This window comes from Thunnus maccoyii, chromosome 13, assembly GCF_910596095.1.
Source record: "Thunnus maccoyii chromosome 13, fThuMac1.1, whole genome shotgun sequence".
Taxonomy (NCBI): Eukaryota; Metazoa; Chordata; class Actinopteri; order Scombriformes; family Scombridae; genus Thunnus; species Thunnus maccoyii.
The window spans coordinates 969840-1041928 of NC_056545.1; the positions used below are offsets into that span (position 1 = coordinate 969840).

Here is a 72089-nt window from a genome sequence, read left to right on the forward strand (position 1 = left end):
GTTACAGCTGCTCATTTTCTCAGCTGGTCTCAGACCTCTCAGGAGGTTTTATTCACTTCAGTTTGGGACTCTTCATTCATATCATATCTTTCACCACACTGCAATTTTTCCTTCTTATTATTCAGTTTTGTCTTGTTTCTATCTACTATGTTTCTATTGAATTACTTTACATTTTGAAACATTTAGTCCTTCATGTTTAATAAAATCTACTAAATATAGTATATAATTGTATAATTACGTGAATAAAATCTAAATAATGATACATATTATTTATGTTGTTGTATTGTGGGTATTTCTAAAATCCCGGCTACAGCCCTGAATATATACACCAAAATAATGTCTTACAAACAAACAATGGAGCAAAATGAATACGTAACCATGGAAACAATCCAAAAGAAGAATCCAGTTGGATGCATGGACAGGTGTTTACTCCTGAGAGAGACAGTCACAATATATTCAGTTTAAAATGTGTAAAAGTAGAGTAAGATCTGTTGAGAAATGTGTTGAGCGGATCACAGACATCTGAGTGTGCAGCTTGTTCTGCTCTGTGATATTTACTGACAAAGATCTCAAACATTGCTCAGTGAATTAATGGAGCATCATGCTGCTATCAGGGTGGATGTTCTCTCTCTGTTTGGGTCTGTTCAGGTCCAACACAGTCTGGATCAGGTCTAATTATCCTCAGCTCTGTTTCACATCAGGACTCTTTATTTTTAACATTCATTTAACATGCATGTTGGCTTCAGGAAGGTTCTCCATGGGTCAGTCTCAGACCTCCAGTCTGATAAATGTTTTCCATCCTTACAAGAAGAAAAAACAGCAGAAAACACTGAAAACTGTTTTTACATGAAAAGAATCAAATGTAAAGATTTGGAATATATTTGCACAAAGAATCATTTTCCAGCATCTTCAGTCTGTTCTGTTCTATATAAATTATTAGTCACCTTTGGCTGCCACTCAGAGTTAAACTGACTTGTAATTGACATGAAACACAGCTGTAAATTCCCCCACATGTGCATCACGAGGCCATCTAGTGGACTGATAGTAGAACAACAGCAGCTGATTGCAGCTTTCATGGAAATCAAATGAATTGAACAGAGAGACAAACATCCTCATATTAAAATACAAAGAGAGACAGACAAACACCGTGAAGGTATTTCAACAATATTTCCAACATCTGGAGGCTGACAAACATTCTGTCTGACACACAGTCATTCTTCATCCTCCCACCAGATGGAGCCAAACTCAACTAACTTTCACATCCTACACATAGTGTCTGGAAGAACATTGTTCTGATCATTTCTGTCTGATTGATTTGGATATTAGCAGCATTAATATCAATGCAGACACATGAACTTTAAAGAAACTTGTTTCAGTTTTACTGGATGAAACAGTTTGTGACAGAGAACAGAGCTGCTTGTCTTCATACAGTGAAGTTGGTTTGAATCAGATAAACAGCATGTTCTCTCACATCAAAAGGATTATGTGCTATGAAATAAAAGATCAATCCACCATAATTACAACTATCAGCTTAATTTGTTTGACAAACATTTCCTCAACAAAATGTCATTTTCACAACCTGTAATTTGAGAACATTTGATGAACTTTTGTTGATTTATGTTGATTTGATTCAACAGAACTGTTTTGCTTCAAAACATCAAACACTTGAGTTCATTAAAGTCTCCTCCACTCAAACATGTTGTTCTTCTTCTTGACTGTCATGTTGTTCTTCTTCTCTGTTTCTCTGAGCTCACCTTAAATCTCAGTTTAACACCTGCAGGATTGATGATGTCACAACCAGTTTGGAGCCAATCATGGTCCAGTATGCGACTTACACAAGTGTGATGTGGAAACTTGAAGCCTCCAGAGCACAAACACTGAGAATGGACTTTACAGTGAAGCAGTTCAACTCTGCAAACTAAACATATTTAAATATTTACACATTCTGGATGTTTAATGAAGGATGAGATGTCATTTGAAGAATTTTTAACTAATAAACTCATCTTTTTACATGGAAAACCGACATCAGACACACATTATTATTCCAAGCAGAGTATTTTTATATTCTTAAAACATGTGCGGAGGATCTTTAAAGTTCAGACAGTCTGTGACGACACAACTGACGTCAGTTAAAGTCCGTTTTGATTTTTTACATCGACTGTCAAACTTTTGTGGGTTTTTGTCAAAGCGACTCAAAAATGATGAGTTCTAATGGTGTTTATTGATCAGATTGATCGATTGGATTCATGCTCTACAGACACACTGTGAGATACATAATCAAAGTCTAAAAATACATCAAAGGAACTTTACAACATATCTGATATACTGTGTAAACTTTGTAAATGTGCATCACATAAGATAGATGATGTGGATCAGTCAAACTGCTGATGTGAGAGTGGAAGAACAAAGTGGTTTTAATGGTTTTAATGGTGACACGCTGTAAAGAGACAGTTTGATTTCTGATGGTGAATGAAAAGACTTAATATAAATATGTTTAATAAGTATGTATTTGAACACTGGTGGAGTTTATTGATCCACTGGATGTGATTATTTCAAACATCTTCATTTCTTTTTAAAGCCTAAATGTTCCTGTTTTCATGTTTTAAAGTGTGAGTGAAGCAAACAGCTCCTCCTCTGACAGGATGTGATGCTGTGAGTGAACAGCAGGTGGCAGCAGACGCTCATGTTTCTGTTCCTCCAACACTTGAGTTTCACACAGTTTATATGTTCAGAGGTGGAAGAAATAAAACGCATCCTTTACTTTAGGAAAAGTAGTAAAACTACCATCAAATACTCCTTTACAAGTAAAAGTCCTGCATTCAACAATATATTGAAGCTCTGAGAAATAAAATGTAGTGAATCATGAAACAGTTGAGTGTTTCTCTCTGACATGTGGAGGAAAAGTAGAAGGTGTGTCCACCAGTCCTCCCATAACACAGTCTAACTGGTCCCAGTATGAATCTAACAGCGGGCAGACTGGTTTGATGATGGTGTGTGTATATTCAGTATCTATATGTTGTAGATTATTCTATGAAGGATGATATTAAAATATATTTAGATTTCATTATCTGCTGTTTTTAACCGTCTTGCCAAGTTGTGACTGTTGGCGTCGACCTGAACAGGAAACAGTCACAACCTGGAAAAATGTTCAAAACCTTTTTAATGGTGGAACCAGCAGAATATATTTTCATCCAGATGTTTCAAAGAGTCTTTGGCTATAGAGCTTGGTTATAACAATGTAAAAGTGGGCTAGTATTTAGATAATAAAGAGGTAATAATAATGTCATATAATGGTAGTTAATAAGTAATAGCTTGGTATTAACAGTGGGTGTAACCACGGTAACAAAGGGCCAAGAAGAAAGGGGATATTTAGTGGAAATAAACCTAAAGAACAATGAGGCAGAACTAATTACAAACATCACAGTAACATTTCAGTAACTATACAGTAACCTGCTAATAATAAGGTTATATCATGTTTTTATTTAAAACAGTAATATGGTGACATTAATGGGGTAATAGCCTGATAATAATGATGTAATATGGTTCATATTTTCTAAATATTATGGGCTACTATCAGCGTCATACCTTCAAATGACGTCACAGTTCTTGGACGTCTAAATCAGTGATTATCAGATTAACCTGCTGAAATTCTTCGTCTCTCATGTTCCAAACATGAACTTTTGTTTTGAGGTAAAAGTGTAAAAATTCTTCTTTTAATGCTGTGATTTGTTACCTGGAAACACGTCTGCTTCATGGCTATTACACAGAAACTACCAGGTGTGTTTCCAGGTAATCAATATGTCTCTTGGTGTTGGTTTCATCTCATCACAATCACCAAACATCACCATCAAATGAAGTAGAAACTGGTAGTTTTGCATTTTGCATCTTTAGATGTGTTTCACATTATTATCTCTTTATTTTTGGCCCCTTATTATCTAATATTACCTAGTTATAGCCATTGTTAATACCAAGCTTTTACATGTTAATGAGCATTATTACTAGCTGGTTATTATCAAATATTACCCACTATTACCTTGTTATTACCCAGCTGGAAGGTAAAGTGCTGCCACAAATCCTTCCAGCAGACACCAACAAAACTGCCTCTACGGTTCAACCTCAGTTTAGTCTCACTGGTGAAGTTTCTTACCGGATTTAAACCAGTTCATTTGTTCAATCTTTATGGTTTTAATTGATACGTTTGTCAGTTGATACATATATATGTGGTTCTTGAGAAATAATAATCAATCTGTGTGTTCTGAACAGACACGTTTTGAACGGGCTCTGCACTAGTTCTAATAAAAAAAGAACTGTTAACTATTATTATTCTTCATTTCTTAAACTGTGCTGGTGTGTTTTTGTATTTCAGGATTGTATTGATTAGTTTTTATGTTGAATGTGTTTCTTTATGTTTCTTTGTCTTTTAACATCTTGGGACCATGTTGGAAATACGTGTTTTCACTGTAACATGTTATCACTTGGATTTCTGTTTTGTGTCTGTAATCCATAAATAAATAAATCATATCACAAACATAACTTTGCTCCAACAAATGTTTCTATATACAGGTGAGAGTGTTGAAGGTTACAGCATTTATAAATGACTTTAAATTAGATGAGAAATCATCCAAAACAAAGAAAACTGTTTTCTCTGCACTTTATTGTTGTAACAAAGACTTTTTCTTTTAACCTTCAGTTCGTTTCTAAATAAATAAGATAAATCAAGATAAAATAACTTCATTTATTATTTATTTTCATTTTTCAGATGCTTTATGTCATTTTTTTTTATAAATAATTAAATGTTTGTGAAATATGGAATAATTAGAAGAGTAAAAGTATAATGCTTTATATTTGTTTTTATTCTCCATTTGAAGTATTTAACTGTATTATTCATTCATGTGTTTTTCTCATTTTTTACTCGTCTGGGAAGTTTTTACTGCTTTTTCAGGTTTCAAGTCTCTGTAGTTTTAAAGTGATTTGTGTAAATTAAATATATATAAAGTATAAATACAGTATAAACTGTATATAACAACATTTCAGAAAACAATAAAAATGTGTTGTTTTCAAGTTCATTGTTGTGTTTTCTGAAATGCTGCAGTGGTTTTATTATTGTTGTTGTGTTTTGCACCTCAGGGCCTCCATAACATACATATATACAGTATATATATGTATATATAACTATGTGTGACATCACGTCTCGCTCTCTCCTACAAAACCATAAACATGTAAAAACATCTGGTCAGACGGGTCGGACGGGTTCATCTGAAACCTTTCGTCTCACTGAGAGACGTCCTGGTCCAATCAGAGCAGCTGAATCAGTTTGTCAGTTATTTATTACAGTCTATGGTGTGAGTGACGTCAGCAGTCATTAGAATGATCACTGCCCTCCATCAATACACCAGTCAATCAATAAACATGCTGTCAAGTGTCACATTGAATTTGGACCTTTACTGTACTGTTCAACACATTTCTGGTGAATCCTTTCACAATAAAATGCAGCAACCAAAATAAAGTTCCTGATTTCCTGTCAGTGTTCATTTCAGTCACATAAAGAAGAGAAAAGACCAGACTATAATATATTATAATCTATATATTTATGGATGAATTTGTCGTTCCAGATGTTCCAGATGTTCTAGTTATTCACAGCACAGATTTGAAGCTGCTTTAAAATTGCACTGCGCTGCCTAATCTGCATAAACAGCCTCAGCTGCGCCTCCTCCAGTCTGTGAGAACAAATGGACAATAAAGACTGAATCTATCTGATGAGGATTTATACAGTCTGTCAATGTTTGACCCTAGCTGTTCCAGGTTCTTTATTCCAAAGGTCAGCACTGTGCTGGGATCATATTTCTTTAAAGTCACTTCTGGTTAAAGATGAATTCAGAGTTGAGACTGTTTGTGAAGCAACTGACATTTGAAATCTTCCTGCTGTGAGTTACATGTTTTTTCTTCCTACGTTTGGTTTCCTGGTTGAAGCTGCTGATTAATTTCACCTTCACTCATCAGCTTGATGAAAATGATTTTCAGCATCTAAAGGTAACGTAAGCAACAGGTTTCATCATGTTTGTGTCAGCGGGGGTTAAAATTATGTGACACCAGTAGAGATGGTGCTAGTAGTGATTTATTATGTTGCTTTGTTGAATACTGGTGGAAGGTTTGAAACCTCGTTAATCCTCTTTGACTCTAATTAGCTTTGCTAACAAGATGCTGTTTAGACACAGAAACATCAGAGGAAACTCTGGAAAAGCTTCATTAGTCAAAATTCAGCCTGTTGACACACTAAGTGACCAGAAAAATAGAAACACCTGAATGAAATACAATGAAATACAACAGTGATGCAATAAGTGTTAAGTTTTGTTGAGGTTCATTGGTTCTGTGGTTGTTGTTTTGGACTTAATTACTTTGAAAGATGTTTCCAATATTTAGTCGAGCTCATTTTCATATATAGAGGAGAGAAACTTATTACAAACACCTGGACAATATAAGACCATCCAGTACAGATCTTAAACTGCATCGACTCACCTGTCTGTAAATGTGTTGATATGAATAAACATGAATATTATTAATGTCCTTCTGTTTCTGCTGCTTTATGTTATTTAAATGATTCCAAACAAACTTATTAAAAACACAAATATAACAGAGTCTGGTGACTGTAGTTTATTATTATTGATGACTGTGACAGTTTATTGATTATTGATCAAACACCAGCTGGTCCTGAGGAACCGTCTGCAGCCACTCGTCTGACCTGCAGGTGGCAGCAGAACTGCAGCTTCATCAGCCTGAAAACCTGCATTTAATCAGAAGATACATCACATTAAATACATTCACTTCTCTGTCAGATTATATTTAGTTATAACATGATTCATCACAGTTATTTAACACGTTTTTACAACAAGTTCAACTAATTATTATTATCAACTTATTTCCACAGTGATCCTGACTTTAAATAAATAATAATACACTTTTATTACACTTTTCCACAGTTACAAAGTGATTCACAAATATAAGTAAAACATTTTAAATGCATTAAAGTAGTCGTGATCACACACACATTCACACATTCTGTATATATGTAGATGGGAAGGTGAGGTAGAAAGAGCTTCAGCTAGAAGTAATCCAGGAGAAATGATCTGGAAGTTTAGTGATCTTCAGTCGGTGGAGACGGTTAGTCAGAGTTTATATCAGTATTTAACTCGGCTGCGTGAGAAACAGTTAGCTAGAGGAAGTATAGCTGAAGACTAGATCACTAAAGAAAGAGCTCAGTAGCATCATGGAGGAATATATCTATAGAAATAATCTAAGCTGCAACATTAATGCAACTAGGATGCAGCTACTCACTAACTTTAAAGAAAAATGGTCAAAAGATATTCTGTTAAAACCAAAATGACAGACTTGTATTGAAATGAATCACTCCTGTGGTAGTGAACCTTATATTGAACCACATGGTACCAACAGGTCCCCTCTTGTTCAAACATCCAGGTTATGTGAGCTGTGTGAACTGGGAGACGTTGACAATCAATCACATTTCTTTTGTATCGTCCCTGTTAAGAGAATTTATTGAGTGAAATGTATGATTGAAATTCAGGAATATTTCTGAGCCCTGATGAAGAAAAGATGGACGTTAGTTTCATTTTAGTGTCTTTAAGTTGGAAAGTTTAGTTTGTAAAGCTGTAAAAAAATCAGGATGGTTTGTTAGTTTAATATCATCAATCAGATGAGATGCAGCGTCTGCTGGTTTTGTTGATAGTAAATTTGAAGCACAAGTGGGTTTGACATTTATAACTGCATGACACAATAATATCAGTAATAACAATTGTTTCTCCATGTGTGAATTCAAATAGGCACTTTAAACTTGAATGGAGCCAGGGAAGATAGTAAAAGAGCTGCGTTCTTTAAGCTGATGGAGCTGAAGAACATAGATGTAATGCTGCTTCAGGAAACACACAGTAGTGCAGATAATGAAAGTGACTGGAGGAGAGGATGTAATGGGGAAGTCATTCTGAGCCATAAGTCCAGCTGTAGTGGAGGAGTGGGGATTGTCTTTTCCAGGAGCTTCTTGCCTTTTTCTTGTGAAGTTGAGGAAATTATTAAAGGCTGTTTATTGAAGGTTAAAGCTCAGTATGAAAATATTACTGTAGTTTTCTTTAATGTTTATGCACCAACCAAGGGGGTGGATAGACTAGCGGTACTAGATGTTTTATGTGACACTATCAGGAACTGCAGTAGTGATGAGTATTTGTTTTTAGGAGGTGATTTTAACTGTACTGAAAATCCAAAGCTGGATAGAAACCACCAAGAGCCTCATCCTGCTTCATCACGCAGGTTCAGACAGTTGACTGAAGCTCATGAGTTGTCAGATGTGTGGAGGATGTTTTATAAAAGTCACAGGCAGTACATCTGGAGTCACTCTAAAGACAATGTGTTATCTCTGGCCAGGCTGGACCGTCTGTATTCTTTTAAACATCACATGAACCTTTTTAAAAGTTGTCACATTAACCCAGTGGGCTTCTCTGATCACTGTCTGGTTTTTTGCTGTGTTTTTATAAAAAATGTGCGTTTACAGAGTGCTTACTGGCATTTTAACACTGCCCTGCTTCATGACAAGGCTGTTAGAGCAGCTTTTGAATGTTTTTGGTTTACCCACAGAAAATGTAAGTCTGACTTTGCCTGTGTTCAACAGTGGTGGGATTTTGGGAAATCACAGATTAAACAGCTGTGTCAGCAGTTCACTCGTAATGTCACTAGAGACAGAACCAGATCTATGAGGGACCTGGAGACTCAGGTGGTAGAACTGCAGAGTTTAGCAGGTTCTACAGGAGATCGAGGGCTTTTAGATTCCCTCAAGTCTAAAAAGTCGGCTTTGGCCAACCTGCTGGGCATCGCAGCACAGGGAGCTCTGGTCAGGTCACGGTTCCTCGACATCACGCAGATGGACGCCCCCTCTCACTTCTTCTTTGGTCTGGAGAGGAAAAATGGACAGAGAAAGATTGTTCACTCTCTGCGATCCAGCAGCGGCTCTGCAATCTCAGATTCTTCTGAGATTAGGAAATTTGCAGTCAGTTTTTATAAAGATCTGTATAAGAGTGAACTAACAAACAATCCAGATGCATGCAGCAGCTTCTTCACCGGTCTTCCTCAGGTGGATGCTGCAGCCAATGCAAAGCTGGAGGCTCCGGTATCCATTAATGAACTGTATACTGCTCTGATGAGTTTACAGAGTGGAAGAGCTCCAGGTATAGACGGTCTGCCTGTTGACTTCTATAAATCCTTCTGGTCCGTGTTGGGTGAAGACCTGTTGGAGGTTGTCACAAGCAGCCTGGAGAGAGGACGGCTGCCTCTGAGCTGCAGGAGGGCGGTCATCAATTTGCTGCCCAAGAAGGGAGACCTGCAGGAGCTGAAGAACTGGAGACCTGTTTCTCTGCTCTGCACGGACTACAAGATACTGTCCAAGGTCCTGGCCAGCAGACTCAGAGAGGTGATGGCTTCTGTCATCCACACTGATCAGACATACTGCGTGCCCGGCAGGCTGATAAGTGACAATGTCACTTTAATTCGGGATGTTTTGGAGGTCTCCAGCTCATTGGCTGTAGACACTGGTCTGATTTCAATAGACCAGGAAAAGGCTTTTGACCAGGTTGAACACCAGTATCTATGGCAAACTTTAGCTGCTTTCGGGTTCAACCCTGGTTTCCTAGCCAAGATCCAGGTTCTGTATAGTGACATTGCGAGTGTTGTGAAAATCAACGGAGGTCTGAGTGCTCCTTTCAGTGTCCAGAGGGGGGTCAGGCAGGGCTGCTCTCTGTCCGGCATGCTCTACTCTCTGGCCATCGAGCCTCTGCTCCACAAACTGAGGAATGATCTGACTGGTGTTTGTTTTCCTGACTGTGATGCCTCTTTTAAACTGTCGGCGTACGCTGATGATGTCATTGTCCTGGTCAACACACAGAGAGATATTGATGTGTTAGTGAACACTGTTAATCTGTTTGGTTGCATATCCTCTGCTAAAGTAAACTGGGGGAAGAGTGAGGCTGTCATGGTGGGGGATCGGCTGGTGGATCCGATCTGGTCTGGAAAAAAGGAGGGCTAAAATACCTGGGAGTTTTTCTGGGCAATGAAATGTTCTTACAGAAAAACTGGGACAATGTCTTAGAAAAGGTCAAAGGTCCGCTCATGAAATGGAAATGGCTTTTACTTTGAGGTTAGAGTTAGGTTAACCCTAACCCTCTCTCTCATCTCTCTGGTATTTCCTGCTGTTTTTTCTTTGGGAGTTTAGTTCAGTTTACTTCTTTCTGTTCTCGTCGTGTCGCAGCTTCTTTTCTCCATCTAAAGGTATTTATTGTGACTTTATTGTGTTTATATTGTGACAGTTTTCACAGTTTGACTCTTGAATGACTCTTTGTTCATCTTGTTAGTTTAGTTCCAGTAGAAACAGCAGAAATCTGTAGTTCAGAACTCTACTAACAGTCAACACAAATCAACATGCTGGAAGTTTTCCTCCATTTTAGGTTCACTGTTCAAAGTGTCCAAACAGCTGACAGTACTGAGTTAGTGTTCACAGATCAATAACTTACAACATTTGTACATTATTTTATTTGTTATTTACAAGCAGAGGAAACAGCGCGTCTCACGCACGCCTGCTGCGACGCGTCATCTAGAGATTCGGGTCGCGCCTGTTTTTTCCGCGTAAGGCGCGGTTCTCAGCAAAAATAGACAGAGAAATGATCAGTTGATAGTCATAATAACATCGTACCAGCAACATCACACCTTTCACTATGGTTTCAATGTCTATATCTGTAGAATATGTCACCACTGCGGGTCAGCCTGCGCGGTGCAGCCGGGGCAGGAAGCCTCTCTGGCGGGGAACTCCAGTAAAGAGAGTCGGTGACACACGGAGCTTCTTCTCTCGACTCCTGCTCACTTTCAGTCAGATCAGTTCCAACAAGAGTTCCTGCCTGATGTTTCTCCTGCTTCCAGGCAGAGATTTGGTGTTATTTTCCTTATTTGTTGTCAGTTTCCCTCCTGACAGTTTGGAGGTTTTGGTGTGTTTGGCTCGTTTGGGGAACTTGGTGTCGTCTGGAGGGATTTTATTCACTTGGGGCGGTGACAGCAGGGTTTAACTGGCAGAATGATTAATATAATCAATAAAACCCCGTCCTTTGTGAGGAGTGTATGTGACTGACACCACCATCCCCGTCAGAAAGAAAACCACTTTCACCTCACATATTATTTATTTATTTAGTTTTAGCAATTGAGCGCATGCTTCTTAATCTTTTTCTGACTAAACTAAATATAAATGAAATGTATACTTAAATGATATGAAAATGCTATTATTAATGGCAATTTTCAAAGCCAACTCTATGTAGAAAGATAGAGCAGCAGCAGCAGTGTGTGTCTCAGGAGTAATGAAGCTTCACTCAGTCGCTGCACAAACATTACGCACTGCCCTGTTGCCCTGCGTGTATTTCACAGCATCAGAGACAATAATGCAGGTCTTAATGAATGTTACCCCTGTGCCACACATTGTTCCACGTCTGCACTTTTTAACACTATTTCCAACAGTCAACCTTTCACTGTCTGTTGTTACTCTGAAAAATTACTTGCATATAACATGTAATATGTGCATCAATAATAATAAATGAGACTCAAATAAATACACAGCTGACACTGAGTGTTAAAGGCTCAATGTATGATGCTGCTGCTTTTCATAAATGAATGAAATAGATTATTAATAATATGCTGTTTAGTTGTGTTTAATGTTGAGCAGTAAAAGTAAACCATGTTTTAATAGATGTCCTGCAGTGAATTTATTGTTCATCAAACAGTAAAATGTGCTGCAGTTATATTAGGAACACTGTCACTAGCTAGCAAGTCAACAACAGCTCACCAACCTGACAGATACACATTTTATCAGCTTTCAACACGTCACTAACTCCACTTAAACACAGTCATGTGATTATGTTTTGACAGTTTGACATCAAATGAACTCAAACGGTTTCAAACAGTCTTGAGTTTGTTTGTGTAAAACATTTTATTCATTGTCAGAGAAGTTTAGTGTCAGTATGAAGGGTCGCCCCATTCAGTCACCTTTAAACTGGTGCATGTTTTAATAACCAGTATCATGCTGGTAGTGAGGGAGACTTTGTTTCACAGGTGGTATGGTTAGTGATTAATAATCTGTTGTTATTCTGAAAAAATACCTACATATAACATGTAATATTACATGTTACAGGTTATAAAAGTCATAAAATAATATTAGTAGCAGCTTCTCTCTCTATGTTTCCTCTGCAGGTGAAGCTACAAAGACTCTGTGACTGGATGTGGATCTGAATTCACCTGGTGAGTATTTTTATTTCTTCTGCCACACAGCTGACTCCACCAGCAGCTCATCTCCATTAAATGTGCTCTATAGTGGTAAATGAAAAGCCAACAGAGAACTGGAACCTTCTGAAAGTAAAACATTAAACATTAAACCCCAGTGGAAATGAAGAGTAATGTCTTACTTTGCTGCCATCTGGTGGTTGAAACAAGTATGACGCTGTTGTAACTGCAGTGCTGGTGTGATGTGCAGCTTGTTGTAATGAATGAGCTTGTTGTTGTGTTTGTGTGAAGGTGTTTCTCTGCTATGGATCAGTGTGAGGACAGAGAGGAGGGAGTCCCTCCCTCTAAAAGCTCTCTGTGTGGGGAACATGACAGCCAGACCAAAGCTCAGAGGTGAGATGAGGATCTCTAACTGTCCATCACTGTTCTCCACTCACATCACTCCACCATCATTATTCACACTCAGAGCTCTGTGTGTGTTGTGTTGAAGAACAAAGACGCAGCACAGACTAGACTCTGCTGGACCTGGACCTGGACCTGGACCTGGACCTGGACCCAGCTGTGTGTCCATGAAGAGTGACCGGTCCATGTGGAGACCTGAACATTTTAAATCTAGACAACCTGCTGATGGAAGGTCAGAATGTAAAGCTGCAAAGACTGAACAGACTTTTCATTTCTATCCAACATGCACATTTATCAGAGCTGTTGTTGTTTCAGTATCCAGCAGCAGAGACCAGACTCTCCTAGACCTGAACCCAGCTGTCTGTCCTTTAAGAGCGACCAGTCGAAGGCGGATATCATTGATTTTAAAGGAGGACGTCCATCTGCTGATCAGATGTAAGCTGTAACTGACAGTAAACGTCGGGTAATGCTAGAAAAGAACTGGTTTGTACGACGTTTCACGTCAGTGAAAAGCCGGCCGTCATAGAGAGGGAGGAGACGTGATAATCATTTCAATATGGAGATAACAGATCACATGTTCAGACAGTCTCTCCTGGAAGACATTCATGGTGTTGCACTTGCGTGTTCATATGTAAAGTGACATGATATGATTTATTTATACATTACAGACATAAAAAACATGTTAAAGTGAAAACACTTGTTTCCAACATGGTCCCAAGATGTTAAAAGACAAAACACAAGACATACAACATAAAACTGAATCACCACAAATTAAATGAAATAACAAACACCCACATCAAAACACAAAGTACAACAAAGACAATTTGATGGCTGAAGTAAAAATGGAATTGCAGATTTCATTATAAACCTGTGACCACGTTCCATATATAAGTACTGACCTGACTTCTATAAGCTCCTCTCATTTTTAACAGCTGGATGTGTAACAGGAGGCTGTTCCACAACACGGCAGCAGCTTAAAAAAAGGAACTTCTGGCTACATTATTCACTGGAGGGACTTTATATGAACACACACTGGCCCTGGTGTTATAGCCATGCTGATTATGTTCCATTGTTATCTGTGAAGTATTGAGGAGCAAACCCATTGATAATGTTGAACATATGATGCAGCTTCTGTTGTTCTACTCTGAGCTGTACTGGCAGCAGTCCTACACTTCTGAATTCATCACCAACATGAGTTAAAGAGGATACATTTAATAAATACTGAATAATATTATTTACATCACCTGCAGTTTGTTCCTAAATTTAGATGTCAAACCACTGAACCAATCAGAACAGGCAGAATCAAGCTGACGCTGTACCAATGAGAACATGAGAAGTTTCTCAACAGAAAAGTCAAAAAGAATCTTAGTCTGTGAAACAGGGACTGAAGTTTGCTGCCACTCTTAGATAATATTTTATCAACAACAGATTCACAGGACAGTGACTGGTCCAATATTATTCCTCAATATGAGACAAAATATTATAAAATTTCAGTTCCATTACAAAAGATTTTCAGTGTATTTGTTCTTGACATCTTTGTTCCAAACAGGATTGACTGGGTTTTACCCAAATGTATTGAAAGCTTGTTATCTATGAGCCACTCTCTCACACTTTCTGATTCATTACTAAGAGTTGTGAATTTCACTGACATCATTCCCAGATAGCAGTAATGCAGAATCATCAACATACAGCAGCAGTTTGCACGTCACAGCAGCTGTCATATCATTTATATACATAAGAAATAAAAGAGGCCCTAAAATAGAACCGCGCAGCACCACACTTGTAATATCCTGAGGTTCTGATAGAACCACTTCAACATCACAGACTTGAGTTCTTCCTGTAATGTAAGAAACAAACCATTTTACAGCAGTATGTCCAAACACCATGCACTGTAACTTTGACAACAGTACAGAATAATTCACTGTGTCAAAAGCTTTCTGCAAGTCAGCATAATTTCCTCCATCAAGGTTTTGACTGATAAAATTAAACGAATGAATAAGACAGGTGTCAGTAGAGTCTGCTGCTGTAAAGCCAGACTGAAGCTAATACAACATATTGTATCTGACTAAATACTCCTCAACCTGCTCAAACACAAGACGTTCAAAAACCTCAGACATGACACCGGCCTACTTTCTCCCTTTCTCACCTAAATGTCATTTTCATACTGGGAGCTGCCTAGTTCAACCAGTCTGATACAAGCAGACACTGAGCAGCTCCACTGGAGCAGCTGGAGGTTGTAGCTGCCTTGCTCCAGGGCACTTCAGCAGTGTACAGTGAGGTAGGGAGAGCTGTATGGAGGGTTGTTCAGAGCTGTTGGGACTAAACCAAACTGACTGATGAAGCAAAACACTGAGCTGAAAGCTACAAACAAACTGAGTTGTTGATTCTCAGTGGGATCAGCAGGACTAGTAAAGCTTTACCACTACCGGGAGTCATCTGATTCTCTGTTCACATCCAAATATCACTTGATGGACCTTTAGCTTGTGTTTGTCTCTGTGTGGACAGACATAATGTGAGCTCGTTCTTCATGATTCCTCCACAGAGTGGACCAGGAGAGCTCAGAGGCTCCCAGTGGTCAGTCTGCCCAGCAGCATCAAACACACTTGGACTCCATATTTATGGTCTGTACATGTACAACAACTACTTTTCCATCTATTCTGCTCACAATCATCTCCATGCTGCACTTTGTAGACCAGTGGATTGTCAGTCTGTCCAACATGGATCTGATGTTTGCTTCATAATTTCAGTGTGATTGTGTCATTCATATAGTATTCTGTTCCAGCTGCTGGAGGAGAACATTGTCACTTTTGTGAAGAACGAGCTGAAGAAGATGCAGAAGGTTCTGAGTCCAGATTACCCAGAATGCTTAGAGAGTCAGAGGGAGGAAGAGGAGGTGTTGGACGGTGAGGATAAAGAGCAGAGGAGGAGCAGCAGAGAGGCATTTCTGAAGATCACACTGCACTTCCTGAGGAGAATGAAGCAGGAGGAGCTGGCTGACCGTCTGCAGAGCAGTAAGAGGATTTCTATAAAGATTTAACATTCTGGATAAATGAGACATTTACTGATGTCTCAACAGATGGGGGAAAATACGTTTTATATACTCATTCTTTGAGGGAATGAAATGTTTAGATATTTGCTTCATACTTCATTCATTGATCCTGTTTCCTGTGTGTTCATTCAGGAACTCATGCTGGCAGGTGTCAACGTAAACTCAAGTCTAACCTGAAGAAGAAGTTCCAGTGTGTGTTTGAGGGGATCGCTAAAGCAGGAAACCCAACCCCTCTGAATCAGATCTACACAGAGCTCTACATCACAGAGGGAGGGACTGCAGAGGTCAATGATGAACATGAGGTCAGACAGATTGAAACAGCATCCAGGAAACCAGACAGACCAGAAACAACCATCAGACAAGAAGACATCTTTAAAGCCTCACCTGGAAGAGATGAACCAATCAGAACAGTGATGACAAAGGGAGTGGCTGGCATTGGGAAAACAGTCTTGACACAGAAGTTCACTCTGGACTGGGCTGAAGACAAAGCCAACCAGGACATACAGTTCACATTTCCATTCACTTTCAGAGAGCTGAATGTGCTGAAAGAGAAAAAGTACAGCTTGCTGGAACTTGTTCATCACTTCTTTACTGAAACCAAAAAAGCAGGAATCTGCAGGTTTGAAGAGTTCCAGGTTGTGTTCATCTTTGACGGTCTGGATGAGTGTCGACTTCCTCTGGACTTCCACAACAATGAGTTCCTGACTGATGTTACAAAGTCCACCTCAGTGGATGTACTGCTGACAAACCTCATCAGGGGGAAACTGCTTCCTTCTGCTCACCTCTGGATAACCACAAGACCTGCAGCAGCCAATCAGATCCCTCCTCGGTGTGTTGACATGGTGACAGAGGTCAGAGGGTTCACTGACCCACAGAAGGTGGAGTACTTCAGGAAGAGATTCAGAGACAAGAAGCAGGCCAGCAACATCATCTCCCACATCAAGACATCCCGAAGCCTCCACATCATGTGCCACATGCCAGTCTTCTGCTGGATCACTGCTACAGTTCTGGAGGATGTGTTGAAAAGCAGAGGGGGAGGAGAACTGCCCAAGACCCTGACTGAGATGTACATCCACTTCCTGGTGGTTCAGTCCAAGCTGAAGAAGGTCAAGTATGATGGAGGAGCTGAGACAGATCCACATTGGAGTCCAGAGAGCAGGAAAATGATTGAGTCCCTGGGAAAACTGGCCTTTGAGCAGCTGCAGAAAGGCAACCTGATCTTCTATGAATCAGACCTGACAGAATGTGGCATCGATATCAGAGCAGCATCAGTGTACTCAGGAGTGTTCACACAAGTCTTTAAAGAGGAGAGAGGGCTGTACCAGGACAAGGTGTTCTGCTTCGTCCATCTGAGTGTTCAGGAGTTTCTGGCTGCTCTTCATGTCCATCTGACATTCATCAACTCTGGAGTTAATCTGCTGGTAGAAGATAGAACAACATCCCAGAAGTCTGAAACAATAGCAGAAAAATCTGCAGAGACACATCTCTACCAGAGCGCTGTGGATGAGGCCTTAAAGAGTCCAAATGGGCACCTGGACTTGTTCCTCCGCCTCCTCCTGGGTCTTTCACTGCAGACCAATCAGACTCTCCTACGAGGTCTGCTGACACAGACAGGAAGTAGCTCACTGACCAATCAGGAAACAGTCGAGTACATCAAGAAGAATCATCAGTGAGAATCTGTCTGCAGAGAGAAGCATCAATCTGTTCCACTGTCTGAATGAACTTAATGATCATTCTTTAGTGGAGGAGATCCAACAGTCCCTGAGATCAGGAAGTCTCTCCACAGATGAACTGTCTCCTGCTCAGTGGTCAGCTCTGGTCTTCATCTTACTGTCATCAGAAAAAGATCTGGATGTGTTTGACCTGAAGAAATACTCTGCTTCAGAGGAGGCTCTTCTGAGGCTGCTGCCAGTGGTCAAGGCCTCCAACAAAGCTCTGTAGGTGCACAGATAGTTATTTATTGATTGATTTATTCATTTATTGAAAAGATATTTAAATAAATATATTCAAGATGGGAGAAAAATATGTTAAAGTAAGTATTTTGCCACATTTGTTCTTCAGACTGAGTGGCTGTAACCTCTCAGAGAGAAGCTGTGCAGCTCTGTCCTCAGTTCTCAGCTCCCAGTCCTCTAGTCTGAGAGAGCTGGATGTGAGTAACAACAACCTGCAGAGTTCAGGAGTGAAGCTGCTGTCTGCTGGACTGGAGAGTCCACACTGCAGACTGGAAACTCTCAGGTCAGGATTCATCAACCTGCTCAACTGATCACCATTTAAACTGTGATTTATATGAGTTGATAAACACCTGGACATTTTCTGTACTCAAATTATTTTCAGACCAGTTGTGTGTTTAGACCCTGTGAATAGCTTTCTATTTATATATTTTCATTAGTTTTGTTCTATCTCCTGAAATACCAGAGAGGAGTTTTAGATTCAAAAACTGAATGAAGAACTGTGTAACTGGCCCAAAGTAACACACATACAGACAGTTATTCAGTGAATAGTGTTTTGGTAACAGTTATAGTTTCTTTTAATTTCAGAGCAGTATCTGTGCTGGGATGATAGTGATTTTTAGTCACAATGGTGATATGACAGTGCATTCTAGCTGTTATATGGTTTACTACCATTTAGTTCTTCTTTTGTTTCTAACAACCTTAAAACTCTGGATGATTACTGAAACTGTGTGAAGTAGAGTCAGTGACTGAGAGTGAAGGAGTCAGAAATGTTTGCTTGTTTTTACATTTATTTCCACAACCTTCAGTCCTTATATGCCACATCAGTTTGGATTCCTGTTCTGTATTCAACTGTGAGCATCTGAGACGGAGTCATTTACCTCTGTGACGTGTTGGAGGTTTGATCTTCTTACAAACTGTAGTCAGACTCTGTCACCTGCAGCTCCTCATCTTATCAGCTCATTGTGGCTGCTTCTTCTTTTACTATTCTTTATTTAGACCTATTTTTAGCAGTGAAGAGGTGGCAGTCGCTCACATCATGTTGACTAAGGTTACAGGAAGCTGGAACTGCCTCACAATACACAATTACTGTGGTTGCCCATTTGAATTTAGAAGTTGTGACTGGAAGTATTAAGTTTAACTCTAAAGATTACAGAAACACAGTGGTGATGAAAGTAATAAACACACTACCTTCCAGTCCTGCAGTGATCTCAGATCATGTGACACGTGTGTTGTTTTGTGTGTCTGCAGCCTGTCAGGATGTCTGATCACAGAGGAAGGCTGTGCTTCTCTGGCCTCAGCTCTGAGCTCCAACCCCTCCCATCTGAGAGAGCTAGACCTGAGCTACAATCATCCAGGAGACTCAGGAGAGAAGCTGCTCTCTGCTGGACTGGAGGATCCACACTGAAGACTGGACACTCTCAGGTATGGACAGACAGGTGGACCCTCTCAGGTGTGGATAGACAGGTTCACACTCTCAGAAACGGACCAACTCACTCTCATGGCAATTCGTGCAACAGTCATGTAATTCAATCTATCTATTCGTGTACATTGACACACTTTTTCCATTTATTTCGTGACAGTCAGCACAACTTTCAAACTAATGTATTTCAATTGGAAGTAGGTTTTGTTCCTGCAGCACATTTTTTTCTGTCAGTTGGGACTCGGGAGCTCAGAGGCTGTATTGTTTGTGTTTGTTTATAACTGCTACATCACTCAACATTTAATCACAAGATTTTATCCTTCAACAATATGAAAGGTTATGACCATCCGTTTCAATTATTTCAGCTTTGATTCTGAGAAATCAAGTTTTCTTGTCAGTTTTGGACGATAGTGGAAGCAGCTATGTTAGCCTACCCATGATCCTCAGCGACTGTTACTATGGTGAAGACGCCAGCTAAAGCCGTGACATAAGTTATATTCAGTATAACATTTTAGAGTAATGAAGATTAATGGTTACAATCAGGAACAACATAATGTACTGTACATTGAAATGTAAAGAATATAATGTGTGTATGTATAGTAAACTCGATCAGCCATAAACTGTGCAATAATTAGAATTTGAAGCTTTGTGATTGGCTGATTTCTTGAGGCAATGCAGTTTGGGACTCGTTGTTGACTAAAGCTTTGTCATGTAGCTACACAGTCTCCTAGAGTTTTTATTTCAACGCAGCTGTTATTTGTTTGTACCGATGAACTGATCAGCCAGGAGAGTTTCAGGCCCATTAACTGTTGGAAATGTTTAAACAGGACATCATGAAACAGTTCATCTAGGAAAATAAATGAGATTACTTTTTCTACTTTTTCTACTTTTACTGTTTTTGTGTGACGATTGTTATCACAGCTCTTTGTTGATTAAAAAAAGCTTTTTTAAGAAAAGAATGAGATTACTTCCCAGTGGCTCAGAGTAACTCCTCCAACTTTGCATATTGAATTTATTTGTAGGCCTACTTTTCAAGTTATTATTATTATTGTTTTGTTTTTTTTTTTGTGAGCCAATGGGCTATCTATAGGAAGGTGTGAATTCTGTGATGATGAATATATATATATATATATATATATATATATATATTCTTGATCAAAAAATTCATACACATAGACACACACACACACACATACACACACTCACACTCAACCACACACACAGATATATATATATATATATATATATATATATATATATATTTTTTCAAGTTATTATTATTATTATTATTATTATTATTATTATTATTTGTGAGCCAATGGGCTATCTATAGGAAGGTGTGAATTTTGTGATGATTAATGTATATATATTCTTGATCAAAAAATTCATACACATAGACACACACACACACACACACACAGAGAGAGATATATATATGTACACTATGTTGCCAAAACTATTGGCTCACCTGCCTTGACTCGCATATGAACTTAAGTGACATCCCATTCTTAATCCATAGGGTTAAATACGACGTCGGTCCACCCTTTGTAGCTATAACAGCTTCAACTCTTCTGGGAAGGCTTTCCACAAAGTTTAGGAGTGTGTTTATGGGAATTTTTGACCATTCTGACCATACAGAAGCGCATTTGTGTGTAATTCATCCCAAAGGTGTTCTATTGGGTTGAGGTCAGGACTCTGTGCAGGCCAGTCAAGTTCATCCACACCAAACTCTCTCATCCATGTCTTTATGGACCTTGCTTTGTGCACTGGTGCACAGTCATGTTGGAACAGGAAGGGGCCATCCCCAAACTGTTCCCACAAAGTTGGGAGCATGGAATTGTCCAAAATCTCTTGGTATGCTGAAGCATTCAGAGTTCCTTTCACTGAAACTAAGGGACCAAGCCCAGCTCCTGAAAAACAACCCCACACCATAATCCCCCCTCCACCAAACTTTACACTTGGCACAATGCAGTCAGACAAGTACCGTTCTCCTGGCAACCGCCAAATCCAGACTCGTCCATCAGATCGCCAGATGGTGAAGCGCAATTCGTCACTCCAGAGAGCGCGTCTCCACTGCTCTAGAGTCCAGTAGCGACATGCTTTACACCACTGCATCCGCCGCTTTGCATTGCACTTGCTGATGTATGGCTTGGATGCAGCTGTCTCAGCCATGGAAACCCATTCCATGAAGCTCTCTATGCACTGTTCTTGAGCTAATCTGAAGCCCACATGAAGTTTGGAGGTCTCTAGCGATTGACTCTGCTGAAAGTTGACGACCTCTGTGCACTATGCGCCGCAGAATCCGCTGACCCCGCTCCATCATTTTACGTGGCCTACCACTTCATGGCTTAGTTGCTGTCATTCCCAATCACTTCCACTTTGTTATAATACCACTGACAGTTGTCTGTGGAATATTTAGGAGTGAGGAAATTTCCCGACTGGACTTGTTGCACAGGTGGCATCCTATCACAGTGTCCCACTGGAATTCACTAAGCTCCTGAGAGCGACCCATTCTTTCACAAATGTTTGTAGAAACAGTCTGCATGCCTTGGTGCTTGATTTTATACACCTGTGGCCATGGAAGTGAAATAAACCATTACCAAATTTAATTATCATTTATAAAATATTTACTCTCTCTTCGTTGGAAAAAATCCATTATTGAAATTCTGATTAAAATGCTTCAACAGTGACACCTGCAGGGCAGGAGGAGAAAGAGCAGTGTGTATGAGGTGGTGGTGGGGAGCAGTGGGGGGGGGGGGGGGCAGGCTCCTGCTGTCCTCCTCAGGGTGGATCTCTTACATCAATTTGAAGTACTTTATTTTTTTTCATGCTAATCTAAGATTGGCCAAGACACATAAAATGACGTTCCAAGGGAGGACGTTCTCCCTAACCAATCAACAACCAGAATACAATATTGACATCACTTTGGTCCAATGATAGCATATTAGAAAATAAATTAAAACTTGCCAATTACAAACTATATTTTTAAACGCATCAGTAAAACATTACATCTCATTTAGGCCCTTTCAACAACCAAATTACCCTCAGCGGGACTACGGTGACGTGCTGCTGCTCTGAAGTGAACTCCTCCCAACAACAATAGAAAGTTAACAACATAATTTAAATGAAACAACCAGGAGAGTTAGCTTGTTTGTCATTGATGCTAATGATATCAGACTGGTTAACCAGCAGCCACAAAGTTCTGTCAACTAACAAACAAGATGACCAACAGCCACAAATGGATGTTATGACATGAATACTTCATCTCCATGATAGAAAGAAGAAGACGTCAGATAACGTGAGTCAGATACAGCTTCTCTCTCTCTGTCTCTTTGGTTGCTAATTTCATCTCTGATGGTTAAATGTCTCTGTGTGGCTGTTGTGTGAATGTATCTCCTTAACCAGAATGCAGCAGAGATCATATAATGTGCTGTAGGTAGTTTGCTTGTTGAAGTTACAGTGAGCTGTCTGGACTCACTCATTCATGTGGAATTGATCCAGTTTTTAATTGAGTGGTTGTTCAGTCACCTGTTGATGTTGCGTGATTAGTGAATGAGTGTGCAGGAGGTCTGGCTGCTTGCTTCTGACAATTTCTTCAGTTGGTTTTTAAGCTGAGTCGTATATTGAGTAATAAGCTTAAAGTAACTAGAATAACAAGTGTTAACATGTCAGCTTTGTAGACTATATTTTATATGTGATGCATATAGATCAGAGTGTGTAAGTCATGTATTTGATACATGCATTAATACTTTCTGATGTGAACCTACACTTTTAGATCTGTGAATGTTTTTAGTGTTCAGTCTTTCTAGTATTCAGCACTGATCTGTTCCTGTATCACATTATAAGCTTTGTGGTACTTTATATATTTCTGTATACTAAGAAAATACACAGGAAACACATGTAAATCATGTGATATGTTGTCTGTTTCTGATGAGAACATAAATCTGTTGTCACAATAGAACAATACTATAAATTTGAATTTAACTTTGTTGGTAAAATGACACATTGTGAATCACTGCACGGCTAAAATGAGCTCTTCTTTGTTTAGAAACAATATGTATATGCTAAATGTCTTTAAAGAAGCAGCCTTTTCACCACTCAGGGGTTTTTGTTTTTGAAAGCAAATTGTTTTATTGGCATATAAAACTGTCCCCCACCCCTCTGATTTCATCAGCTGGGGAACAATGATATAGTTTGATGTGGTTTGTTGTAAGATTCCATGTTGGTATTTCTCCTGTCCTCTCCAATATTTTGAGTCACCAGCCGCCACTGATATAACTATATATATATTATATATGTTCAGACGCGGCGCTAGAGTAAATCAATAGGACGTGCATTTGATTTTCATGAGGGGGCACAATGCATTGTATATTTGTTTAACCTGTTATCAAACAAGTTGAACACAGCTTTGCACGGAGGATACACAGACCCCCGGTCCTTGTGAAAGAAAACTGAATAGTAGGTTATCATTTTATAAATCTTTTGTTTATATGTTGCAAATGTTTTTAAACTAAGGGGTCAGTGGTTGTTGTCAACTGAATGTGATGTAATGTCTTTGTCATTTTGGTATACATGCTGGTGAAGAAATCCTGCTCCTAGTCTAGTTGAACTCTTGAACTTGTTTCTATCTGAGGGCTGCTTGCTGACCTCTGGGGTTAGCTAGAGATATCTTTGTCTTAAGCCTGCTGTTTTAGAGACTGAGTGGATCATGAGGTATCTAGACAAGCTAAAGTTGAAGGATGTCCATGTTTGAAGTTATTGATTGACCATGAGGTCTCGGTTAGATCGTATGACCATACTTGTTTGTAAGAAGGTGTAACAGTTTGTGGAAGTGTCTATTAGGGACCAGACTTTTTTAGCTTTCATTCTGGAGAGGTATAAAGCTGTCTGGTTTGGGTTAACAATCTTTAGAGAAAGGGCCGGCTGAACAACATGCTTTCTCTCCAAAAATACAAGATGATTGTATTCTTGTTTGTGTTTGGACATTTGTATAATTGTTACTGCTGGTGTGATGGATTGTACAGCGTCTACAACTGTGTCAACAAGTAACAATGTTTAATGCTTTCTTTATGTCTCTGTGTGGTTCTTGAGCAACGATAAAACATTTCCACAACATCCCCCCGCCAGTTAAAAAGGAACAAATTTAGTCTTTACAAACAGGAATGATGTCTGTGTTAATTTGCATATAGAGCGAGGAAGTGAGATCCGAATAACAAGTAGTCACTCAAGACGCATGTTAATACCAGGTGTAAACAGACGTACTTGGAGCTGTCCACTTGTGATCGGATCACCTGAGACGGATGTTAATACCAGGCGTAAACAGACGTACTTGGAGCTGTCCACTTGTGATCGGATCACCTGAGACGGATGTTAATACCAGGCGTAAACAGACGTACTTGGAGCTGTCCACTTGTGATCGGATCACCTGAGACGGATGTTAATACCAGGCGTAAACAGACGTACTTGGAGCTGTCCACTTGTGATCGGATCACCTGAGACGGATGTTAATACCAGGTGTAAACAGGGACTAAGATGCAAGGAAAAGAAGCAAGTGAGGGAAACGTGGATGCAATTTAAGAGACTTGAGATGCAACCAAGGAAACAAAGCGAGGAGAGAGGAAACGAGAACATTTGTTTTTAGAGACATGAGACGTCCTTTCCTCTGAAGTGTCACATGAAGCGACATCCATTTCTGATGACGGCGGCGATGAACAGTCAGTTTTAACAGCTGTAGAAACTTCTGATTAATACTAATAAATATTCACAGTTATCACTGCAGCAGCTGTTTCCTCTCTGCAGCTGTTACCTGTTTAACAAACATAAATAACAACCTGCATTCTGCATTTATACTGTGTCCTGCTCAGAGGCACAGGAACCATTTCTACTCACAGAATGCGTTTATATTATTTATTGATTATTTGCTGTATTGTTTGATATTCTGATAGTGAATTCATTATTTAATAACCCAGAATATGAGTGTCTTCTTAACACTGGAAAATATGTATTTGGCTAAATGTTTCAGGGAAAATGGAAATGATGTAACTCATATCAAACCCAACGCTCAGGAATTTTCAGCCTCACATGTGACTGAATGTAAATGAGGATAAATGATGTAAAATATAAATGTGTTGAACTGTTATTATGGATCAAATTAAAGTCAGGGAGAGTCTGTCTGTCAGCAAGAAACAGTTTAATGGAGGAAATAACATCATGAAAAGACAAATCTTTCTAATAAGAGACTTGAGATGTATGTGGGTGCTTTTCATTAAGCTAACTCTATGCTTCCTCGCGTCCTCTCTCCTCCGTGACCCGGAAATCGATCTCATCCAAGTATCCCAGAATGCATTTCACACCAACCAGCAGTGAGTTCGTCTGAATGTAAAGTGAAGCTTCATGTTTTTACTGGACAGAACAGCAGCGCTGCCTCTGGAGCTCCACATGTACACATATCACCACATTTACACACATATACATGGATTCAAATGAACAGATTCATTTCATTTATTTTATTAAGCTACATAACAGTTTAGATTTTTATTATAGCTACATTACAGACTGAATAACATCATTTACTGCATCTCTCTGTCAGTGAGGTTTTTGTTTTGTGAGATAAAAAGTGTTAGTGGAGCTTTGAGTTGAGATTATTTTGTCACAGTACAGTCAGGTAGGTGTGTTGAAGCTGAGCTGCTGCTGTTCCAGCTGCAGAATGATCTACTGCGTCCTCTCGTCCTCACAAGTTTGTACTACTGAGTCCAACTTGCCAAGTCTGAACTAGCAAGTACACAAGTCCCAACTTGGTGTATTTGGTATTGAGAATATATCAATTACGTCATATATAAGATATATGCACATATTTTTTCCAGCTGGCTGAGGAGACTATTATGCATGCAAGCATAGATTGTACTAAATATGATCAATAAAGACAATATATGAAGGAAGAACTCAGGAAGACTGGACTTCAGGAGCTCAGTGTTCAAACTTTAATGAACCTGCCAAGTGGGTGCAGCAGTAGTTTTCTTTGAGTTTATTAGACAGACAGGATTAATGTGTAGGATTTAATCTCTGGTCCACACCCCGGAGCAGAGGGTGGCGGTAATGCACCTAATACGCTGGTTGACAACCGCCGTTATAAAACAAAAAGAAGAAGTTTTTTTTTCCAGACAGAGTGATACCTCCTGTCAGCCGAGGGGTTTCCTATCTGTGCAGCCGAACATAGCAGCTCCTCCGCAGACTGTTTCACCCTGACGGTCCCGGTGTTTTCTCCGCAGGCTGCACTTCACTCAGCTGCCCGACAGACCCACTGCTTCTTCCCGCTTTAACCTGAATAACAAACCGGGGCTCGGTGCTCCGGTTGGATCCACATGGAGAGCCGAGGCTAACGTTAGCTGAGAGGCTAGCGGAGCGTTAGCCGCAGCATGTTAGGAAGCACAGCCAGCTAGCACAGCCAGCTAGCACAGCCAGCTAGCACAGCCAGCTAGCACAGCCAGCTAGCCTCAGAGAAACAGAGAAACAGAGAGAGTAGTTGGCAGTTACACGTTTCATTTGGCATTAAGTGCATTTAGAGGCTAAATGATTTAGCAGCAAGATGGACGGTGGATAAAGAGGAAGGGTGGAGCAGAGAGAGAGAAAGAAAGGTAAATAAACGTGCTAGCTAGCTAACGTAGTTCATGTTACTGATGCGTCATCATCGTCTCGTCAATGCTAAAGCTAATTAGCATATGTAGTCTAGTTAATGTGGTCAATATTATTATAAAATTCATGTGTTTTGGTGAAAGTTTCAGTGAGTGAGTTCATACTTTGAGCTGATAATTTAAAATGATTGAGACAACACAACGTCTTCTGTCACTATTCAGGCTGCTGTCATTTGTTGGAACTTAAAGATGTGTGTTATTTAATGTTTGTGTTGGTTAAAGGACTATTTGAACCTTTGATGGGTAACTGTTAGTGTATATCAGTAAACTGAACGAGGCTGAAGTTGGTATCCGATTCACAGCCTCCGATTGGAATTTCCCAGTCCACCTTAAAATTGGCATAACGCCTGTAGATGGTGTTGTTCGGTCATTTTCGAGCTAATTCATGAGGTGAATAAGTAACAAATAGTGGGGAAATGAAATGAGGATGATTAGTAGACCGAAATTGTCCTAAATTTTGATCATTTTAACTGTAGCATATTTTTCTTTTTGCCCTTACTGATGGTAAACTGCATTTCAGTCTTATTGCTATCTCTGCCTATTTGCTGTGGGCTTAACTGCTCAGTATTAAAAAGTCTAAACAAACTAATACTCCAGTATGACAAGAAATGTCAAAGGGTATCATAATCCTGAGTTTTATTCATGTTTACTGTAATATTTTTTCTTAATGATCTCAAACCCTTTACTCTATTTGAGAAAATGCAAAAAAGGGCGATTTCACTGCTTTTTTTCCCATCCAGACCACATACTTAGATCAGAAACCACTATACTTAGACCTGTCAAACCTGGACTAGATTATCATGGACACTCCGGAGAATCAATAAAACACAGTTTCAGATTTGTGAAACCTTTATTCTATTTGTGAAAATGTAAAAAAGGGCAATTTCACTGATTTTCTCCCATCCAGACCACATTAGACCAGGTCCACATCAAAAACCACTATACTTAGACCTGTCAAACCTGGACTAGATTATCATGGACACTCCAGATAATCAATAAAACACAGTTTTGGATTTGTGAAACCTTTATTCTATTTGTGAAAATGCAAAAAAGGGCAATTTCACTCCTTTTTTGGCATCCAGACCACATTAGACCAGGTCCACATCAGAAACCACTATACTTAGACCTGTCAAACCTGGACTAAATTGTCATGGATACTCCAGAGAATCAATAAAACACAGTTCCAGATTTGTGAAACCTTTATTCTATTTGTGAAAATGCAAAAAACAGCGATTTCACTCCTTTTTTGGCATCCAGACCACATTAGACCAGGTCCAGATCTCACTGCTTCTGGCAATGTTAGTCTCCTCACTCTTGCCAAAGCCTGTGCTGTGGCCTGTGTAAGTACCATAATTCAGCCATTAGTGTTCTTGCTCTTCATACATACATACATACATACATACATACATATATATGTAGACATTTTTATAGAGAGCTTTCTTTCAATACTTTGTTACAGTTATCAACATTTGATTGACTGTCCACTAACATTTTCCATCATTTCAGACCCTGCTTTTCTCCTCCTGCCCACTGGTTGTCCTTATTGTGTTCCTACTTTTTTCATTCACCTGACCTTGCACCTGCCTGCAGTCATGATCCTCATTACCTCATTATCCAAAGAGTTTATACTGTAGACCTTCACAGTACCCTAGTCATTTGCCACAGTGTGTATCACATCTTCTAGTCATAGTGTTGCAACCCTTTTGTTTTGCCTGAGTCTATGCTAGTTTTTTTTGTTTGTTTGTTTTTTGCTTTTTCCTGCCTGCCTTAACTTAACTGCCTTATTTTTATTGCTTTGTGAAGCACTTTGTAACATTTGTTTTTAAAGTTCTATATAAACAAATAAATAAATAGATTATTATTATTATTATTATTATTGTTATTATTATTATTATTATTAATATCCTGTGTTGTGCCTGGTGACAAAGTAAATTCTTTTCATAATGATCCTGCTTTTTGAGTCTGTGAGTGTGCCTTTCCCATCCTCTTACCGTCACTATTGCTTGAAAGTACTGCTACAACTTTTGGTTGCATTCCTAATATAACTAATACTATTACTAATGTTTCAAGTACCTATGGAGCCCTTTAATTACTGCTAAAACCTCTAGGCCTATATGTAACTCAATCTTTGTTTCTTCCTGATATCCTCTTGCTCCTTTCCAGACCAACTGTCGTTTGAATGTCCTACTTTTGTCTCAGTTTCCTTCAGTCTTACTGTCTGGCCCATTTACATTCTGTACATTTCTGTCTATCTAACTTACTTTTTTCTTTCCTTCTTTCTATCTCCTCTCTTCCATATTCCTGCGTTTCTCATGATCATATGCATAGCTTCCACCATGTTGTGGTGGAAAACTGCCTTCCCATGACGAATGTGCCAGTGAGAGTGCAAGGATAGCATTATGCCAATAAGAGACAGTTCCCAGGAAGCTAGCAAGAAGGCTAATATGTGATATAGCAATTTGGTTTTCTGTGTGAAATGATTAAAGGCCGTCGGGTCCATTTTTAGTGTGAGAAAAAGGTGGAAGATGCTGAGACAGTAATTTTTAAGATAAGCCACGCTTGTATTATCACCAAAGCGGCAAGGTCACTTATGAATCTCAGAAATAATGACCAGATGGTTGAATATAATTAAAAATGAGGTAGAGACTAGAAATTAAGCTCCACAATAGGAGGAGTTATGAAAAGTATATAATATGAGGTTTTATGATTTTACATCAGGTTTTTTCTTTGTCCCGGGACAAGGAAGTCTCGGTTTGCCCTGTATCTTTTTATATGCACAGTAAACTTATTCACATTGAACTCTACCAGCTTCCAGTGTATTTTTTGAGTCTTTCCCTTCTAAAGTTTAGAGTTTAATACTAACTTGTAGGTGACCTGAAGATTTATTGGCCCATTTGAAGATTTTTCCCTATAACAATGTCCCTATTGTTCTTTATCTGTCATTTTATTTTTCCCTTTATATTTCCCATTTCCTTCTAATTTCTTTTATTTTTCTCGCCAATTTTCTGTGCTTTTCCTGTTTACTTCTCTTTTGCTATTATTTCTCACTGTCTTTCCTTCACTCTTTATGTCCTCCCTTCTTCTCTCCCTCTTTTCCTCTGCCCCTCCTTTCCATCTACCCCTCACAATTTTATTGATGTATCCTTTCTGCTCCCTATAGAAAACACAGTGACAATACAGATTTAATGGATCAGATTTGTTTACAATGTATGCCATGTACCAGGCACAACCAACTTGACCTGAAACCAAGTTTTTTTATGGGCTGTTTTCAGACATTGCAAGAAGGAGATAAACATCACTTCCTTTGTCCACTATTTTGCCTGCTACTGGGGCTACTTTGTTGAAATATTGTAGGGGGCACTGTCTAGCCATTCTGCCACACCCATGCCTGCCACCTATGCAGTATTACAGATTTTAAGACCCGTCATGTGTGTCAAAATTTTGTGAGTTTTCAAGCATGTCTAGCCCATTAAAAACAGCTTCATACATTGTGGCGAACAATGTGTTGCCATGGCAACGACTTTTGATGAAAACTCAAAAGCTTCAGGAGTTATCATTATCAAGGTCTTACACCTTGGCTGACAAAATTTTATGTGTGTCTCGCTAACCTACTAGGAGTAGTTAGCAAGACTTCCCGTTGCCAGTAGGTGGCACTATGACTATGACTCAATATGAGCCTATCCTTGCCCTCAGACCGGAACATTTATCAAGCATGGAAAATTTGGAAAAGATCTGATCATGAAGAGTCAAGTTGTAACACTTTGTTTGTTCATGGCGAAACATCGAAATTTGCCACGCCACCACAGCAAAGGCATCCAGTGAAAACGCACCATTTTCACAATATGGAATCATCAAAGACTTAAGGCTTTTCTAATCAAATTTCAGATGAATCTGTTCATCCTGCTTGGTACAGCTCATAAAAGTACGGAACATGTAACTTCCTGTCACCAGTAGGTGACACTATGAGTATGTCTCAATATTGACTCATAGATGTATTCAGGATGAGACCCTCATGAACCATGAGAAATTTGGGGCAGATTGGACAATGTACGTTGGAGTTATAAGGACCTCTTGTTTTATGGCGAAACATCAACATCACTGCATTGCCATGGCAAGGGCGTTCAGCTAAAATTCAAGATTTTGATTCAAGAATTTTTCATCACAAAGGTCTTTAGATGACACTGACAAAACTGTGTTTTGTGTTGGTGGGGTTAAATCTCTAGGAGGAATTTGTTAAAATACAATGCCTGGAAATGCGCAAAAATTGAAATTAAATTCAAAATGGCTGACTTCCTGGTGAATTAGGGTATGGCTCCAGCAGGCTTTTTTGTGCGTCTGGATATATTACATCTCTTCATGTTAATCTAGTCCAGATTTGACAGGTCTAAGTATAGTGGTTTCTGATGTGGACCTGGTCTAATATGGTCTGGATGCGAAAAAAGGAGTATTTTTTGCATTTTCACAAATAGAATAAAAGTTTCACAAATCTGAAACTGTGTTTTATTGATTCTCTGGAGTCTCCATGATAATCTAGTCCAGGTTTGACAGGTCTAAGTATAGTGGTTTCTGATGTGGACCTGGTCTAATGTGGTCTGGATTAGAGAAAATCAGTGAAATTGCCCTTTTTTGCATTTTCACAAATAGAGTAAAGGGTTTGAGATCATTAAGAGAAAATACTACAGTAAAAATGAATAAAACTCAGGATTATGATACCCTTTGACATCTCTTGTCATACTGGAGTATTAGTTTCTTAAGAATTTTTAATAATGAGCAGATAAGACTACAGGAAATAGGCAGAGATAGCAATAAGACTGTAATGCAGTTTACCATGAGTAAGGGCAAAAAGAAAAATATGCTACAGTTAAAATGATCAAAATTTAGAACAATTGCACTCTACTGATCATTCTCATTTGATCTTCCCCGTATTTGTTCAATGCTTCAGTTCATGAATTAGCTCGAAAATGACTGAACAACGCCATCTACAGGCGTTATGCCACTTTTAAGGTGGACTGGAAAATTCCAATCGGAAGCTGTGAATCGGATGCCAACTTCAGTCTCGTGTAAACTGAGGAGGGTGTTGTGCTCTTGCTTGTTTCTTTTTGAAGGTGTAGAGAGCAGCGTTGGTGCCACAGTAGTAGTAGTGTCGTCTCCCTCCTTAATGATATGTACCTTTGGTTTTATTTCAGCTTCATAACACTACATTGTACTAAGCAGCTGTTGGCTCATTAGTTTGTTATTCACATGCACTAAAATTCACCAGAATGCAGGAAATCAAGTCTTTGTAAGTACAGTTTTCCTAGTGGGGACCCCCAGACCCCCCGCTGATAAACTGGTCTGACTGGAGCTATATTTCCCAGCCTGAATGATTTTCCCAGTCCGGCCCTGCTGTATAATGTAATACTGAATATAGTTTATGTCACAACTTTAGCGTCTTCACCATAGTAACGGTGGCTGAGGATCATGGGTAGGCTAATATAGCTGCTTCCGCTATCGTCCAAAACTGACAAGAAAACTTGGTCATAACCTTTCATTTTGTTGAGTTATCAAGGACGCCTTCATGTTTTATGTTGAGAAATGTTAAAGATATTAAAATCAACAGTGAGGAAAATACTCATACGCAGCGCGTCCTCTCCGGTCCCACCAGACTGCTAATATTAGAATAAAAACATGAAAACAAGGATCAAATCTCTTGATTAAATGTTGAGTGATGTAGCGGTTATAGTTTAAAAATGAAGAACAAATGAGAAAAAACAATCCAGCCTCTGAGCTCCCGAGTCCCAACTGACAGAAAAAAACCTGCTGCAGGAACGAAACCTGCTTCCACCTGAAATACATTAGTTTGAAAATCCTGCTGACTGTCACCAAAAAAAAGGAAAAATGGTGTCAATGAACACGAAGAGATTAAATTTAGTGAATATTTCACTGATTACTGTGAGACTGAGACAGACAGGTGGACACTCTCAGGTGAGGACAGACAGGTGGACACTCTCAGGTATAGACAGACAGGTGGACACTCTCAGGTGAGGACAGACAGGTGGACACTCTCAGGTATAGACAGACAGGTGGACACTCTCAGGTGAGGACAGACAGGTGGACTCTCTCAGGTGAGGACAGACAGGTGGACACTCTCAGGTAAAGACAGACAGGTGGACACTCTCAGGTGAGGACAGACAGGTGGACACTCTCAGGTATAGACAGACAGGTGGACACTCTCAGGTGAGGACAGACAGGTGGACTCTCTCAGGTGAGGACAGACAGGTGGACACTCTCAGGTGAGGACAGACAGGTGGACTCTCTCAGGTGAGGACAGACAGGTGGACACTCTCAGGCACAGACAGACAGGTGGACACTCTCAGGTGAGGACAGACAGGTGGACGCTCTCAGGTGAGGACAGACAGGTGGACAGTAAATCAGCTCAAACTCTTGAGACTGCAGCTGATTGTCAGCTGTAACCATCATGCAGGAATGTTCCACCTGTGTGAGAGGAAATAACTTGTCAGTCGTCCAAAGATTGTTGAGGAAAGACAAACAGAAACAGGCGGTTTATCATTTTCATGTTAGTGTGAATCAGTTTAAACAGTCCTGTCATCTGTTCACAATACAAACTGCTGAGTCTGACAAGAAAAAGTCTCATTGTTGACATGATTTGACATTGAGACGCCTGTTTCTGATTGGCTGAATGTAGCTGCTGTTGATAGTCATCATGTGATGTGATGTGATGGACGGTTGTGTTGCCTAGCAACAGCAAAGCAGCTCAGTGTGATGAGGATCAGAGCTGCTTTTTCTAGAGTGATGTCATGTCCATGTTTGCATGCTGAAAGAGAACGTGCTGCTCTGACCCCCCTCCTCCTTTCAGGCTGCAGCCTGCTGGAGTCCGATGGTTGACACCAGGTCTGAGGAAGCGTAAGTGTGTTTTTCATTTCATTCATCAAAACAAAGCTCATTCACATCCTACTGAGGATGAAGATGACGTCATCATCAAACAGATGATAGATCAATAACTGCAGCTGTATTGTGTCTCGTTCTCTCCATCAGATTTCTGTCGACTCACACTGGATCCAAACACAGTAAACAGAAACCTCAAACTGTCTGACAACAACAGGAAGGTGACATATGTGAAGGAGGATCAGTCATATCCTGATCATCCAGACAGATTTGATTACTGTCCTCAGCTGCTGTGTAGAAATGATCTGACTGGTCGCTGTTACTGGGAGGTCAAGTGGAGAGGAAGAGTTAATATATCAGTGAGTTACAGAGGAATCAGCAGGAAAGGAAACAGTGTTGACTGTTGGTTTGGAGAGAATGATCAGTCCTGGAGTCTGAACTGCTCTGATGGTGGTCGTTACTCTGTCTGTCACAATAAGAGAAAAACATCCATCTCCTCCTCCTCCTCCTCCTCCTCCTCCTCTTCCTCTGTCTCTAACAGAGTAGCAGTGTATGTGGACTATCCTGCTGGCACTCTATCCTTCTACAGAGTCTCCTCTGACACACTGATCCACCTCCACACCTTCAACACCACATTCACTCAGCCTCTGTGTGCTGGGTTTGGGTTTAATCCTGGTTCCTCAGTGTCTCTGTGTGGTCTGTAGGAGGAAGAGTCTCCTCCTGTTAGAGAAACTTTCTCACTGCTGACCAGATAGTTCAGTCTGTACAGGATCACACACAGCTGATGGTATTTAGTACCAACATGATCTCTCACTGCTTGTAAATGTAAACATGGTTTCCACATGATTGACAGTTTGTTTGTAAAATGAATCAAATGATAAACTGAGTCCAGTTGTTGTTTTCTGTTGTCAGTGTATTAGAAAGGCTTGAACTGTAATGGGATAATGGGAATGGGATCTTCACAATGTTTAGTTGTAGTTCTTCTAGTAGTTTCATAGTAACTGTGTTACCTGATTCCTTCACTTATTTAGAGATCACATGACAAATGATGGTCAGAACAACAGGCCTCCTATTGGCTGGTTAAATAAACACCTCTAATGGTGAAGGCTGAGGCTCAGCAGCTGGAGTGTGGCTGCTTTTATGCTGCGTTCATATCATATTGGAATTATGTTAATTATGAGATTCTGACTTGTAAATAGAATTCAGGTCAACATTCAAGTGGTAATTATGAAGTGGAAAAGCTGAAAGCTCTGATATTTACTGGATATGCTGGATTATTGTCAATAACAGTATTTTTGAGCCTCATTCCACCAACTTTGTAATCATGCAGCCGTTTTGATTTGTTGTGTGACATGAACGCTGGCGAGTTGTAAACATGGGAATCTTTCCCGCCTCTACCATCCATCCCATATGATGTGAACACAGCATTAGAGATGAGAAGTCCAGGAGCTGTTGTGTGTTTCTGACATACAGGAAGTATTTAGTTTTTCTCTGGAGTGTTTATTTAGTTCCTGTGTAGAGAATAAAGTTCATGATGATCAGTAGCTGATGTTAGTTTTCTCCATTTATTTTTGTGTGTGTGCATGTTAATTCATATCTAATTTCATATAGTAGATTGAAGGTATTTGACAGTTTCAGGACTGTTTAAAGTGTCAGTTTAATGTGTTTAGCTCACATTCAGTCTGACAGCTGTTGTTCATTGACTGTTTCTAAATAAGTTGTGCATCATCAGCACTCAGCTGTCATTAAAGTCAGCAGGTGTCACTGTTTATTCCTTTGGTTCATACTGACAGAGATACGATGATAAATGCTGATGAATATTAGCGCCCTCTGGTGGTCAGAGTGACAAACTACAACACCATCCTGCACTGATCAGGAATTTGTGAAATGATGTTCAGAAATCATTCAAAGGCTTTTGGCTCTTTGTACATCCATGAAGATGTTTGTGAATGTGTTTTTGTAAATGATGATGATGTCTGAATAAAATGTGTAAATGTCAGTAGATTCAAAGCTAAAAACTATGTGAACCTCAGCACTCAAGTTCCCACACATATAAGTTACAGCTGCTCATTTTCTCAGCTGGTCTCAGACCTCTCAGGAGGTTTTATTCACTTCAGTTTGGGACTCTTCATTCATATCATATCTTTCACCACACTGCAATTTTTCCTTCTTATTATTCAGTTTTGTCTTATTTCTATCTACTATGTTTCTATTGAATTACTTTACATTTTGAAACATTTAGTCCTTCATGTTTAGTAAAATGTACTAAATATAGTATATAATTGTATAATTACATGAATAAAATCTAAATAATGATACATATTATTTATGTTGTTGTATTGTGGGTATTTCTAAAATCCTGGCTACAGCCCTGAATATATACACCAAAATAATGTCTTACAAACAAACAATGGAGCAAAATGAATACACAACCATGGAAACAATCCAAAAGAAGAATCCAGTTGGATGCATGGACAGGTGTTTACTCCTGAGAGAGACAGTCACATTATATTCAGTTTAAAATGTGTAAAAGTAGAGTAAGATCTGTTGAGAAATGTGTTGAGCGGATCACAGACATCTGAGTGTGCAGCTTGTTCTGCTCTGTGATATTTACTGACAAAGATCTCAAACATTGCTCAGTGAATTAATGGAGCATCGTGCTGCTGTCAGGGTGGATGTTCTCTCTCTGTTTGGGTCTGTTCAGGTCCAACACAGTCTGAATCAGGTCTAATTATGCTCAGCTCTGTTTCACATCAAGACTCTTTATTTTTAACATTCATTGATGCATGTTGGCTTCAGGAAGGTTCTCCATGGGTCAGTCTCAGACCTCCAGTCTGATAAATGTTTTCCATCCTTACAAGAAGAAAAAACAGCAGAAAACACTGAAAAATGTTTTTACATGAAAAGAATCAAATGTAAAGATTTGGAATATATTTGCACAAAGAATCATTTTCCAGCATCTTCAGTCTGTTCTGTCATATATAAATTATTAGTCACCTTTGGCTGCCACTCAGAGTTAAATTGACTTAATTGACATGAAACACAGCTGTAAATTCCTCCACATGTGCATCATGAGGCCATCTAGTGGACTGATAGTAGAACAACAGCAGCTGATTGCAGCTTTCATGGAAATCAAATGAATTTTCTTAAACTGTGGTGGTGTGTTTTTGTATTTCAGGATTGTATTGATTAGTTTTTATGTTGAAAGTGTTTCTTTATTTTTCTTTGTCTTTTAACATCTTGGGACCATGTTGGAAATACGTGTTTTCACTGTGACATGTTATCACTTTCTGTTTTGTGTCTATAATCCATGAATAAATAAATAAATCATATCATAAACATAAACATAACTTTGCTTCAACAGATATTTATATGTACAGGTGAGAGTGTTGAAGGTTTTACAACATTTATAAATGAGTTTAAATTAGATGTGAAATCATTGAGAACAAAGAAAACTGTTTTCTCTGCATTGTAATATTGTAATAAGATGACATGTTAACATGTTTGTTTGTTTGTTATATTGAAGGTACTTTTGTTTTTCTTCAGTCTCTCATTGCTCCCACATGTCTACGCTTATTATCAATCTGATTGTACGGTGGCTGTTTTAGGACATTTCACACTCAGTTTATCAGATTCAGATTAGATCAACTTTCAATGGACTAAAGTGGACGTTTTCTTTCTTTGCTTTTCTTTATTGAACTCTCGAGTTCAGACTAAACCCCTTAAAGAAGATCAGTTGATGTCAAAAGACACACTGCAGATTGTGTTTTAAAATTGCACTGCGCTGCCGAATCTGCATAAACAGCCTCAGCTGCGCCTCCTCCAGGCTGTGAGAACAAATGGACAATAAAGACTAAATCAATCTGATGAGGATTTATACAGTCTATCAATGTTTGACTTTAGCTGTTACAGGTTCTTTATTCCAAAGGTCAGCGCTGTGCTGGGATCATATTTCTTTACAGTCACTTCTGGTTAAAGTTGAATCCAGAGTTGAGACTGTTTGTGAAGCAACTGACATTTGAAATCTTCCTGCTGTGAGTTACATGTTTGTTCTTCCTACGTTTGGTTTCCTGGTTGAAGCTGCTGATTAATTTCACCTTCACTCATCAGCTTGATGAAAATGATTTTCAGCATCTAAAGGTAACGTAAGCAACAGGTTTCATCATGTTTGTGTCAGCGGGGGTTAAAATGATGTGACACCAGTAGAGATGGTGCTAGTAGTGATTTATTATGTTGCTTTGTTGAATACTGGTGGAAGGTTTGAAACCTCGTTAATCCTCTTTGACTCTAATTAGCTTTGCTAACAAGATGCTGTTTAGACAACAGAAACATCAGAGGAAACTCTGGAAAAGCTTCATTAGACAAAATTCAGCCTGTTGACACACTAAGTGACCAGAAAAATAGAAACACCTGAATAATACAATGAAATACAACAGTGTTGCAATAAGTGTTAAGTTTTGTTGAGGTTCATTGGTTCTGTGGTTGTTGTTTTGGACTTAATTACTTTGAAAGATGTTTCTGATATTTAGTCGACCTCATTTTCATATATAGAGGAGAGAAACTTATTACAAACACCTGGACAATATAAGACAATCCAGTACAGTTGTTAAACAGGCCAGCAGCACTTGGACTATTGTAATTAATTATAATTATATTATAATTGTTTTGTTGGCTGCTACTGCTGGTCGTGCTAATTAGGATCAATCAGATCAAATGAGTGTCTGCAGTTTCAGCAGCTTCCTGTGCTGAGCCTTTACTAAATATTACTGCATTCATCCTGCATTTTTCCATCATTTCTCAGTGGAAATCTTGTTGTATTGTTGAGTTTACATTTAATCAAGAATCAGACTAGTAGTTTCCACCAGTTAATGTGAATATCTGTTAATCATTAACCTGATATAATGAACAGGTTTAACGGTCATGTAAGGACACGCAGACACACCTGTATCATACAACCTGTTGACTCACCTTTAACGTTATAAAGTTTTATCAACTTGAACTTTTGGACTATTTATGATCTTATCAGCCACGTCAGAGGTGGTCTGTGACTTCCAGGAAGCCAAGTGTGTGAGAGAAGCTGCTGTTCTCTTTCTTTTAACTGTTCTTCTGTCCTCACTAAGTGTGTAGTTACACAACACACTTCCAGTAAAGGCTGAAGACAGCAGTTTGCCTTTGGAGCTTTAATGGAGGAAAAATGTGAAATCAAAATTAAACAAATCCAATAATATTATAAATCAGAAAAGATGAGATACAATAAACAAGAGTGATAACAAAGGTGTTTGTCAGTAGTTAATATAGAAGACAGATAACACAAGATTCAAATTATAAAGATCAAAATACATAACAGTTAACCCAACAGTAAAAAATGACTCAGAGGGTTTTATTAGCAGCTCATTAGCCTCAGACAGCTCGTATGCTGCTAGCTTGGAAAGCATCTATGATGTAAAGAGAATCTACAGATGATGCAGCAACAAGAACATTTAGAGGGAGAATAAAAGATGCCTGTCAGTGTTTGCTCTGCTCAGTTTGAATGAAATGCTGGATGTTAGCATGTCAGTTAAACTAGCTGCTATAGAACTGTGTCAGCGTGGGTTGCTGCTAACACACAACACCCGACTGAGACCATGTGCTGGCTGAAGAATAGTGACATCACAAACCCAACAAATGACCTTCAATCAGCTTGTTTCAACAACTGTTGTATTTGACTGTAGTTGAGTTTCCTCCATCACTGCGTGTATTTCACAGCATCAGAGACAATAATGCAGGTCTTAATGAATGTTACCCCTGTGCCACACATTGTTCCATGTCTGCACTATTTTAACACTAATTCCAACAGTCAACCTTTCACTGTCTGTTGTTACTCTGAAAAATTACCTGCATATAACATGTAATATGTGCATCAATAATAATAAATTAGACTCAAATAAATACACAGCTGACACTGAGTGTTAAAGGCTCAATGTATGATGCTGCTGCTTTTCATAAATGAATGAAATAGATTATTAATAATATGCTGTTTAGTTGTGTTTAATGTTGAGCAGTAAAAGTAAACTATGTTTTAATAGATGTTCTGCAGTGAATTTATTGTTCATCAAACAGTAAAATGTGCTGCAGTTATATTAGGAACACTGTCACTAGCCAGCAAGTCAACAACAGCTCACCAACCTGACAGATACACATTTTATCAGCTTTCAACACGTCACTAACTGCACTTAAACACAGTCATGTGATTATGTTCTGACAGTTTGACATCAAATGAACTCAAACGGTTTCAAACAGTCTTGAGTTTATTTGTGTAAAACATTTTATTCATTGTCAGAGAAGTTTAGTGTCAGTATGAAGGGTCGCCCCATTCAGTCACCTTTAAACTGGTGCATGTTTTAATAACCAGTATCATGCTGGTAGTGAGGGAGACTTTGTTTCACAGGTGGTTTGGTTAGTGATTAACAGGTAATAAAAGTCAGAAAATATTATTAGTAGCAGTTTCTCTCTCTGTGTTTCCTCTGCAGGTGAAGCTACAGAGACTCTGTGACTGGATGTGGATCTGAATACACCTGGTGAGTATTTTTATTTCTTCTGCCACACAGCTGACTCCACCAGCAGCTCATCTCCATTAAATGTGCTCTATAGTGGTAAATGAAAAGCCAACAGAGAACTGGGACCTTCTGAAAGTAAAACATGAAACATTAAACCTCAGTGGAAATGAAGAATAATGTCTTACTTTGATGCCATCTGGTGGTTGAATCAAGAATGATGCCGTTGTAACTGCAGTGCTGGTGTGATGTGCAGCTTGTTGTAATGAATGAGCTTGTTGTTGTGTTTGTGTGAAGGTGTTTCTCTGCTATGGATCAGTGTGAGGACAGAGAGGAGGGAGTCCCTCCCTCTAAAAGGCGAAGGGAACATGACAGCCAGACCAAAGCTCAGAGGTGAGATGAGGATCTCTAACTGTCCATCACTGTTCTCCACTCACATCACTCCACCATCATTATTCACACTCAGAGCTCTGTGTGTGTTGTGTTGAAGAACAAAGAAGCAGCACAGACCAGACTCTGCTGGACCTGGTCCTGGACCTGGACCTGGACCTGGACCTGGACCTTGGAGGTATTGTTACAACAAAGAAATAATCTACCAAACAGAAATTTCCTTACTTTTTGTGCTAAATTTATATGGATTAAAATGAACAGATTCATTTCATTTATTTTATTAAGCTACATAACAGTTTAGATTTTTATTATAGCTACATTACAGACTGAATAACATCATTTACTGCATCTCTCTGTCAGTGAGGTTTTTGTTTTGTGAGATAAAAAGTGTTAGTGGAGCTTTGAGTTGAGATTATTTTGTCACAGTACAGTCAGGTAGGTGTGTTGAAGCTGAGCTGCTGCTGTTCCAGCTGCAGAATGATCTACTGCGTCCTCTCGTCCTCACAAGTTTGTACTACTGAGTCCAACTTGCCAAGTCTGAACTAGCAAGTACACAAGTCCCAACTTGGTGTATTTGGTATTGAGAATATATCAAGTACGTCATATATAAGATATATGCACATATATTTTCTAGCTGGCTGAGGAGACTATTATGCATGCAAGCATAGATTGTACTAAATATGATCAATAAAGACAATATATGAAGGAAGAACTCAGGAAGACTGGACTTCAGGAGCTCAGTGTTCAAACTTTAATGAACCTGCCAAGTGGGTGCAGCAGTAGTTTTCTTTGAGTTTATTAGACAGACAGGATTAATGTGTAGGATTTAATCTCTGGTCCACACCCCGGAGCAGAAGGTGGCGGTAATGCACCTAATACGCTGGTTGACAACCGCCGTTATAAACCAAAAATAAGGGTTTTTTTTTAAACAGAGTGATACCTCCTGTCAGCCGAGGGGTTTCCTATCTGTGCAGCCGAACATAGCAGCTCCTCCGCGGACTGTTTCACCCTGACGATCCCGGTGTTTCCTCCGCAGGCTGCACTTCACTCAGCTGCCCGACAGACCCGCTGCTTCTTCCCGCTTTAACCTGAATAACAAACCGGGGCTCGGTGCTCCGGTTGGATCCACATGGAGAGCCGAGGCTAACGTTAGCTGAGAGGCTAGCGGAGCGTTAGCCACAGCATGTTAGGAAGCACAGCCAGCTAGCACAGCCAGCTAGCACAGCCAGCTAGCTTCAGAGAAACAGAGAAACAGAGAGAGTAGTTGGCAGTTACACGTTTCTTTTGGCATTAAGTGCATTTAGTGGCTAAATGATTTAGCAGCAAGATGGACGGTGGATAAAGAGGAAGGGTGGAGCAGAGAGAGAGAAAGAAAAGTAAATCAACGTGCTAGCTAGCTAACGTAGCTAATGTTAAGCTGAAATTATAGTTGCCGAGTTCGCAAGAGTCCGCTGGGGTCCATGTGACGTAAATTTCGTCATCAGAGCGTGGGCTGAGTGTGGACATCCGCGTACCTGCAATTTGTTGTGTCCGCGCAGTGATAACGTTGTGTTCCTGTAGACGGCGATCTACTGCGCATGTGGAACGCATCCTCCGAGCTGACGCCAGAACTAACTAATTAATTACATTAACTACCTGGCTGTGGCGTAAATGAAGCCTTACTGATGCGTCATCATCGTCTCGTCAATGTTAAAGCTAATTAGCATATGTAGTCTAGTTAATGTGGTCAATATTATTATAAAATTCATGTCTTTTGGTGAAAGTTTCAGTGAGTGAGTTCATACTTTGAGCTGATAATTTAAAATGATTGAGACAACACAACGTCTTCTGTCACTATTCAGGCTGCTGTCATTTGTTGGAACTTAAAGATGTGTGTTATTTAATGTTTGTGTTGGTTAAAGGACTATTTGAACCTTTGATGGGTAACTGTTAGTGTATATCAGTAAACTGAGGAGGGTGTTGTGCTCTTGCTTGTTTCTTTTTGAAGGTGTAGAGAGCAGCGTTGGTGCCACAGTAGTAGTAGTGTCGTCTCCCTCCTTAATGATATTTACCTTTGGTTTTATTTCAGCTTCATAACACTACATTGTACTAAGCAGCTGTTGGCTCATTAGTTTGTTATTCACATGCACTAAAATTCAGCAGAATGCAGGAAATCAAGTCTTTGTAAGTAAAGTTTTCCTAGTGGGGACCCCCAGACCCCCCGCTGATAAACTGGTCTGACTGGAGCTATATTTCCCAGCCTGAATGATTTTCCCAGTCCGGCCCTGCTGTATAATGTTATACTGAATATAGTTTATGTCACAGCTTTAGCGTCTTCACCATAGTAACGGTCGCTGAGGATCATGGGTAGGCTAATGTAGCCGCTTCCGCTATCGTCCAAAACTGACAAGAAAACTTGGTCACAACCTTTCATATTGTTGAGTTATCAAGGACGCCTTCATGTTTTATGTTGAGAAATGTTAAAGATATTAAAATCAACAGTGAGGAAAATACTCATACGCAGCACATCCTCTCCAGTCCCACCAGACTGCTAATATTAGAATAAAAACATGAAAACAAGGATCAAATCTCTTGAATAAATGTTGAGTGATGTAGCGGTTATAGTTTAAAAATGAAGAACAAATGAGAAAAAACAATCCAGCCTCTGAGCTCCCGAGTCCCAACTGACAGAAAAAAACCTGCTGCAGGAACGAAACCTGCTTCCACCTGAAATACATTAGTTTGAAAATCCTGCTGACTGTCACCAAAAAAAAGGAAAAATGGTGTCAATGAACACGAAGAGATTAAATTTAGTGAATATTTCACTGATTACTGTGAGACTGAGACAGACAGGTGGACACTCTCAGGTGAGGACAGACAGGTGGACACTCTCAGGTGAGGACAGACAGGTGGACTCTCTCAGGTGAGGACAGACAAGTGGACGCTCTCAGGTGAGGACAGACAGGTGGACACTCTCAGGTGAGGACAGACAGGTGGACACTCTCAGGTGAGGACAGACAGGTGGACACTCTCAGGTACAGACAGACAGGTGGACACTCTCAGGTGAGGACAGACAGGTGGACACTCTCAGGTGAGGACAGACAGGTGGACACTCTCAGGTGAGGACAGACAGGTGGACTCTCTCAGGTGAGGACAGACAAGTGGACTCTCTCAGGTGAGGACAGACAGGTGGACACTCAGGTGAGGACAGACAGGTGGACAGTAAATCAGCTCAAACTCTTGAGACTGCAGCTGATTGTCAGCTGTAACCATCATGCAGGAATGTTCCACCTGTGTGAGAGGAAATAACTTGTCAGTCGTCCAAAGATTGTTGAGGAAAGACAAACAGAAACAGGCGGTTTATCATTTTCATGTTAGTGTGAATCAGTTTAAACAGTCCTGTCATCTGTTCACAATACAAACTGCTGAGTCTGACAAGAAAAAGTCTCATTGTTGACATGATTTGACTTTGAGACGCCTGTTTCTGATTGGCTGAATGTAGCTGCTGTCGATAGTCGTCGTGTGACGTGATGTGATGGACGGTTCTGTTGCCTAGAAACAGCAAAGCAGCTCAGTGTGATGAGGATCAGAGCTGCTTTTTCTAGAGTGATGTCATGTCCATGTTTGCATGCTGAAAGAGAACGTGCTGCTCTGACCCCCCTCCTCCTTTCAGGCTGCAGCCTGCTGGAGTCCGATGCTTGACACCAGGTCTGAGGAAGTGTAAGTGTGTTTTTCATTTCATTCATCAAAACAAAGCTCATTCACATCCTACTGAGGATGAAGATGATGTCATCATCAAACAGATGATAGATCAATAACTGCAGCTGTATTGTGTCTCGTTCTCTCCATCAGATTTCTGTCGACTCACACTGGATCCAAACACAGTAAACAGAAAACTCAAACTGTCTGACAACAACAGGAAGGTGACACATGTGGAGGAGGATCAGTCATATCCTGATCATCCAGACAGATTTGATTACTGGTCTCAGCTTATGTGTAGAAATGATCTGACTGGTCGCTGTTACTGGGAGGTCGAGTGGAGAGGAAGAGTTAATATATCAGTGAGTTACAGACGAATCAGCAGGAAAGGAAACAGTATTGAGTGTTGGTTTGGAGAGAATGATCAGTCCTGGAGTCTGAACTGCTCTGATGGTGGTCGTTACTCTGCCTGTCACAATAAGATACTAACATCCATCTCCTCCTCCTCCTCCTCTGTCTCTAACAGAGTAGCAGTGTATGTGGACTGTCCTGCTGGCACTCTGTCCTTCTACAGAGTCTCCTCTGACACACTGATCCACCTCCACACCTTCAACACCACATTCACTCAGCCTCTGTATGCTGGGTTTAGGTTTGGGTTCTGGCCTGGTTCCTCAGTGTCTCTGTGTGATCTGGAGGAGGAAGAGTCTCCTCCTGTTAGATAAACTTTCTCACTGCTGACCAGATAGTTCAGTCTGTACAGGATCACACACAGCTGATGGTATTTAGTACCAACATGATCTCTCACTGCTTGTAAATGTAAACATGGTTTCCACATGATTGACAGTTTGTTTGTAAAATGAATCAAATGATAAACTGAGTCCAGTTGTTGTTTTCTGTTGTTAGTGTATTAGAAAGGCTTGAACTGTAATGGGATAATGGGAATGGGATCTTCACAATGTTTAGTTGTAGTTCTTCTAGTAGTTTCATAGTAACTGTGTTACCTGATTCCTTCACTTATTTAGAGATCACATGACAAATGATGGTCAAAACAACAGGCCTCCTATTGGCTGGTTAAATGAACACCTCTAATGGTGAAGGCTGAGGCTCAGCAGCTGGAGTGTGGCTGCTTTTATGCTGCATTCATATCATATTGGAATGATGCTAATTATGAGATTCTGACTTGTAAATAAAATTCAGGTCAACATTCAAGTGGTAATTATGAAGTGGAAAAGCTGAAAGCTCTGATATTTACTGGATATGGTGGATTATTGTCAATAACAGTATTTTTGAGCCTCATTCCACCAACTTTGTAATCATGCAGCCGTCTTGATTTGTTGTGTGACATGAACGCTGGCGAGTTGTAAACATGGGAATCTTTCCCGCCTCTACCATCCATCCCATATGATGTGAACACAGCATTAGAGATGAGAAGTCCAGGAGCTGTTGTGTGTTTCTGACATACAGGAAGTATTTAGTTTTTCTCTGGAGTGTTTATTTAGTTCCTGTGTAGAGAATAAAGTTCATGATGATCAGTAGCTGATGTTAGTTTTCTCCATTTATTTTTGTGTGTGTGCATGTTAATTCATATCTAATTTCATATAGTAGATTGAAGGTATTTGACAGTTTCAGGACTGTTTAAAGTGTCAGTTTAATGTGTTTAGCTCACATTCAGTCTGACAGCTGTTGTTCGTTGACTGTTTCTAAATAAGTTGTGCATCATCAGCACTCAGCTGTCATGTGTGATTAAAGCCAGCAGGTGTCACTGTTTATTCCTTTGGTTCATACTGACAGAGATACGATGATAAATGCTGATGAATATTAGCGCCCTCTGGTGGTCAGAGTGACAAACTACAACACCATCCTGCACTGATCAGGAGTTTGTGAAATGATGTTCAGAAATCATTCAAAGGCTTTTGGCTCTTTGTACATCCATGAAGATGTTTGTGAATGTGTTTTTGTAAATGATGATGATGTCTGAATAAAATGTGTAAATGTCAGTAGATTCAAAGCTAAAAACTATGTGAACCTCAGCACTCAAGTTCCCACACATATAAGTTACAGCTGCTCATTTTCTCAGCTGGTCTCAGACCTCTCAGGAGGTTTTATTCACTTCAGTTTGGGACTCTTCATTCATATCATATCTTTCACCACACTGCAATTTTTCCTCCTTATTATTCAGTTTTGTCTTATTTCTATCTACTATGTTTCTATTGAATTACTTTACATTTTGAAACATTTAGTCCTTCATGTTTAATAAAATGTACTAAATATAGTATATAATTGTATAATTACATGAATAAAATCTAAATAATGATACATATTATTTATGTTGTTGTATTGTGGGTATTTCTAAAATCCTGGCTACAGCCCTGAATATATACACCAAAATAATGTCTTACAAACAAACAATGGAGCAAAATGAATACGTAACCATGGAAACAATCCAAAAGAAGAATCCAGTTGGATGCATGGACAGGTGTTTGCTCCTGAGAGAGACAGTCACAATATATTCAGTTTAAAATGTGTAAAAGAAGAGTAAGATCTGTTGAGAAATGTGTTGAGCGGATCACAGACATCTGAGTGTGCAGCTTGTTCTGCTCTGTGATATTTACTGACAAAGATCTCAAACATTGCTCAGTGAATTAATGGAGCATCATGCTGCTGTCAGGGTGGATGTTCTCTCTCTGTTTGGGTCTGTTCAGGTCCAACACAGTCTGAATCAGGTCTAATTATCCTCAGCTCTCTTTCACATCAAGACTCTTTATTTTTAACATTCATTGGTGCATGTTGGCTTCAGGAAGGTTCTCCATGGGTCAGTCTCAGACCTCCAGTCTGATAAATGTTTTCCATCCTTACAAGAAGAAAAAACAGCAGAAAACACTGAAGACTGTTTTTACATGAAAAGAATCAAATGTAAAGATTTGGAATATATTTGCACAAAGAATAATTTTTCAGCATCTTCAGTCTGTTCTGTTCTATATAAATTATTAGTCACCTTTGGCTGCCACTCAGAGTTAAATTGACTTGTAATTGACATGAAACACAGTTGTAAATTCCTCCACATGTGCATCACGAGGCCATCTAGTGGACTGATAGTAGAACAACAGCAGCTGATTGCAGCTTTCACGGAAATCAAATGAATTTAACTTTTATTATTTTTCATTTCTTAAACTGTGGTGTTGTGTTTTTGTATTTCAGGATTGTATTGATTAGTTTTTATGTTGAATGTGTTTCTTTATTTTTCTTTGTCTTTTAACATCTTGGGACCATGTTGGAAATGCGTGTTTTCACTGTGACATGTTATCACTTTCTGTTTTGTGTCTATAATCCATGAATAAATAAATAAATCATATCATAAACATAAACATAACTTTGCTTCAACAGATATTTATATGTACAGGTGAGAGTGTTGAAGGTTTTACAGCATTTATAAATGAGTTTAAATTAGATGTGAAATCATTGAGAACAAAGAAAACTGTTTTCTCTGCATTGTAATATTGTAATAAGATGACATGTTAACATGTTTGTTTGTTTGTTATATTGAAGGTACTTTTGTTCTTCTTCAGTCTCTCATTGCTCCCACATGTCTACGCTTATTATTAATCTGATTGTACGGTGGCTGTTTTAGGACATTTCACACTCAGTTTATCAGATTCAGATTAGATCAACTTTCAATGGACTAAAGTAGATTTTTTCCCTTCTTTGCTTTTCTTTATTGAACTCTCGAGTTCAGACTAAACCCCTTAAAGAAGATCTGTTGATGTCAAAAGACACACTGTAAATTGTGTTTTAAAATTGCACTGCGCTGCCGAATCTGCATAAACAGCCTCAGCTGCGCCTCCTCCAGGCTGTGAGAACAAATGGACAATAAAGACTAAATCAATCTGATGAGGATTTATACAGTCTGTCAATGTTTGACTTTAGCTGTTCCAGGTTCTTTATTCCAAAGGTCAGCGCTGTGCTGGGATCATATTTCTTTAAAGTCACTTCTGGTTAAAGTTGAATTCAGAGTTGAGACTGTTTGTGAATCAACTGACATTTGAAATCTTCCTTCCGATTATCAGCATCTAAAGGTAACGTAAGCAACAGGTTTCATCATGTTTGTGTCAGCGGGGGTTAAAATGATGTGACACCAGTAGAGATGGTGCTAGTAGTGATTTATCATGTTGCTTTGTTGAATACTGGTGGAAGGTTTGAAACCTCGTTAATCCTCTTTGACTCTAATTAGCTTTGCTAACAAGATGCTGTTTAGACAACAGAAACATCAGAGGAAACTCTGGAAAAGCTTCAATTGTCAAAATTCAACCTGTTTACACACTCAGTGACCAGAAAAATAGAAACACCTGAATAATACAATGAAATACAACAGTGATGCAATAAGTGTTAAGTTTTGTTGAGGTTCATTGGTTCTGTGGTTGTTGTTTTGGACTTAATTACTTTGAAAGATGTTTCCGATATTTAGTCGACCTCATTTTCATATATAGAGGAGAGAAACTTATTACAAACACCTGGACAATATAAGACAATCCAGTACAGTTGTTAAACAGGCCAGCAACACTTGGACTATTGTAATTAATTATAATTATATTATAATTGTTTTGTTGTCTGCTACTGCTGGTCGTGTTAATTAGGATCAATCAGATCAAATGAGTGTCTGCAGTGTCAGCAGCTTCCTGTGCTGAGCCTTTACTAAATATTACTGCATTCATCCTGCATTTTTCCATCATTTCTCAGTGGAAATCTTGTTGTATTGTTGAGTTTACATTTAATCAAGAATCAGACTAGTAGTTTCCACCAGTTAATGTGAATATCTGTTAATCATTAACCTGATATAATGATCAGGTTTAACGGTTGTGTAAGGACACGCAGACACACCTGTATTATACAACCTGCTGACTCACCTTTAACGTTATAAAGTTTTTTCGACTGGAACTTTTGGACTATTTATGATCTGATCAGTCACTTCAGAGGTGGTCTGTGATTTCCAGGAAGCCAAGTGTGTGAGAGAAGCTGCTGTTCTCTTTCTTTTAACTGTTCTTCTGTCCTCACTAAGTGTTTAGTTACACAACACACTTCCAGTAAAGGTTGAAGACAGCAGTTTGCCTTTGGAGCTTTAATGGAGGAAAAATGTGAAATCAATATTAAACAAATCCAATAATATTATAAATCAGAAAAAGATGAGATACAATAAACAAGACTGCAGTTGAGTTTCCTCCATCACTGCGTGTATTTCACAGCATCAGAGACAATAATGCAGGTCTTAATGAATGTTACCCCTGTGCCACACATTGTTCCACATCTGCACTATTTTAACACTAATTCCAACAGTCAACCTTTCACTGTCTGTTGTTACTCTGAAAAATTACCTGCATATAACATGTAATATGTGCATCAATAATAATAAATGAGACTCAAATAAATACACAGCTGACACTGAGTGTTAAAGGCTCAATGTATGATGCTACTGCTTTTCATAAATGAATGAAATAGATTATTAATGATATGCTGTTTAGTTGTGTTTAATGTTGAGCAGTAAAAGTAAACCATGTTTTAATAGATGTTCTGCAGTGAATTTATTGTTCATCAAACAGTAAAATGTGCTGCAGTTATATTAGGAACACTGTCACTAGCTAGCAAGTCAACAACAGCTCACCAACCTGACAGATACACATTTTATCAGCTTTCAACACGTCATTAACTGCACTTAAACACAGTCATGTGATTATGTTCTGACAGTTTGACATCAAATGAACTCAAACGGTTTCAAACAGTCTTGAGTTTGTTTGTGTAAAACATTTTATTCATTGTCAGAGAAGTTTAGTGTCAGTATGAAGGGTCGCCCCATTCAGTCACCTTTAAACTGGTGCATGTTTTAATAACCAGTATCATGCTGGTAGTGAGGGAGACTTTGTTTCACAGGTGGTATGGTTAGTGATTAACAGCTAATAAAAGTCATTAAATAATATTCTGTGGAATCTTTCTAAACTATATCACAGACAAACTGTTGAAAACATCTTTTCATTGATGATATTCAGTATTTTAACCAAGCTAAGAGCTGCAGCAATAGAAACTAAAGTTTATGTTGCTGCCAAACCTTCATTCAGTATCTTTATACTATATCAATATAATGTCACATTATATAAACTAGTTTTTCTCTGGAGTGTTTATTTAGTTCCTGTGTAGAGAATAAAGTTCATGATGATCAGTAGCTGAAGTTAGTTTTCTCCATTTATTTTTGTGTGTGTGCATGTTAATTCATATCTAATTTCATATAGTAGATTGAAGGTATTTGACAGTTTCAGGACTGTTTAAAGTGTCAGTTTAATGTGTTTAGCTCACATTCAGTCTGACAGCTGTTGTTCATTGACTGTTTCTAAATAAGTTGTGCATCATCAGCACTCAGCTGTCATGTGTGATTAAAGCCAGCAGGTGTCACTGTTTATTCCTTTGGTTCATACTGACAGAGATACGATGATGATGAATATTAGCGCCCTCTGGTGGTCAGAGTGACAAACTACAACACCATTCTGCACTGATCAGGAATTTGTGAAATGATGTTCAGAAATCATTCAAAGCCTTTTGGCTCTTTGTACATCCATGAAGATGTTTGTGAATGTGTATTTGTAAATGATGATGATGTCTGAATAAAATGTGTAAATGTCAGTAGATTCAAAGCTAAAAAACTATGTGAACCTCTACGGCAAGCTGTTTTAACATTTAATGGAACCACACTCCTATCTGTAATCACATTTTAGAATAAGTGTCTGTGATGTTCAGTCTGTGTGACGTCACGTCTCGTTCTCTCCTACAAAACCATAAAAAAGTAAAAACATCTGGTCAGACGGGTCGGGCGGGTTCATCAGAAACCTTTCGTCTCACTGAGAGACGTCCTCGTCCAATCAGAGCAGCTGAATCAGTTTCTCAGTCAGACAAACACAGGTAAGATTTGATCTTTCTCTTGTTTTTATCTTTAAAGTAAAGATGAGTGTAGATTCAGTTCAGATTCAACCTGAAGGTCAAACATGAGCTGAACAGCTTCACATGTTCTATGTTTCATATTGTTATTTATTGTGTATTTGTTTTGCTCAGTGTGCTGTATGATTATAATTGGATTGTTGTGTAAAAGGTAACTGAAAATGTCCAGTGAGGTTTATATTTGTTTCTTTAAGTTATTGAGTTGAGACTAATGCACATGAGAAATAAATATAATGAAAATGTAATTAAAATACAGGAAATAATAATATAATAGAGTAAAATATAAAATAGATTTTTAAAAAAAGGACAAATAAAATCCATGAGGTTAAGAAACATGAATACAATTAACTAAGTGATTAAAGTGAATAAATGAGGTGTAAGTGCTGTTCTGGGGTCAGTTAATGATGCAGATGTACAGAGTATATTTGATGTGTGTGTTTGAGCCGCAGATACTTTGTGTGTTTCTGTGTGTCAGGATGAGCCGGCCGGTGTTGCGGCAGCCTCAGGCTCTGGTTTCCTCTGACGCAGCTGAGTGGGCCTCAGGGATCTGTGACTGCTGCCACGACATGAGAGACTGTACGCTGAGCAGTTTACTGTCAACAGTCAGGGAGTCTTTTTACTGGAGCACAAAATATCAGGACACAAGTTACAGTTTGTTTCTGATTGGTTCCCTGAACAGTTCAACACTGAGTCCACATGATGAACTTTACCAATACACAGATATATTGTGTTTATGTAGTTTAATGGTTGATAGTGTATAAATGTGTATATTGTGTTTATATGTAGTTTAATGGTTGATAGTGTATAAATGTGTATATTGTGTTTATGTAGTTTAATGGTTGATAGTGTATAAATGTGTATATTGTGTTTATATGTAGTTTAATGGTTGATAGTGTATAAATGTGTATATTGTGTTTATATGTAGTTTAATGGTTGATAGTGTATAAATGTGTATATTGTGTTTATATGTAGTTTAATGGTTGATAGTGTATAAATGTGTATATTGTGTTTATATGTAGTTTAATAGTTGATAGTGTATAAATGTGTATATTGTGTTTATATGTAGTTTAATGGTTGATAGTGTATAAATGTGTATATTGTGTTTATATGTAGTTTAATAGTTGATAGTGTATAAATGTGTATATTGTGTTTATATGTAGTTTAATGGTTGATAGTGTATAAATGTGTATATTGTGTTTATGTAGTTTAATGGTTGATAGTGTATAAATGTGTATATTGTGTTTATATGTAGTTTAATGGTTGATAGTGTATAAATGTGTATATTGTGTTTATGTAGTTTAATGGTTGATAGTGTATAAATTTGTATATTGTGTTTATATGTAGTTTAATGGTTGATAGTATATAAATGTGTATATTGTGTTTATGTAGTTTAATGGTTGATAGTGTATAAATGTGTATATTGTGTTGATGTAGTTTAATGGTTGATAGTGCATAAATGTGTATATTGTGTTTATATGTAGTTTAATGGTTGATAGTGCATAAATGTGTATATTGTGTTTATGTAGTTTAATGGTTGATAGTGTATAAATGTGTATATTGTGTTTATGTAGTTTAATGGTTGATAGTGCATAAATGTGTATATTGTGTTTATATGTAGTTTAATAGTTGATAGTGTATAAATGTGTATATTGTGTTTATATGTAGTTTAATGGCTGATAGTGTATAAATGTGTATATTGTGTTTATATGTAGTTTAATGGTTGATAGTGTATAAATGTGTATATTGTGTTTATGTAGTTTAATAGTTGATAGTGTATAAATGTGTATATTGTGTTTATATGTAGTTTAATGGTTGATAGTGTATAAATGTGTATATTGTGTTTATGTAGTTTAATGGTTGATAGTGTATAAATGTGTATATTGTGTTTATATGTAGTTTAATGGTTGATAGTGTATAAATGTGTATATTGTGTTTATGTAGTTTAATAGTTGATAGTGTATAAATGTGTATATTGTGTTTATATGTAGTTTAATGGTTGATAGTGTATAAATGTGTATATTGTGTTTATGTAGTTTAATGGTTGATAGTGTATAAATGTGTATATTGTGTTTATATGTAGTTTAATGGTTGATAGTGTATAAATGTGTATATTGTGTTTATGTAGTTTAATGGTTGATAGTGTATAAATGTGTATATTGTGTTTATGTAGTTTAATGGTTGATAGTGCATAAATGTGTATATTGTGTTTATATGTAGTTTAATAGTTGATAGTGTATAAATGTGTATATTGTGTTTATATGTAGTTTAATGGCTGATAGTGTATAAATGTGTATATTGTGTTTATATGTAGTTTAATGGTTGATAGTGTATAAATGTGTATATTGTGTTTATGTAGTTTTAATAGTTGATAGTGTATAAATGTGTATATTGTGTTTATGTAGTTTAATGGTTGATAGTGTATAAATGTATATATTGTGTAAATACAGTCAGATGTGTAGCTCTCTATAGAACGTACTACAGTGTATCTACAGGAACGAGTCATAGAAATGCAGCAGGAAGCTTTCGTCTTGTTTTTTGGTTGAATATAGATGTATTTCAGTATGAATACATGTTAGTGTTTGAACATAAACTGAGGATGTAAACATGTCAAATGTTTTGTTGCTTGTTTGTGTTTGAGTGAGAAGAGTATTGAGGACATTTGAAGGCTGTAGTCACTGAACGCTTTCTGTGTGAAAACTATGTAAATGTGTCACAGTTTGATCCAGAATTGTTGCTGTTGAAGAGTTTGAACATGTGGACTCAGTATTGATCCCTGTAGGGAACCGATCAGAAACAAACTGTTAAAGACGAACATGTGAGATGGATTTCATAACTGAAAGTCTGAAAATAGAAAATGAAATTGAAGATTAAATGGAAAATGTTAAATGAAGTTCTGCTCGGCCTGAAGCTCGCAGATATTTCACTTCAGTAAAAATACTTGTTTCCATGATGTCAAATATATACACAAATACAAAAAGTAAATGTGCTCATTTTGCAGAATGGTCACTCTCTGACTTTAACTGACTTATAGTCTATTGTAGGTCAATAAAATGATCATAAGATGTTTTCTGTGTTGTTGTTTGTGTATCTTGTGTGTTCTTCCTGATGTTGTTTGTTGTTCTGTTGCAGGCTGTTTCGCATTCTGGTGTTTTCCCTGCTTCGCCTGCAAAACCAGCAGAGAGTTGGGTGAGAGTCTCTGTCTCCCCATGCTGGACGTCTTCGGCTACATCCCGCCCATCACCATGTCCATGAGGGTCTCCGTACGCCATCGCTACGGCATCCAGGTGAGGACACAAGTCTTCATCTTTACTGTCAGAATGTGTGGAAACATGTTCATCTCTGTCTTTGTTGTTGTTGTTGTTGTTGTTGTTGTTGTTGTTGTTGTTGTTGTTGACGAAATGGTCTGTGTGGTGTCTGCAGGGCAGCTTGTGTAACGACTGTGTGTGCTCCACCTTCTGCCTGTCCTGCGTCTGGTGTCAGATGTCCAGAGAGATGAAGAAGAGGAAGCTCCCCGCTGTGCTGGGTGACATCATCCATAGCTGATGACATCATCGCTGTGACATCACTGCTCCCAAACAGACTCACGACTTAAAGGACCAGTGTTTAGGATTCAGGTTGCAAAAAATTCTACACACTGCACCTTTAAAAGGCTGAACGTCAGATTCTTCTCTGTAACTAATCAATAATCAATACCAATAATCAGAAGTGAAGTGTGTTAATTAACAGGTTGTTTATCTTGAATGAGTAAACATGTTTACTGAATGTCTTTTATCATACATGTTGTAATTTCTCTGTTTTCTGTCATATTTATCAAATATTTGTTTTTAAACTTTTTGATTTGACTCCAGACATCACTGCAGTTATTTTTTCTACACTAGTTACATATTTTAATTATCTTTATACACAATAAAATACTCACAAAAAACATCTTATTTACTCAGAATATTTTTAATGAAGAAAAAAAAATGAAGAAACGAATAAAGTAGAGAAAAACAAGAAAAAGTGAGCAAAAGTTGTCATTGGTTTACATTTCTATATAATCTCACCTTGAAGTTCTGGAGCTCTCGGTTATATCACATGATCTTCCTCAGCACGTGGAGTTGCCCTGTTTATAAATGAAGATGTTCAAATATCTGAATTTATCAACGTTTTCAAGGATTTCTCGTCTACGTTGGGTTAAAAGTCAAGGTTCAGAGTTCGTTCTTTACCTTTGAAACATGAATTCTGCTGCCAGGAACAAACTCTGAACTGAACACTGGAGACTTTTCACCGGTTTTTGATTTAAGTGTGGACGAAATATGACATTAATAGATCCAATCTTATCAAAGTTTAACCTTCATTTCCTGTTTTTGTCAAAGATATCAACACTATATGGAGGTTGTCATTATTTTCATTGACAAAAACGCTGCTGAGACTCTTGAACGGATGCAATGTTTTTTTATTGTAGTATATATTGTTGTTATTTATTTATTTAATTTTGCTTTCATATGATCTGTTTTATTCATTTTCATACCATTTTGTGGTTTGTGTTACATCAACTTCTGTTGTTTTTTCACTTTTTTTTTTTTATAATACTGCAAATTTAGTCTGTGTGTGTGTATTTTCTATGTTGTAACGGACAATACACACAAAAAATAACAGTAATAAGAATATAAATCATGTATATGAGGGTATTAGAAATAAAATAAATAGAGTGATATAAAATCAGGAGATAAAGGGAGGACTACTTTACTTCCTGTTTATGCATCACAACTGTATTTTCACCTTGTTTAACATATTAACTGAATAGTTGTGTTTGTGTTTGTATTGTTTGTGTTTACTGTTGTTACAGTTTTGATGCTGCTCCCTCTCTCGGTAAAGAGATTTTAATCTCAGTGAGACTTTTACCTGCTTAAATAAGGATATTTACTGTTATATATCTTCTTTATTATATATATTTAAGCTGTTTTTACCCTCCGGGCCGCCAGCGGCGCTGTTCAGTTTCCGGTCAGAGGAAAACAAGGAGAAGAAGAAGAAGAAGAAGAAGAAGCTCGAACACGTGCGGTATCTGTGCATGTTGTGACCGGGGTAACGTGAATATTATATCAGACAACAACTTACCGAGTATTGATTATTATTAGGTTCGATCAGAAATGACGAAGACGAAGAAGGAGAAGGTGTCTGCTGACGGGGAGGAAGCAGCAGCAGCCGGCGGCAGCGAGAAGTCTTACCAGGAGCTGATCGCCTTCATGAACCCCATCGCTCAGCCGCTGGCCTCCAAAAAACTCAGCAAGAAACTCTACAAATGCGTCAAAAAGGGTAAAATAAACCGTAAACACATAAAATCAAACGTTAGCTGCTAAACAGCGCCGATATGAGCCGGTTTACTTCAGTTTATTGTGTTTTTTATGGAGAAAATGCCAAACTCGGTTAAAAAAAACAAAGTTAAACTCTCTTACATGTCAGCAGATGTTACGAGACTTCTAGGTAATTAATTGAGATCTTTTACTAATCTTAATGATAATATAATTAATTCGGCTTATATCTTGTTATTGAGATGTCTGCTGTTTGGAAATATTTAGTAATTTTGTAAGAAATCGTTTGAATGGATCAAGTTTGAGCCTCGTGCTGCCAACTGATAGAAATATAGAAGAAATATCCTGAAATATGTTTCATTAGTTCGTTTTTAATACTTATAAAAACAAAAAGATGTTTGATTCATGTTAGGATTGAGTCCAGTTTTGTTGCTGTGTTTCTGATGTTTTTATGGCGAAAACACAAAACTCCCTTTTTAAAAAAAAAAAAAACGGGAGATTTAAGACTTTCTTGCATATCCGCAGATGTTAAACACTCTGTAAGTCGAGACATGAGATGTTGTTAGAATCTATAGACTCTGCTGATTGATCCGGCGGATATTCTGTCAATGGAAATACACACAGTTTGGAGATTTTTGGCTGTTTTTGTGCCTTTTTCATGGAGTCACAGTTTGGATGAATGGATGATGGTTGATCAGCCTCGTGCTCGCAGCTGTAATGATCCTTCATCACGTTTAATGAGTCTTCAGCTTTATATATAAATAATATATGATTCCTGCTCACTTTTAATTCAGTTTGCTCAGGTTTAAACACACTCTGATGTATCAGCAGATGTTACAGCGATCATAGAAATGTCAACAGAAATCATGCAACAGTCTTTATGTTTTGTCGATCATAGTTAAAGCTTTAAAGATGAGAAGCTGTGATATTAGATTGATATTAGACTGAAGTCTGGATCTGTATGTTTCTGTCACTTCAGCCTCTAAAGTGAAGAACATCCGCAGAGGAGTGAAAGAAGTTCAGAAGTTCATCAACAAAGGAGAGAAAGGGTGAGTCGGCCATGTTTGAGCTTCACTTTAAAGGACCGTTCTGTCACTTTATGCCCGTACGTCACTGATGTAAACAACCGTGTGTCTCTGCAGTATCGTGGTGTTGGCCGGCGACACGCTGCCCATCGACGTTTACTGCCACCTGCCGGTCATGTGTGAGGACAGAAACCTGCCGTACGCCTACATCCCCTCTAAAGTGGTGAGTCTGAGACCCGCTGACATCTTACCTGTCATCAATACAATAAATAAAAGCTGGGAAACAGTTTTTATAAAGTCTTGAAGCAGAAGCACCACGTCTTATCCTGGAAATAACAACATGGCCGACTGAGTTCAGCTGCTCAGAAATACCGTCAGTTTGCACGTGAAGTGAACATCAAATGTTCTCAGGATGTATTTATGAAACAGTAGAAATAGTTTGAGTTGTTTGTTTGCATGTCTGCAGGTTTTCACCACAGAGTTAATATGTGTGTATGAATGAATGGAGGAGAATGTCACTGCTTCAAAGATATAAGAACCATGTTCGCTAATATTAATATTAACAGAGTTGTCACTTCTGTTTGTCTGATATTTGTTTGCTTTTTGGCAAATTGTCACCATGAAAAGTCACGTTGAATGAACTGTTAGCACGTTTGTTAGCACACCTGTTAGCACGTCTGTTAGTACATCTGTTAGCATGTCTGTTAACTCGTCCGTTAGCACACCTGTTAGCACGTCTGTTGGCACGTCTGTTAGCACACCTGTTAGCACGTCTGATAGCACACCTGTTAGCACATCTGTTAACAATTCTGTTAACAATTCTGATAGCACACCTGTTAGCACGTCTGATAGCACACCTGTTAGCACATCTGTTAACAATTCTGTTAACAATTCTGATAGCACACCTGTTAGCACGTCTGTTGGCACGTCTGTTAGCACACCTGTTAGCACGTCTGATAGCACACCTGTTAGCACGTCTGTTAACAATTCTGATAGCACACCTGTTAGCACGTCTGTTAGCACGTCTGTTAGCACACCTGTTAGCACGTCTGTTAGCACACCTGTTAGCACGTCTGGTAGCGTGTCTGTTAGCACGTCTGTTAGCACGTCTGATAGCACACCTGTTAGCACGTCTGTTAGCGTGTCTGTTAGCGTGTCTGGTAGCGTGTCTGTTAGCACGTCTGTTAGCACGTCTGTTAGCACACCTGTTAGCACGTCTGTTAGCACACCTGTTAGCACGTCTGTTAGCACACCTGTTAGCATGTCTGGTAGCGTGTCTGTTAGCACGTCTGTTAGCGTGTCTGTTAGCACGTCTGTTAGCGTGTCTGTTAGCACGTCTGTTAGCACGTCTGTTAGCGTGTCTGTTAGCACACCTGTTAGCGTGTCTGTTAGCATGTCTGTTAGCGTGTCTGTTAGCACGTCTGTTAGCACGTCTGTTAGCGTGTCTGTTAGCACACCTGTTAGCATGTCTGTTAGTACGTCTGTTAGCGTGTCTGTTAGCATGTCTGTTAGCTCGTCCGTTAGCGCTGTTGTACAGACAGACATCATGACATCACTGTTGATCCTCTAGAAACCTAAAACATGAAGTTTGTCAGGAAGGTCTGAACATGTTTGTGAGTTTCTGATTAAGATCAATTGGACGTTAATTCTCGACGGACTGATCTGGTGTCGTCTTTACACGTGACGGCTGCTGATCTGTTTACATGTTACATGTCCAACCTCTGAGCCAATCAGAGGCTTCCCTGAGCTCAGGGTCACATTATGAACCTTTTTCCATGTCTCTGTTCAGGATCTGGGTTCGTCTGCCGGCTCCAAGAGGCCGACCTGCGTGATCCTGATCAAACCTCACGAGGACTACCAGGAGGCCTACGACGAGTGTGTGGAGGAGGTGTCCAGCCTGCCCAAACCCCTGTGAGGCCTCAGCCAATCACAGAGCAGCTCTGTTAAACATCACAAAGGAACAGTCCGGCGTTTTTTTTCCTCAGAGCTCGACCCTGAACTGTCCTGAGTTTGTTTAGTCGGATCAAATATTCTGATGGTGTTTCAGTAAAAGCGTGAAAGTGAATTAACAGTTTGGTCTGTGAGGCGCCGCCGGACCAGCCAATCAGAGAAGAGAACAGAGTTTCTCTTCACTTTAAACTGAAACCTACTGACATGAGGCGGGAAACGCTGGAAATGTGGAGAAAAATAAAGTTTAAAATGAGGTGAAACTTTCTTTTACAGGTCTGTAAATGATTCATCTGGAAGTTTCCTGGAAAGAATCGTTTATTTCAGTGCTGATTGAAGGAAAAATACAATCAATTATTATTATCATTATGACGATTAGTGAACATGCAGACAAACACAGTTCAACGTTTATGAAGATTAAAATTTCCAGTAAAAAAATTATGATAAATATTTGCTTCAGTTTAAATAAAGTGAACAACTAATCAAACTAAATAAAACAGTTTAACTTTAATTAGTTCTGATTTTTTTCAATTTCCTCCAAGAAACTTTCAGGAAATGATCAATAAATAACAGACGTGTAAAATTAAGTGTTTTCTAAATATTTTCCTGCTTTGACATTTTTTTTGAGCATCTATTTTTTTTCCTCTTTAACACCAAACCATTAATCGATCATGTGTTTTGTTTTTTGTTCTTGAAGGGTTTTTGGTGTTTCTGCTGTTTTAAATGTCTTTTTTTTATTATAGATATAAAAGCAGCTGAGTATCAGCTCGTTTCTTATAAATATTTGTTATAATTTGTTGAAAATGAGAATTTTTGTGATTCAGATTCTTTTTTTAATTAAAAGAAATGTGACTCAACTTTTGTCTGATGTGTTGTTTTTTTTTCAGCTGTGAAACAAAATCTGCATAAAACAAGATCAATATTTCTCTTCTGTGTCTCAGCTCACAAATATAAAACGGCACCAGTCAAACCTTAAGACATCAGAACTATGAAATGACACAAAGAATCATGTAGTAAAAACTCAAATCATCTCATTTGAATCCCAAAAAGATCATAAATATAAATATATATCCAAAAACAGGAAATACAAAAATACTTTACCTGCTTTGCTGGTGACTCTGATGATTCTATGTGTTATATTTTACTTTTGATGTCGTCAGTTTTGTTCTACAATGTAGAAAATAAGCCACTAAAATTAAAGAAAAAAGCCCTGAATAATAAAGTCCAGACTTGTGATTGTATAGTTTCATCTTTTAATTAGATTCTATGAATAAAGTCACAACCTGCAAAGTAACTCCAGCTGTTTAAGAAACGAGGAGTAAAAGTATAAAGTGACATAAAAACAGAAATACTTAACTTAGAATTATACTTCAGTAAATGTGCTGTCAGTTTATGATTCAGTTTCTGTTCTCAGACTTTAGTTTATTATTTTTTATTATTATTAAAGGCTTTTATCATATTTCATTTCTTTCTATTTCTATTTCTTTTACTCTTTTATCCCCAGAACTTTATTCAGTAAGTAAATAAAACACATTCAGAACAGGACTGAAGTGAAGGGATTATAATCACAGCCAACAGATAAGACATATATTTTTAAAATAATTATTTAGAAATAAATTTTTAATAAAACTAATAATCAATCAATCAATCAATTTTTATTTATATAGTGCCATATCACAACAGAAGTCATCTCAAGGCACTTTTCACATAGAGCAGGTCAAGACCGTACTCTTTAATTTACAGAGACCCAACAGTTCCCCCATGAGCAGCACTTGGTGACAGCGGTAAGGAAAAACTCCCCTTTAACGGGTAGAAACCTCAAGCAGACCCCGGCTCTTGGTGGGCGGCCATCTGCTTTGACCGGTGGGGTTGAGAGAGAGAAAGAAAGAGGGAAAGGGGGAGGGGGGACAGAAGAAAAACAATCACAACAACAACAACAGCAGCAGTAGCAGCAACGGCCAGGGAAGGATGCCAACAGGACTGTGAAGGACCGCGAAGGTTCAGCCCGGGAGTCAGGTTTTTCTGTGAGATGAGAAAGCACAAAAAACTCTGTGGAAGAAGCAAAGTTAGTGACATGCATTGATGTTACATGAATGCATACAGTTGGAGAGGAGGAGGAGGAGAGAGGAGCTCAGTGCATCATGGGAAGTCCCCCAGTAGTCTAGGCCTATAGCAGCATAACTAAGGGCTGATCCAAGGCGAGCCTGGTCGGCCCTAACTATAAGCTTTATCAAAAAGGAAAGTTATAGTAAGGTAAATTATAGTAACTGATAGAATAATTGAGATAAACTCTGCTCAGACGTTCCTCTGTGCTGCAGTGAGATGCTGCAGCCACACGGGGGCAGCAGCGCGTCACAGAAACATTACAGAGTTTCTACAAGCTGAACTTTGACCTCTGACCACACAGAGCAGATATGAACACACAAACACAGAGCTGCAGCTTTATGCTGCTAACGAACTTATTAATCATCTTCAGTTACAGTAATTAAAGCTCCACGTTTGTAACTGATATCTAAACTGTATCTCAAGAAGCTTCCTGGTTAAATGAATAAAATACATAAAATCAATGTGATGGCAGAGATTGATCCTACACTCAGGAGATTAAAATGTATATCAGAGTAAAGCTTTATCTGTCTTATTGTTGATTCCTGAAACTCTGAAATAACAAACACTTAAACATCAGAAGATACAGTAACTGATTAATAACTTGTGCAGAGTTACTGGTTATTGATGGATTAAATCTAATAAATCACTGGTCCCACAATGACTGTGAGGGGTTCATATGATGATTAAAGGCATAAGAGAGAAAATAAAGATCTCTAATATCTTAAAATTTGGTTAATTCTTTCATATTTTCTCTTTGTTATTGTGAAATACAGGATATTTTCATATTTTAATTTCTGCAAGGCTTCACACATACAGCAGATAGTGATTTAATTTAAGGGTCACTGACTCAGAAGGTTCAGAAACACAAATTAACTTCAACTGGACTGTTTGACAGATGAAGCTACTCAGTTTATTTGAATTTAAGGTGCTTATTTTTCTTCCTTAATGGCAAAGAAAATAAAGCTCTTAATAAAACCTTTAACTGAGAAATAAAAGGTTTGAGGGTTGTTGTAAGTTTTAGTTGCAACTACAAGCTGTCAGAAGTTAACAGGTTGCTCTTGATCTCCAAAAAATGTTTGTTTATGCCAAGAAAGATGAAATGAACGTCTCCCCCTCCTTCAGTCCCTTAACCAGTGATTCTGTGATATAAAAAAGGTAACAGAAAGGGCTCTGAAGAGGTTCTAGGTGGTTTCAAGGGTCCAAAACTGGTTATAAGGGATCTTTTAGGGAGTTCCAGTAGTTCCTGGGGAGGGTCCAGCACTGGTTCTTGGTGTTAACTTGAAGTGTACCTTTAAGGTATCCCTGCAGTATTTAAGGGGGTGTTGGGCTTTTTTAATGAATACCAGAACTTGTTAAAGAGCTGGAATAGTGGAAAACAATAAAACTGATCTCTGGGATGATCAGGATGATGGTAAAATAACTCATTTCTATCTCCTCACCATTTTAAGCTGTTTTAAATGTTGAAATTCACAACTTCTGTAGTCACAGTTTGCATCGCAGCCAGATGACGTGCAAAGCAGGACGCTGGAAGTGTTGCTGGTTGTTTAGCAGATAAATAGTCTTTACAGCCTTCCAGCAACGGCTGAAATTCATTTTTGTAGACGATCTCAGCCGCAGGATTTTCTACTGTTTCATCTTCCATCTGCGAATGAAGTTTTAAAACATGTTTTCTTTCTGTTACAGAGCTAAAGGAATATAATATATCTGTGCTAAAGCTAAGCTAGTGACCTCTGGCTACTTGTTGAAGTCTCAACTGTGCAACAGCAGGTTCTTCCCTTCATTGAGGATCAAGTAAATATCTTCAGAAACAGCCTGCTGGAGGACAGATGGGGAATCTGGGCTGTAAGGAAAGATGGATTTAGAGAAATCTAACTGTTGGTTAATAAAATGTCACAGATATGTTTAAAATAGAGTTGGTACTTGGTAAAATTAGTCAAAAAGGCCATGATACTGGATGTTTAAAGATGATCCTCAACAAGGTTTAAAGGTCACGTCTTTAAGGCATCCAAGGAGTCCAGTGGGTGGTCATAAGACTCGGAGGTTCTTGTGTGTCTTCAGGGGTCTTTAAAGGGGTATGAGGATTATTTAAGGTCGTTCCAGATACGTTTAAGTTGAACTGTAGCACTCGAGTCTGATCTCAAGATGGTTTTTTGTTATCTCGGCTGGTCCAGGTGTGTTTAAGGGTTGCAGTGTTACTGGATTATTGGTTTGAGGGGTCACTGAGGGGGTTTGGGGTTCCTTTAAAGAGTTCTTGGGGATTTCAGGATCCTTAGAGATGTTAAAAAAGCCGTTAAATGGGTTTTAAGTTTAGTTGAGTGTTCCTTTAAGGGTTCCTAGAAAATCTAAGGACATTGGGGTCTTTGACTCTTAAAGAGGATTCAAAGATCATTGAGGTGATGTCAGGGTCCTTAAATTGCCCTTTGCGGTGTCTTTGAGGAGTCTTTGAGGTGGTCTTGGGGTTTCAGCAGTTCTTAAGGAGGTAATGAGGAGTCCTTTAGAGATCTCAGAGCTTCTGGAGGGTTTCCAGGATTAAGAACTCCTTAGCAGGGGTTAGAATGTTTTTTTTTACCCAGAAAAGTATAATAAAATACTTAAAATGACATCTACTCATTCTCCCTCATTAAGAATTAGAGAATCTATAAATATGTACATTTATGTCATTTCTAAAGTTTTCCGGTTGGACACCAGATGTCTCCTCCTTCACTGTAAAGTTCATTCTCAGTGTTTGTTCACTGGAGGCTTCAAGTTTCCACATCACACTTGTATAAGTTGAATATTGGACCAGAATTGGCCGACCCCTTAAAATCTGACTTTCAGTGAGCTCGGAGACTTTTAAGCAGATAAATGAAAACAAACTCTGCACATAAATCATTCTGCACTGAGAAGCTCAAACATTCAACTGAAAGAACAAGAAAAACACATCTTTGAATGGAGAGAGACTCTAAACTTTGCCTTAGAGACACCAGAAACACCCCAGATACCCTTCTGAACCTGAACCTAACTGTGACCCCGTATTTGGCCCCTGGCCCTCAGAGAGTCTGGACACATGGTGTATTTTGGGGACCTCCAGGGGTGCTTGAAGAGGTTTCAGGGGGACTTTGATATGTTGATATTCAGTCTGCAGCTGAGCATGTTTGTGAACTGTCAGAGCAGGTGGAGAGAAGGCTGAGCAGGAATCCCTCAGCCTGAGGACATGAAAAGAGGAAGAAGGAGGAGGGTTTTTCTAACAGGTCTCTGTCTGTAAACCTGCTCTGACTCGTCGTCTTAATCTGTCTCCGCTCTGATGTTCATAAACTCCTGTCAGCACCGAGCCCAAGGCAACGCAAACTTTCCACTGCAGACACACAGACTGTGGAAAGAGCAGCAGAAGAAGGAGGTGTAGCAGAATCTTGATCATGTTTTTACTGTTGTTGAAGCATCCTGAAGTCCATCTGTGAGACAGTTTTGAAGGTTTCTTTGTGGAGTCCTTCAGCGTTGTCCAGAGGTCTCCTGGGGGGTTATCAAGGATCATTCATGAATCTTATGAGTTTATATGAGACTTTGTGATGGTCTCCAGCATCTTTTAATATGTTTAACAGCTGTGGAAGATGCTGTAGAGGTCACAGAAAGAGTTCTGATGAGGTTGTAGGTGGTTCCGGGGGTCCTTAATGGGGTATAAGAGGGTTCCAGTAGTCCTTGGGGAAGATATTCTTGCAGTCTTTAAGGGGGAATCAGCGTTAATTGGAGGAATTTTGAGTGGATACCAAAGCTTTCCAGGAGTTCTTGAATTGGATTTCAGCGCTCCTCAAGGAGGTTTACAGATGAGGTCTTTAAAAGCCTCAGGGGTTTTTAAAGGGGCATGAGGATTCTTCTAGGAAACCCTAATAAATAAATAATAATAATAATAAGTTTATTTAGTATAGCACCTTTCACAGAAATGAAATTCACAAAGTGCTTCACAGGAACAGGAATTGAAAATAAGACCATAAAAACAAACATAGTGTAAAAAAATATGCCACAAGTTAGAATAAAATAAAATAAAAATAAATAATAAATAAAAAACACAATCAAACAAACAACTCAAGAAGACACAACAGTTTTTTGGACTCTTTGTGTTTTTGTTCTTTTGACTTCCTTGGTTTTTGTTTTCCTTCTGATGCCCTCAGAGTTTTTCTGTTTTTAGTTGGACTTTTTCATTTGTGTTGCGTTTGTTTCCTGGTTTTGGTTTTCTCTGTTCCCTCGTGTGTTCCTCCTGTGTTTTGAAAAATTTCCTCCTTGTGTCTGGTCACTTTACTTCCTGTGTTTGATTACTTCATGTGTCTCACCTGTGTTTCATTTGCAATCACTCCCCCCCCCCCCCCCCCCCCCCGCGTTTATGGTCTCTGTTCCTGTTCCCAGTGTCTCTTGTGATTTTTGAGTTCTTTCATTAAATATTCAGCATCGTATCCAACCTGCCTGCCATCTCTGCATTTGGGTCCACCTGCTCCACTCACCCACCTTTGTGACAGCTGGATTGTTGGGTTTTGACGGTCACAAGATGCCTGATGAGTCGATTTAAACAGATGTCGTACCTTCACACTGCTGGGCTGCGTCCATATTCTAGTTTATGGCTGTTCTGAAACACTGGCAAGATTAATTTAAACAGTGAACAAACCTTTTATCAATCATTGCTTGTAAATCTGGCCCATGGTTGACCCCTGGTTGGTCTCTGAGGGGGTATTGTAGCTCCTGTAGACGGTTGTGGGAGTTCTTGGCAGGTTTTAAGGGTGTTCAGTATAATTCTGGGGTCTCTGGGGTGTCAGGGGTCGATCAGCTATCAGGTTCCAGGAGACTTCAGGCATTTTTAAAATAAACTGCAGTTCTTGGAGAGGTTCATTAAGTTCATGAAGACGTTCTGGGGATCCAGCTGACCTTGATAAAAGATTCATGTGATCAAAGGAGTGTAATGTGTCTGTCTGACGGTTCTGCAACTTGACAAGATAAACTCAACTAAATCGGATTTATATTTGACCACAAACTGGTTAAGTAGGAAAAGAGGAAAAAAACCTGCAGGTGAGCTGATCTCACCTGACGGGACGCTGCTGTTAAACATTAACGGACGCGACAGGAAACATACGGGTCGTCCTTATTAAAGCTGTCAGGATACCAGCATGAGGAGCCGACCCCCCTCTCACCTGTAACACACACACACACACACAGAGTTGTGTTTCCACCACTTCAGAGGGCATCACTTACATTAATTTTCCTGGAGACTTATCTCACATTTCACCCTACAATTAATGATTTACTTTATGAGAACTTTTGGGCTTTTTGTCCTCAAAATGGAGGCGAGTCCCCACAATGTGTTAAAAGATTTATGTCCCCATAACATGAGTTAACGCACAGCTTCTGCACTGTAAAAAATATCCGTCTCAACACATCATTCAGACCACGTTTACAGGAAGTCAGTTCAAATCTAAAACGCTGCGTCCACAGCAGGAGTTTCATCTCTGTCCACATTAAAAACATCAAAACAAGGTCATTCTCCTTCCATACCGGGGATGTGCGGAGGACAGATGAGCAAGTCAGGCACAGAAAACCAGTGAAGAAGAAACAGTATACTGTTGCTGTTTTTCTGTAGCAGCTTCCAACAGTCTGAGCAGAGGAAGGTGGTAGATAACTACGTTTAACAAGCTGTCAAAGTAGCAACATGAAGCCGTAAAAACTGTAAAAATGAACATTGTGGAGTTGGAAATATAAACCTTTGAGCTCAGTTTTTTAAAGTAAGTTTTAAGAAGTGATGCTGCAGCTTCAGATGATGTAAGAGGAACAGTTTCGGTTTATATTTCAGCGTTGAAAACAGCAGAAAAACAAAAACACGTCTGTAAAATACTTGAAAGAAGCTGATTTGTTCTGACGACAGGTGTAATAATCCTCCTCCTCCTCCTCCTCCTCCTCCTCCTCCTCCTCCTCCTCCTCTCAGCGCTGTCTTGTTTTAAAGTTTCATAGTGTGTGTGTGTGTGTGTGTGTGTGTGTGTGTGTGTGTGTGTCGGTGACGTTATGCAAATGTGAGGCAGCCCGGCGGTTAGCGGGTCGACCACACACACACACCGCAGCCTGCTGACGAGCCCCTGAGCAACCTGACGAGTCTCAACAATCACAGTTATGATCACAGTTGTGCATCAGGACAGTAAGAACAGATATGAACATAGTTTATAAACCACTGGATGAGTTTATAGATACTTCTACTATCTTTTTATTGTTATCTTGAGGAAAAAAAAAACTGTAACAAAAAGTCGTCGTTGTTGATTTTTGATATCAAATATTTTTGAAAGAAACCTTTTATGAAAACACAAATATTAAGACGACTAAGAGAATTTGCTCCAATGTAAAAACCTTCAATAATGTAAGAAATCTGTGTTGTTGGAATATTTCAGTTCATGTCAAGATACAGAAACTTTATAACGGTTATAAAATTGTAGATTAAACTGTCCGACACTTTTTATAGTTGTTGAATTCGCACACAAAGAGTCATAATACAGTAATTTATTATATAAAACTCATTCGGCATGATGAGTCCTGTTGTTTTCTACTGTATATTTGTACTTTACTTAAAGCTGAGTGCAGGACTTTTGTCTCCTTCTGACAGTGAGAGGAAAGGGCGGCGCTGGGCTGTGATTGGCTGTGACAGGCATGCATCACGCTCTCGTGTACACACAGAGAGGAACCGGTAAAGATGGATATGTTTTCACTGGGATTTGTCCCAGTTTACCTGATGGCCGTAACCTGCTGTTAGCTGTAAACCCTCATCAAACTATCAGAATTTGATCCGTTCAGTCTGATGACATTTGGAAAGTCTAGAAGAGCCGCAGCGTCGACGGCCAGCGCGGGAACGTCGCCCGGTGATTGGTTTAATCAGCTTTACGTGAACTTGTTTGACTTGAATGTAACAGATGTTCATTTATATGTAAAAGTTCCACAATGCAGGTTTAATTAAGATTCTGAATCTATAACTTTAATAAAACAAAATATATCAGACTGGATCAGCGTCGACTCATTTATCATCGTTTATTAACGAGGTCTGTTTCTAATCACACGAGGCGTTTAAAGACTCAGACACTGTTGTGTTGTTTTGAGTTTGAGGGAAACTGAGAGAAAGAGGAAAAGTTCTTATGGGGGCGACTGATACAAGACATGCTGAGACAAGACACACACACACACACACACACACACACACACACACAGGAAGATGTAATCAGGACGTTATGGCAGTTATGGTGGTAACCACGGTAACAATAATAATAAACTGTCCTGCACTGATACAGTGGTCCCTGTTACACCTGGACAATGTGTTGCTGTTGTCAGATGATAAACTCATAACTACTAAATAAAATTTGTGTATAATTTTCAAAAGATGACATTTTTTTTGATCCATCAGAAGCTCCAGATGAATTCAGTCACTTCTGATCGGTTCCCTGCAGGGATCAATACTGAGTCCACATAGTTTATTTCTATTTTTTTTAGGTGAAGCTAATATGAAGCTTCAGTCGTCTGACTGAGTTAAACCAAGTGATTTATAATCTTCCATCATAACAGTTCAGTTATGATAGGATGACGCTTCATATTAGCTTCAGATAAACTTTTAAATACATTTTTGGATTTTGTCCTCCATCACTTCCATTGTAAGGTCATTATGAAGGGATCTTCTGATGGTCAGTATGAACAGGAGGAATAATTACAGCAAGAAAAACAGCTTTAATGTTCATCTGATGACTGACTGTTGGTTTAAGACAGACCTGAAAACTTGTGAACTCGTCCTTTAATATAACTGAACTCAGCGCTGCTACAAGAAACAGGCTGATGGAAAAAAACCTCTCAGACACACACACACACACACACACACACACACACACACACACACACACACACACACACATTAAAGACTGCTGACTGACTGTATTATCAGTCGTATCAGGATCTGATAGTTTTCATCAAACTGTTTATGAAACAACACGAGGAGGAGGGCTGTAAGTGTGCCGACTGTTTACACACACACACACACACACACACACACACACACACACACACACACACACACACACAGACTGATGATAGATGATCACAGTAATTATTATTAAACCCCAGGATTTGCATCTCAGACTGGGTGGTATTATGCACATGATGTCTGTGTGTGTCATTATTTTAGTTAATTAACAATATTTTAATTTGTCTTCTGATTTTCAAGTTTCAACTCTGAAAACAGGAAATAATGAATCTGATCATTTTATTGATTTGTTAATGAATCTGTCCTCCGTCTGTGTCTCACTGAGCTCAGTAATCAGTGCAGTCGTCTCTGATCTGGAGACTCCAGTTTGTTTAGTCACTTAATTTTCTAAAATTAAAAGCGTCATAAAAACAAAAACACGATTTTTAAGCCTCTTTCCACTTTTATTCGAATACAAATATAATTACTCAGCCTTCTGCACATCCCTAATATATATATATATATTTATAAAACAATAAAAGATGAAACAGTACAGGCAGGGTGAACACTTCTCACTTTTTACTTTTGTTCAAGTAAGATTTTGAATGCAGGACTTTTACTTATAAAGGAGGATTTTTTTCAGTGTAAACTGGTATTTTTACTTCAGTAAAATAAAACATCAATGCCTCAGTGTAGTATTAAGTTATTCTATATCGCTGTATCACTATCAGTGTACAGTACACATTTAACACATATTACAGTTATAATATGATCCATTATGATAATGGATTATTATTACTCCAGTGTTCATTATTCAGGATGCTTTTACCCGCAGAGGTCTCCTCCTCTCCAGAACAAACCGACCCGCAGATTACAGGTAAAAACACTGAATAAAACTGTTTCACCTAAAAAATCAATATTTCTCCGACGATGTTTGGTGACCACCGGACTTCCTGGAGGGGCTGTTAGCCGAGCTGCTGCTAACGTTTGTCCAGTTTATTTCTCTGATAACTTAAGATCCAGACGTCCAATGACTAAAATCCTTCTTCCGGCTAAAAGATATAGTTAAAAACCACCTAAATTTATCATGAAAATGTGTCTTAAAACTGAATAAAAGTCCATTTATAACAGTTTGTGTGGAACAACCACAACACCGATGTATTATCTTGTATGTGTGTAAGTTACTCTTTGGTAGACGCCATTGTAGCGGACAAACACAGCGCCGCCGTATGCATCTGGTGCGTGTTTACTCTTTGGTAGAGGAGGTATGACGCCATCGACAGGCGACCAAATGAAACGGTCCGTTACTTTGATTAAATGACAGATTTCTCTGAGTTTGAACATTGTTGGAAACATTTGGGATAATGTAAGTACACAACTCAACAACATATATAACATAGGTCTAGTTGTTTTTAGACATTTTAATGTGGAATAATTACATATTATAGCTTTAAATACATTTTATATCTAATCGACTTGAATGCAGTTTTACTGTAGTACTGCTTCTTTTACTTAAAGTGTCTGTAATTTATATTTCTGTTACTCCTCAGACTGATCTATACAGTGAGTAACGTGTTGGTTGTTTCTCGTAGTGATGAACCTACAGAGACTCTGCAGCTCCTCTCGGCTTTACGGAGCTTTATAGTGAGTTTCAGCTCATTGTTTATCGTTTTCAGAGAGAAAAAGCTGTAAAAAGCCGCTGAACACTACCTGCTCACAGTTAGCTGTAGACTAGCTGGTGAACATAGTGGAGCATTTAGCAGCTAAAGAGCCAGATATTTCCCTCAGGAGTTGGTAGAGAGTAAAAACAGAAGCTAAAAGAGAGTGAATATTGGACAGAAACACGACTCCACATGAATGATAATGTTGCTCCGTAGCTGCTGGATGTGGAAATAAACAACTGTTTGCTAACATGTTCAACATATCAACTTAAAAGCTGATGATGAGTCATTTTTGTGTTCACTGCTTGTTGAAAATCAGTTAATGAAGGTTTAAGTCAAATGTTTCTGTGCTTCTTCTGCAGGAACGTGAAGAAAACAAAGTTTATAGTTTATGTGGATAAAAACATGAAATGTAACTTTAAACGAGTCAGTTTAACAGGAAACATGTCGCTCAATGCAGCGAAACAACAAACTGCGTTCAAATTTATTAGAGAAAAAGACATTTGTGTTCACTGCAGTTCATCACACACACACACACACACACACACACACACACACACACACACACACACACACACACACACAGACAAACACACTCTTCAGTGTTTATTGTGACAATACAGGTCATCAGTTCCAGCTGTCTGTGATGACAGACACATTCATCATGTGGAGTATAAACAAACGGCACACTTACGCTGCTTTGACCTCTTCCATTAATATCACACACACACACACACACACACACACACACACACACACACACACACACACACACAAAAACACTTCATGCTGTGTTGTAAACAGTCAGACTCTATCAGATGTCTTTA

General features: G+C 38.7%; 2 protein-coding genes, 1 long non-coding RNA gene and 1 pseudogene across 3 annotated transcripts; all 4 read left to right on the forward strand.

Annotated features, from left to right (window-relative positions):
• Window positions 1-10271: 10271 nt before the first annotated feature.
• Window positions 10272-12638, forward strand: LOC121910594. Its single transcript, XR_006099685.1, has 3 exons — window positions 10272-10323; window positions 12283-12330; window positions 12604-12638. It is a non-coding gene; the product is annotated as an uncharacterized LOC121910594 (long non-coding RNA).
• A 229-nt stretch (window positions 12639-12867) lies between these two features.
• LOC121910573 lies at window positions 12868-45847 on the forward strand (annotated as a pseudogene).
• A 5377-nt stretch (window positions 45848-51224) lies between these two features.
• Window positions 51225-54985, forward strand: LOC121910590 (cornifelin homolog B-like). The gene is made up of 4 exons (XM_042431844.1): window positions 51225-51251; window positions 51763-51863; window positions 54417-54571; window positions 54708-54985. The coding sequence occupies exons 2-4, from the start codon at window positions 51764-51766 to the stop codon at window positions 54828-54830; spliced, it is 378 nt and encodes a 125-aa protein (XP_042287778.1). The 5' UTR covers window positions 51225-51251; window position 51763; the 3' UTR covers window positions 54831-54985.
• A 1288-nt stretch (window positions 54986-56273) lies between these two features.
• On the forward strand, window positions 56274-60064 carry nhp2 (NHP2 ribonucleoprotein homolog (yeast)). The gene is made up of 4 exons (XM_042431843.1): window positions 56274-56585; window positions 57561-57630; window positions 57724-57829; window positions 59396-60064. The coding sequence occupies exons 1-4, from the start codon at window positions 56420-56422 to the stop codon at window positions 59519-59521; spliced, it is 468 nt and encodes a 155-aa protein (XP_042287777.1). The 5' UTR covers window positions 56274-56419; the 3' UTR covers window positions 59522-60064.
• The last annotated feature ends 12025 nt before the right edge of the window (window positions 60065-72089 follow it).

Excerpts from the sequence above, each read along its gene's own strand:
- LOC121910590 (XM_042431844.1), top strand. The coding sequence starts at position 51,764 with ATGAGCCGGCCGGTGTTGCGGCAGCCTCAGGCTCTGGTTTCCTCTGAC. Across the intron at positions 51,864-54,416 it reads CTGCCACGACATGAGAGACT|GCTGTTTCGCATTCTGGTGT; the intron begins GTACGCTGAGCA and ends GTTCTGTTGCAG. Across the intron at positions 54,572-54,707 it reads GCCATCGCTACGGCATCCAG|GGCAGCTTGTGTAACGACTG; the intron begins GTGAGGACACAA and ends TGGTGTCTGCAG.
- nhp2 (XM_042431843.1), top strand. The coding sequence starts at position 56,420 with ATGACGAAGACGAAGAAGGAGAAGGTGTCTGCTGACGGGGAGGAAGCA. Across the intron at positions 56,586-57,560 it reads CTACAAATGCGTCAAAAAGG|CCTCTAAAGTGAAGAACATC; the intron begins GTAAAATAAACC and ends CTGTCACTTCAG. Across the intron at positions 57,631-57,723 it reads ATCAACAAAGGAGAGAAAGG|TATCGTGGTGTTGGCCGGCG; the intron begins GTGAGTCGGCCA and ends GTGTCTCTGCAG.